At 41.2% G+C, this 71,548-nt stretch overlaps 3 protein-coding genes across 7 annotated transcripts; 2 read left to right on the top strand and 1 right to left on the bottom strand.

The window, feature by feature from the left end:
- Window positions 1-11,811: 11,811 nt before the first annotated feature.
- LZIC (leucine zipper and CTNNBIP1 domain containing) lies at window positions 11,812-25,635 on the bottom strand. Of its 2 annotated transcripts, none has more exons than XM_084651653.1 (7): window positions 25,494-25,635; window positions 23,839-23,967; window positions 20,985-21,120; window positions 18,996-19,094; window positions 18,149-18,244; window positions 13,312-13,393; window positions 11,812-12,218 (listed from the first exon to the last, which is right to left on the bottom strand). In XM_084651653.1, exons 2-7 carry the CDS (start codon window positions 23,937-23,939, stop codon window positions 12,160-12,162), a joined length of 573 nt encoding a protein of 190 aa, XP_084507779.1. In that variant the 5' UTR covers window positions 23,940-23,967; window positions 25,494-25,635; the 3' UTR covers window positions 11,812-12,159. The 2 variants fall into 2 exon arrangements, with proteins under 2 accessions (XP_084507779.1, XP_084507780.1); XM_084651654.1 differs by having other exon boundaries at window positions 25,531-25,634.
- A 39-nt stretch (window positions 25,636-25,674) lies between these two features.
- NMNAT1 (nicotinamide nucleotide adenylyltransferase 1) lies at window positions 25,675-52,201 on the top strand. Of its 4 annotated transcripts, XM_084651652.1 has the most exons (6): window positions 25,695-25,807; window positions 29,152-29,190; window positions 43,978-44,151; window positions 45,764-45,947; window positions 46,698-46,843; window positions 48,028-52,201. In XM_084651652.1, exons 3-6 carry the CDS (start codon window positions 44,034-44,036, stop codon window positions 48,438-48,440), a joined length of 861 nt encoding a protein of 286 aa, XP_084507778.1. In that variant the 5' UTR covers window positions 25,695-25,807; window positions 29,152-29,190; window positions 43,978-44,033; the 3' UTR covers window positions 48,441-52,201. The 4 variants fall into 4 exon arrangements, with proteins under 4 accessions (XP_084507776.1, XP_084507778.1, XP_084507775.1 ...); XM_084651650.1 differs by lacking the exon at window positions 29,152-29,190 and having other exon boundaries at window positions 25,675-25,807; XM_084651649.1 differs by lacking the exons at window positions 25,695-25,807; window positions 29,152-29,190 and adding an exon at window positions 26,027-26,305.
- A 5,666-nt stretch (window positions 52,202-57,867) lies between these two features.
- Window positions 57,868-67,010, top strand: RBP7 (retinol binding protein 7). The gene is made up of 4 exons (XM_084651989.1): window positions 57,868-57,976; window positions 62,056-62,234; window positions 62,553-62,654; window positions 66,884-67,010. Exons 1-4 carry the CDS (start codon window positions 57,904-57,906, stop codon window positions 66,932-66,934), a joined length of 405 nt encoding a protein of 134 aa, XP_084508115.1. The 5' UTR covers window positions 57,868-57,903; the 3' UTR covers window positions 66,935-67,010.
- Window positions 67,011-71,548: the final 4,538 nt, after the last annotated feature.

Genomic DNA, 71,548 nt, shown 5'->3' with positions numbered 1-71,548 from the left:
TTCTATTTTATATTTTATCTCAATTACATAAAAATAGTCAGAGCAATGAAATGAGTGGCCCATCCTTTGGTAGTTTATTTAATGACATCAAAGCCTAATGCTACTGAAATCTGTACCCCACTGCCAGTTAATGAAGGTCTTAACATGAAAGCTCTTCCAAAGAGCAAACCCAAGCTGCAGACAGGAACAGGAGTGGTGAAAACATGATGGGTTCTGAGATTATTACCAGCACATACACACTGCACAGCAGACAGTAATGATTATTAATTATTTAACAAAAGAACATGAGAGCACCAGCAAAAGCTGGAAAGAAAAATGCGGAAGCAGCGCTCTGGGATCCTCCAGTTAGAATAATGTTAATTAGCCCAATACATGAGTCTGAGGGAAAGATCCAAAAGTACTTTATAGTAGTGAGGAGTTGGAAGCTCCACAAGGAAACAATTTTCTCATTTGTAATAGGATGGATTTGCTTCTGAAGGCATTATGGGAAAAGTGTAATTTAAAAATAAAATACTGTACAGGCTCTAGCTCTCCTATCCTCTTTTGATTGCTTGGTTGTGTAACATATCCTATAGCAATTTTATATAGTATCATTGTAGCACACAGGTTGAAATGCATACCTCTAGAAAGCTTTTTAGTGAGGGATCTGTAGTATTTTGGGGATCTTTTGGGAATTCTCGAGGTCCTCTTCTTAAAATGAGGGGTTCAAAACAATTCAGTCCCTTCTCCCCTACTATCTCCCACAACAATTTTGAGTTTTGGGATCTCTTTGTTTTATAGGTTTTAATATCTTACAGACTTTTGCTACTAGGCAACTTGCCAATTTACCATCCTATTATTTGTAAAGCACAAGACAGACAATCAGGAGACCAGGTTTCTCTTGCCAGCTCTGCCACTCACTTTGGCAAGCCATTTAGGGCCTGATTTTCAGAAGTGCAAAGCACCTACAACTCCACCCAGACTATGGAAGATATGGATGCTCTGTGCCTCTGAAAACCAGTCTGAATGGTTGCCTTGGTTTCTCCATCCACAAAATGGGGATAATAAAGTTTATCAATATTGGAAGGATGTTGTGATGCTTAATTCTCTAAAGCAGCATTTCTCAAACTGGGGTCCACAGACCCCTGGGGGTCCCTGAGGGTATTCCAGGGGGTCCACACGCCAAGCTGATCAACTCCTCCCTGCCTCCCAGCGCCAAACAGGGAGATTTTAGGTGCTAAAAGTCTGATGCAGTGGGGCTAAGGCAGGCTTCCTACCTGCCCTATAGGTTTTGCACTGCTCCTTGAAGTGGCCTGCATGTCCCTGCGGCCCTTGTGGGGGGTTAGGGGAGTCTCTGTATGCTGACCCTGCAGCTCCCATTCGCTGTGAACTGCACCCAATGGGAGCTGTGGAGGCGGTGCCTGTGGGCAGGGGCAACGCATGGAGACCCCCTGTCCTCCCGCCAGATGGATGTGCTGGTCACTTTCAGGAGCTGCCCAAGGTAAGCACTGCCCAGCCAGACTCTCTCCCACAGACCACACTCAAACTCCCTCCCGGAGCCCACACCCCCACCTGCACCCTAGCCTCCTGCCCCAGCCTGGTGAAAGTGAGTGAGGGTGGAGGAGAGCAAGCGACGGAGGGAGGGGGGATGGAGTGAGCAGGGGGCGGGGTCTTAGATAAGGGGCACTCACTGAACTCGTTTTATGATGTCAACAGGAGAGCTCTCTCCCATCACCATAATACAGCTACGTTAGCGCTATTCCACCAGCACAACTGAATCGGTGCTACTGTAAGCGTGTAAGTGTAGATATGGCCTTAGTTGTTGTTATAGCATATCAAGCTGTAGATTATATGGATTTTTCAGAATACCTCCAAGTCTCTTCTCTTTACTGCTCAGCTTGACGATGATGGTTTCTGTTTAGACACAGCTGCTGTTGGGTTCGAGGGAGCTATGGCTTCTTCCGACAGTGTAGCCCCTCTGTCCCCCTGCCTGATATGGAACAAATAGTCTCTGCTTCAATCAGCTCTTTTCAGACTTCCAATTCTACCTTAATCTGCTTTAAAATTCATTTATGATTCCTTCATAGTCCAGCTGCCTCTACACTCCAGGCCCCTCTGTGTCTGTTGGCATTTCCCCTCATTATGAGCTCCTTCAGCGTCTGTACACAAATGAATCCTGCTTTCATTATCACCCTGACTAAGCAATGTATAACAATAATAGAAAACTAGGCTTCTTTCAAATATTCCTATGGTACCCTACTAGGAACCTATTTTAAATCTGAAACCTTTTACTTATGACCATTGCTTATGTTTGAGATTTAGTCTAACAATATTTCAGCTGTTTAATTTTAGCCTCTGATGTAAAACATAGTCCAGTGCTTCCTGAAAATCATGTAGTTAATTAATAAATTTTCATTTCCTTCTTTGGGGACATTATTGTAGCCAAGCTGGGATCAAGAGTGATCTCAGAATTTTTCATGACCAGTGGCTAGCAGAGTTCTGGCATTGCGTCTATACTATGTCAGAATAATGTTACAAATATCTGAAATTAAATAATTCAGCAGCCTTCGCTGAACTACTTAGTGCTTAGATTCCACTGTGATGGGTGCACTAGAAATTCCCAGAAAGATCAGATGGAGGTAGTTGGCAGCCGGTATCAAGTGGAGTACCCCAAGGGTCGGTCCTGGGGCCGGTTTTGTTCAATATCTTCATAAATGATCTGGAGGATGGTGTGGATTGCACTCTCAGCAAATTTGCGGATGATACTAAACTGGGAGGAGTGGTAGATACGCTGGAGGGGAGGGATAGGATACAGAAAGACCTAGACAAATTGGAGGATTGGGCCAAAAGAAATCTGATGAGGTTCAATAAGGATAAGTGCAGGGTCCTGCACTTAGGACGGAAGAACCCAATGCACAGCTACAGACTAGGGACCGAATGGCTAGGCAGCAGTTCTGCGGAAAAGGACCTAGGGGTGACAGTGGACGAGAAGCTGGATATGAGTCAGCAGTGTGCCCTTGTTGCCAAGAGGGCCAATGGCATTTTGGGATGTATAAGTAGGGGCATAGCGAGCAGATCGAGGGACGTGATCATTCCCCTCTATTCGACATTGGTGAGGCCTCATCTGGAGTACTGTGTCCAGTTTTGGGCCCCACACTTCAAGAAGGATGTGGATAAATTGGAGAGAGTCCAGCGAAGGGCAACAAAAATGATTAGGGGACTGGAACACATGAGTTATGAGGAGAGGCTGAGGGAGCTGGGATTGTTTAGCCTGCAGAAGAGAAGAATGAGGGGGGATTTGATAGCTGCTTTCAACTACCTGAAAGGGGGTTCCAAAGAGGATGGCTCTAGACTGTTCTCAATGGTAGCAGATGACAGAACGAGGAGTAATGGTCTCAAGTTGCAGTGGGGGAGGTTTAGATTGGATATTAGGAAAAACTTTTTCACTAAGAGGGTGGTGAAACACTGGAATGCGTTACCTAGGGAGGTGGTAGAATCTCCTTCCTGAGAGGTTTTTAAGGTCAGGCTTGACAAAGCCCTGGCTGGGATGATTTAACTGGGAATTGGTCCTGCTTTGAGCAGGGGGTTGGACTAGATGACCTTCTGGGGTCCCTTCCAACCCTGATATTCTATGATTCTATGATTCTATGAGGTGGGCAAAAAAAGACATGCACCACTAGCCATTTAGTACAAGGGTAGGGCTTAAAATCCCATTTTGTTATGAAATCTGTGCTTAAAGTTCAGAGGCTGGGCATCCTCTTTTCCCCTCAGTCTCATCTGTTAATTGTATTTGAAAATAAAATGTTGTTTCCAGATAAAATTTTGTATTTACAACCCTCCTGAATGTAGTCATTATCTTGCTTGATACTGACTTACCAACAGCACAGGGATTTAATATCAGGCACTGCAAATGGTCTCTATCTTGTTAGGATGCCAGTTTGACAATCAGAAGAAAAGCTTTATTACTTATATATTAAGGACTGTGTGCCAACAAAATTTGCAAGGAGAAAACCTCAGGCACAGCAAAGCACTTGCAATCATTACAGACCCATTTTTGGAAACTGGGTCTTGAATATTTTGTTTTATTAGTAAAGAGGTTAAACCAGTCTTCTGGCATGATGGAAAGAAATTTTCATGACTAGAACTCAAACTCTCAAAATCAAAACATTCTGAGCTGATTAAAACTCCATCCTTAATTTACCCCATGGTTCCAGCATAGCATAGGGAATTCAGCAAAGCACATGATATTGTATATCATGTATGTTACTATACCTATTAGCCTTAAAACTGCATTTCCAAACCTACTTATTTGTAGCTATATTTTCAAAAGTAGCATATTGTTTTGGATACTCACATTTTTGATAACCAACATTAGACACTTTGGGACTGATTTTCAGAGTTCCCATTGACTGCAGTTGGGATTTTAGATGCTTAGTGCTTCTGAAAATCAGGCCCAAAATGTCTCAAATTAGGAAGACAAAAACTCAGGCACCAAAAATTATGGGTCCCCTCTTGAAAAATGTGACCTTGTTTGTGTAAGGTTGTGTTTTACATTGAAGGAAATTTTCATGAAAGAGGAAAATATAATCACCTGTCAAGGGTTTTGTTTATACTAGGATTTAAAGGTATGTTAAAACATGTTAGCTTACTTATTCTAACTAACATGTTGTAAAAGTCTAGGGCAGACAAGGCAGAGTATATGGGCTAAGTTGGCTGAGCTAAAGCCTATGTGATTACAGCATTTGACTCAAGCTAAGCATTTTTGGTGGAACTGTGGTAAAGCCTTCCTCCTGCGGATGCCAGAAAGAACCTCTCATGAGGACTAAGAAGATTGCTACCGTCTTTGATGGTAAGGTCATTTATAACAGATGTCAAATGTTGCATTTATATAGGTAGTAAAATCTAGTGGTTAGAGCATGGAATCGAGTGTCTTGGGTTCTGTTCCCACGTATGTGAGTCACCACACAGTTATCGGCATGTCACTTTCATTCTCTGTTTCATTATCTTACCTACCTCACTTGTGCGGTTTAATTAAATGCTTACACTTTTAGATCCTTTCATGGAAGAAAGCATAGCTATGAAAAGTATTATAATACTTAGACATTCTCTTCCACAAGACAATAGCAGCTCTGGAAGTTTTTACTTGAGTTAATGAGACATAAGATACAGTTTACAGAGACACAGCTTTCTTACTGCTCCAGAGGTGAATCGACTGTCATTCTTTCCCTCTCTGCTTTGGCTGTTATTTGTTAATAACAAATTTGTTTCTCCTAGGGATGCTGTGATCCAGTCCAACATTTCCCTGGTTATCTCTTTAAAGTCTTAAATAATTATGGCATAAAGCTTCTTAAGAAAGAGAGATCTGAGGCAACATAGAGCCAGACAACTTTTCTGTGTATCAGGCTGTTAGTTTGGAAGAGGAGAAGGGGAGAAGGGAATTCTCAATTTACTTATGTTTGGGATTGATTTTGCTTCCTAACATATCAAGACTACTAGAGTTCCCTCTCCACTGAGAACAGGTCTTGTTTCTATCCCAAGGAGGCCTACTGCTATCTCACACAGGTCATGGAACTGGTAATATCTCAAGAAACAAAAAAGTCATCACAAAGAAATTACTTAGACAAGTTCATTGCTCCCTGTGACCTTTTACTATATCCATATTTATGGAAAGGGGCAGGGTCTGCCAGAGGAGAAACTGAGGGTGTGGAAGATGGGGGCTAGTTGGATTCACAAGAAGATATTCACTCCTCTAACCAAAAGGCCACAGCACTGCCCAGAACTTGCTATTATGATTAAACAGTTGCAGACCCCAGGCACGACTAGACCAACTGTGTGAAGAACTTCTAGGACAGAGGGAAGCTTGAGCAGCTTGTACCAAGACAAAAATGTCAGCTTCCTCCATGGATCCTACTAAAGAGCTCAGCATGGGAGCATTCCTGCTTATCTTAATAATTGGTGGCTAAGTAGACGTAAAACAGAAAGGGACATTTATTCCCTAATAAGCAGAGAGGTTTTCGCCAGGGCGATGAGATACAGAAGAGAGGGAAGGGCGAGAGATACAGAAGAGAGGGAAGGCAGGAAAGTAGGGAACAGCATCTAGATGACATTTACAGCCTTTTTAATTTTCAATAGGCAATTATTTTTCTCTGGACAGGATGGGGAGAAACATAAAATCAGTGTGGTAAAGGGTTTGCAGAAAAAGATAAAGGGATAAGCTTTAATTTGCCTACTATTTCTACCACTAGTGACATCCTACTAAGGCAGCAGCTAAATAGGCTGTAACACGAACACAAAATTCCCTACCCAATTGAACTAGATTTTCCTCAGCTGAGATAACATGATGGGCTCTTAAGAGATCACTCCGATGAATCTTATATTTTTCCTTTAATGGTAATACAAATGACAATTTGTTACTTCTCCATTCAAGATTACCCATGAATAAGAGGAAAACAACAGGGGGAGGAAGATGCACACAAAAGTATTCACAAAAGCAAATTTTCCCCTGTCCCTTTTTTTTCTGATCCTACAATCACCGCACTAGCCCTACAAAGAAAAAAAGATTCAAAAATGAAAAATTATATATGACCAAAATGAACTTTGGGCAGCTGCACTGCCAAGTTTACAGCTGTTTGCATTTTATAATTCTGGCTTTAGAAGTAAAATGATAAACAACATATATAATGCTTTTCATCTTCAAAGCACTTTACAAACAATGATTTAACCTCCACTCACACTATGAGGCATGTAAGTATTAAAATCCACATTTTACAGATGGTGAAAAATGAGACAGAGAATGAGTGATTTGCCTGGAGGTCACACATTGAGTCTACTGCAGAGCCAAGAATAGAACCCAGATTTCCTGAGTCCAAGGCCTGTGAATTATTAACTACAAGACCATCCTTTCCTCCAGAAGTTGTTTTTTTGCTAAAAGAGGATGATGTGAAGAGGAAAAACTTGCTAAAACGCAGGATTGAAGAAAAAATGTTTAGATGTTCAGTCTAATGCTTTCCTAGCTGAGCAAATTACCACCATAATAATAGAACATGGATGTTATGGGGAGTTCCAGGCACTTGCTGCTTCCTACTGGAGGCCCTTCTACCATGGCACGCCCCACCCAAAGTAGTAGTAATGCTGAAAAAGGAAAAGCAGTGAGTTCAGACCATCATCCAGCCCCCCAGATTGCCTAGAGAGGCCTCATACCATCAGCCACAGGAAAAACGAGTGAGACTTGGTCCTACTACACCTAGGAGGGCCAGGAACAGGCAGAGGCCAATCAGGGCCCAGCAGTTCAGATAAAAAGTTGGCTGATTCTACTAGGGGCCAGTTCTGGGTGAAACAAGGTTGTGTCTACCATAACCCAAGTAACCTGGCCTGGTCAAGGCCTACCCAGGGCAGTGTATGCGTTGTATCTCTGTGAAAGGACTACTGTTTATGTTGTGGACTTTAATGCCCAGCTAGCTAGTCTTAGTTCAATGTTAATTTGTATTCCATAAAACCTGAGATAAGCCTGGTCTATGGGGCACCTGGCTCTAGCGAACTCTTGACAAAGCGTTTATCTTTACCATCTACAGAAGCATCAGGGATAGGGTACTGGTGGAGTCATGATACCAAGATCACTACGGACAATAATGTTTAATATAGCACACTCCCAAGTAACAGGATTACTTTGTGATGTCTCTCCGATATTACTGTAGCCATTTAAAAACTGGTTATCTTAGAGAAATATTTTGTGAAGCCAACATGTAAGTAGCACATAATGTCATTGTCTCCCTTTGTAAATTACATCGATGGCTAAGGCATTCTGTGGGAAGTCCCCAACCCTAGGGTTAAGATACACATTTTTTACCCCACCCAAACTGTGACCAGGCACATCTGCTTAGCCCACAGTACTCTGCAACGATTTTGACAGTTAATCTTGGAGTCTCTTTTGGCATGCGTCCCATCTCACCTTTACCTTCCGAAATCGGGGAACTTCTGAGGGGGAAAAAAAACAAAAGGTAGGCCCATCTACCTCCTTCTCTACTTTCCATCACAGTAAATAATTCTGTTGCAGCAATTCACATTTGATTGTTTGTGGAGTGGGGAAAGTTTTTTTTTCCAAACAGAGAATTCAGAATGCTTTGAGACAAACACAAAGAGGAAGCTTCCACTCAACAAATTCAACGTTCATGTCCTTCCTAATCATGTTTCAAACATTTTATCACTAAATTCACTGGAATATCACTGACCTCTTCTGTAGGGAACCTCTCTTGTATTATAAAATAATCTATGACTAGTGTTTATTAAAAATCCACTCTTGCTCCCACAAACCTAACACACAAAAATACTGAGTAAGGGAGCCATTTTGATAGCAATCTTGCAACTTCCTATAGAATGGAGGCTTTAAAAAACCCACAAGTATTTGCAAAGCAATTAAAATATAAAATAGCATTTCTTTTAGCAGTTAACACCTCCTTTCTAGTACTGGAGAGAAGGGAAGCAATTTCCATGTCATCATACAGTAAGCTCACTGGGATCTGTGGGAACTCTGAAAGATTTCATTTACATATTAATGCTGCAAGAATTTCGGGAGGGGAAGCTGAGAGTTATTTAGCCCCAATAATGAGCAGAGTAAAATACAGAGGAGAGGAAGGTTAAAGTCCCCATGGACTGTTTTGTTTTCAATAATTTTAGACTGTCTATAATGCCCTTTAATAAGCTGCTTTCTCAGTTGTGAAGCTACAGCAGCCTTTGTGTGAGTGAAGATAATACTGTCCCAGATAGCGAAACAAAAAGCTGTGATATTATGGACTAAGGATCCCACCTAAAAGAGAGGATTGTTTTGCCTCTATTGATTTATGTGGGTTTTTTTCATAAAGTAGTGGCTTTTAGAAACATGTCTATCAAAATAAAATTATTTTCGAAATCCCTTCCTGGTTATTTATTGCAACCTTAGTTTACAACTAAAGGAATTAGACAAAGCCTCATTTACCTTTTCATCCTTCATGATGTTTGTTTAGGATTTATTTATTACACTTTCTACACTATTCAAACAAACTGGTCTGGTCCAGTTTTACTTACTATTTATAGTCAATGTCACTGTCTACTACCATTAGATAGCTCTACTGTATAGCATTTGGGTTTTCAACACTGTAGTGGATTATTTGTGTAAATTGAGTAAGAAAAACACACTTCATTAAATTGAAAAAAATATTGTTTGGTAGAAACCTACTAAAAAAATCATCCCCTTTTTTAAAAGTAAAACTCTAAAGTTCCACAGAGTGTATCAGAGAAGGATGTCCTGAAAACTGTGGATTCAATTTCAGTGCTGGTTAAACAGGCACAACTCTACTGATGTCAACAGAATTATACCTGCTTATACTTTAAGTTAATTTGTCCCAAAGTTTCATAATCACACTCTCTGGATTGAAAGCATCTGATACCCATGAACCATTATTATTTTAGAAACCATCCTAAATACTATCTTTTTTTCAGTATTTGCCTTCCTTAATTTTTATAATTAAGGGCATTTACATGAAAACAGGATCTATCTTTTTTAAAATTCTGTCTGATCTTTGCCCATCTTAAGTCACCATTCTTTCTTTGACAGCACAACTGCTTGCTATAGGAATCATATATTTCAGGTAAGGAGCAAGGAGATAAACAATGTTCAGGAAAACTTGCAAATTGTCAAGATTTCCCATGAGGCTGCAGTAACTAACCAAAATTAAAGACGTTAGGCTTTTAGAAAGTTGCTTTCACTCACACAGCAACAACTCTGAACACACAGAGGACACTGCATCTAGAGTAACAAACAGTTTGAAGAGTCACCAAAAAATGAAGTACCACCTCCTAGGAACATCAGAATATTATCTGGTGCTGAAAGCTCTTAGACACACACTCGCCTCCTTAACTATACAGTGGAAAATCTTTATTCCTTCTTACTTTATAATTTACCTACTACAATGCTAAATCTCTGCATTTAATCATTCCGTTCCACTCCATAGCTTTAATTTCAAAATGAATTCCCTCATTAAATATCTATCAAAAAAATAATTTCAGTATACATAGAATTTCTAAGAAATAAAGGGTGGATTTTGTCTCTTACCAGATTTCTGTCTCTATCAAAAGCTTGTTAGAATGGGGACTGACTGTGTCTGTGACTCATGAACACATCAGATTTCCACAGTCACGCTTTCTCTGTGGGGTGCTGTATAATAATAGTATGTCACTCTACTCTCAGCCAGCTGCTCCATTTGTCAATGATATTTCATACACTTCCTCCACATTTAAAGCTTTAAGAAAAAAAAGGAGGAAGGGACAGTTCGTATCTAAAACAGCTAGTCAAAAGGGAGAAAATATAACAATCTTCATCAAATGTCCGAATTTAAGTTGTGCAGGATTAAAGTGAAATTAATTCTCTGTATGAGCTAGAAGTAATAAAAGTGTGTCAGTGGAAACACAATCCCTCCAGATGTACTGTGATAAGGAACCTTAGGATTTCTGGCATCTAGGTGCAGGGCAGACTGAACCTGATAAGGAGTTGGACAAGCTTATTTTCTTCTGTAGAAAGGAAAAGAAATCCTAGCTGATACAGAGCTGTAAAATGTGCATCTGAGAAATGTTCTTATGGCTGGAGAAAAGGTTCAGACATAAGCGGTGCTAAAAGGAGAAGGAAGATTGCACGAAAGGCTGTTAGAGAAACATCTACAGCTCCTGGTATCATTAGGTCAACATCCAAATTTAAACTGAGAGGAAGACCTGGCACATATGCCTTCAATAAGTAGTCAAGCAAAACTCACCAGTGAAAAAAAGACTTCCTGCTCAAACTGGCATGAAGTATTTACAGATACCGAGCTAGAAAGTAATACTGCCAGTATTGTAACTATTTGAATGATCCCCACTATTGAATGTACAGAACCAGTGTGCACTGATATTTTACAGTTACAAGAACAATGAATGGAACACACATCTAAAGCGCCAAGTACAGTTCTTCCATTTGGACTGAGAAGCAACCACTACCCATCTACAAAAGCAAATGCTGTAAGCCCTATTTAGTACTATACCAACTGAGTCAGAGGCCTGATTGCCACACAGTAAAAAGCTGTAGTGCGCACAGGACCAAATTGTCTTCCAGAACCAGGCTAAGACCCTGGACAGTATGAGGTTTTAGCTCCACCTAAACTCTGAGTTTGTCCTGGATTTTAACCTAATTCTGGCCACACAGGCCCCATTTGCACTTCAGCTTTTAACCATGTGGTAAGCAGGTCACGAGACAACAGTGTTGCAACTGACACCTCTGATTCAGTTATAGCATAGACCAGGATTATGATTGGGGCTGTTTGTTTCTACTTACAACCTATTTCATGCTGCCCCAGAAATCTGGAGAAATAATGGTAGCTTGTAGCCGATACATCCTGGCCAACAGCAAGAGGTCACAGAGTGGGCCTCTCACTGCCATTTCCTAGTGCTTCCCTGTCTTTTCAATACACTAGGTTAAATTACTCCAGAAGACTCCCAACAGAGCTTCCATTGTCTGCCAATCAACACTCAGAGATACAATGGCATTCATTCATGTCCAGAGCAAACATGCAGGCAGCGAATGTTGGTATGTGTACTCTCATTTTGGATTTTTTGGGAACAGTTTGTCTGAAATCCTGTCTTTCTACAAACAGTCTTTTTAAAAAAAAAAAAAAAAAAAAAGTTACAATGTGGTTTTTATGCTTAAGCTAGTCAGTAGGGACTAACTCCAGACAAGATTGAATTTTACAGGCAACCTAAGGAATAGCCCTGAAAACTGACCCATTTGCTGGGACTCTGAATGTGTTTCTGAAAAGATCTACTCACTGCCCATCACACTGAAAAAGAGGATATTTTAATAGAGAAATACACATTCAGAAAAGTGGAAAATAGTTGATCCCTTTCAAAGAAGACAATCATAGCCAGTTTGATTTTGTGTTTTTGAAATACCACTTAGTGTTTAGCCTCAGAGCATACATTGCTATGGGGTACAGACACTGAGGTCCCAAAGTGCACTTTAAGACTGTTCACTTTACGTTGTCTTCTGACTAAGATTGAAGTCCTTCCTCCTTCCCCCACAACAGTTTACAAAAAAAATCAAATGAGCAAAAAACCCAGTTACAATATGATAGAAGTCCAATGTTGTTGACAACAGCAGAGACTCTAGTCCCATACACCTCTTCATTGCTTTGATTTTTCTACTTCAACACTGGCCAGAGCAAAGACTTTGTCTCCAGATCCTATGGAGGGAAAACAGAAATAAAAATTGTCTTTATCCCATCACCACCATCCCAGTTTAGAGAAACAGTAAGTTATTAGCAGGGACTGTGTTTTGGAGGGGTTCATTTTTGATACCTTAAATCAGACAAAACAACACAAGAGTACTTTTGGGGCAAGAAGTCAAACCTACATTTTGAAAACAAAAACATTTCAGGTATAACTTGTCAAAAAATGGGGCCATGTTCTGGCTTCAGCTATATTACATGCATGCCTGAAAAGCTGTGGCCAGGAAAGGAGCTGCAAGGCTGATGGCATCCACCCAATTCTAACCCCCTTACAAACCTAACGAGATCCAAGCTTCCCAGGACCTTTAAGCCATGAGACGATGCATTCCAGGGTAAGGCCTCAAGTTCAGCAAGTTCACACACTGACCTGGCCCTTCACATGCTATCCCACAACAATTACCCCTGCTTCACTGGAAGCATGCACGGGGCAACAAGGAGTAGACAGAATAGAAGCTCACAGTAAGCACTGCTATCTCCCCAGTTTGAGAAGCAATTGGACAGAAATCTGGCCCAGAAGAATCTAGATTTAATATTGGAACGTGTTGATATGTGAAATTAATTGCATACTGAATGCACGTTCAGTCTTGCCACTTTGGTAGGGGGTCTGGTTATGACAGTGGTGGGAGAAGATGCGTTTCACCCCTATACCGTTTGTTGCTGTGGCAAGAAACTGCAGAGCTCTCAGGGCCAAGAAGGGAAAAGGCTTTTTTTCAGGAGAGCTGGAAGAGGACAACAAATTTGAGCAGAAATCATGTTTAACCCTAAAAATGTTGTCCCTATTTACTAGGCATAACTCTCAAGGCCTCCCCATTACGTGGGACACTTAATGGTTTAGTCCACATTAGGTTTCTTCCACATAGTACTTATTTTTTCATAGAGCAGTGTATCCAAATTTTACCAGCATTATACTAGGACATATATTTTTAAGTGGCATGGATATTTTTGTTCAGATTTTTCCCTTTTAGATCACGAGTCATGCAGCCATTTCTTTCCACTAGTGCATTGGGATGCTGAGAAGCTTTGATATTAGGGGTATGAAGAAACTTACCAAGGTTACTAGAGACTCTCTCAAACTGGCTGAGGGCTGCACCTGCATTTGCTGACAGGAAAGTCTCATCATCTGGAGTCAGCTGAACCAAAAAAACCATATACGTATATATGAAATGAACACCTTAACTGCATAATTTTTTTCACTTTGTAAGGATATGTATCTGTGTATATATGAAATACTTCAGCCTATAGAACCTGTGAATCTGATATGCTTTTAAAGTGATGGCATTATCTGACTGGCGCAAATGCAAATTAAGCGCTGGTGAAAGGTGCCAGATAAAGAATTTTTGTCTCCAGGGCTGTCAATCAACAGAAAAGGAAGAGCAAAAGCACCATTGCTGCAAGCTTCAGCCAATTGTATCATTGAACCTCAATGCCAAACTGCAAAAGAGACTACTTTTAGGAGAGGAGGCCAGCCTTCATCTTTGTGCTGAGGCTGTCAACAAGGATGCGAGCCACAATGATGCTTTTGTAATCTGGACACTTAGCCATGAGGAAATGGATACCAGTCCAAAGTTATTTCACATAGGCCAACGAACAGTCTAACAGCTTTCAGCCACTACCCACCTTGGCCATATTAAAGCCAATGCCTTAGAGATGACAGTCCATTTCATTACAGTGCTGAACCATCTGGTCACGTGCACACGTATTTTGGTTTTTATCGTGTGAAACTCCAATGCTTTGTGACAAGTGACATTTATGTATATACAATAATGAATTAGTATCACAAAGTTGGAAAAGCCGGGAAATTCAGAGGTAAGATCAGCTTATTACTTAGAAACCCATCAAGACTGTATTCTGATTATTAAAGCAAGACAGAAATTGATGTGCCTGATACAAGCCTTCCAAAGTGTCGGTGTCGGTAATATGGCAAATTCCTGTGGGTAAAGCCTGCTGCATTCCTTTAGGAGCCCTGAGCCTCCTGCCTGTTTTGTCACCTCACACCCACCATCTTCAAGGACCCAATTCTCTTGGAAGAGAAGGACTGTACAGGATTCCTTTCCCAATCTTTGGGTGCCCTGTCTTTGAAGCACTCCCAGGTCCTGGCTACTCATGGAGTGCGAGTTTGCACCTGATAACTGCTATTCTGGAAATACCCTATTTAAAAAAAAAAAAAAAAAAACTTTCAAAAGATAAAACTAGCGTAGCTCTAACATACTGATAAGGCTAGTTTACTGCCCTGTACCAATGGCAAAAATTGAACACTTGTGAAATAATTATTTAGATGAAGGAAAGAACTGAATACATATCAGAATAATGGAGAGCATGAGTTCCCTTTAAACATTATAGACTCCTTTCCAGGCTTTAGTTCTTGAAAATATAAGATATACTATAGCCATCAGGTAAAGGAGGTCAACATTGTAAAGTAACTGGAAAACTGGAGAAAAATTATAAATAAATTACATAACTTAGCTCTGCTGCATAATTACTCATTTAGCAACCTGTTGCAATGCAAATGCTTTAGAGGACCTTTTCATTGGAACAGATCTTCATGCTCTTTAGCCCTTACATAGCATTTTATCACTTCAATGTGTTGTACAGATATCAAATTAACCTTCACAATTCTGTGAGGTAGGTTAATCTTAATTTTAAAAATAAGAAATACAGGTGAAGTATCATGCTCAAAATACAGAGTACCAGTTGGGATTAGAACCCAAGAGTTCCTGACTCTTATCTTCCTGTCCAATATACTATGCCACACAGCCTCTCATGGAAAGTGCTGTACACTTAGAGATGTACTGAAATGCATTTCAACACGACATCCTAAATTAACAACAGATTAGATGGAAACACTTAAATTACAAATAAATGCCTTTCAAACCAAAGTATTTGAAAATCATGTCCTCCTTCATCCTTCCTCAACCACCCAAATCCCAGTTCAAGTTTGTGTTGTTTCCTTTAAGACCTGATGAAATCAGAGGTCCTGTCTACACTGTAATTTAAATCAGTACTGTAACCAATTAGCCTCTTAGAGCCAACTCAGCATGGTTTGAGCCCACACAAAACATGGTAATATATGGCTAGCACTTTGAAAATCAGCCACATGTTCAGCACACTTTTAATTCTGGGGGCCTTCTGTGGCAAAAAAATTAAAAATTCTACACACAATATTTCAAAATTCTGCAAATTTTATTTGTCAAAATGGCACTACATAATCACGCCAGTTTCAATTATTTTGGTAATTTATTTCAAAATACCGGTCAGCAAGTATGTCTGTAACAATACAGACACACACAAAAATTCCTCCAGAAGTAGAGAGTTAAAGAAACCCCTATGACAACCCAGGTCCTGTTTCTCTGCCCCCTTCCCTCCCCAGAGCTAGACCGGAGGGCCAGACACCCACAACCCCTCTCTCCGAATCCAACTGCGGCGCCCCCCGAGCCAATACACCTAAACCCCTCCCCCCTCCAGAGCACAGCCACGAGGCCTCCCCTTGACCAGATACCTGCATCCCCTCCAACCCCGAGCCCAGACCCAGGGCCCCCCCTTGCCCAGATACCCACACTCCCTTCCCTCAGAACCCAGCTGCAGGCACCCCCCTTGCCCAGATACCCACAACCCCTCCCCACCCCCAAAGCTCAGACACCTGCCCCCTCTCCCCCCACCAGAGCCCAGCCGTGGTCCCCCCTCAGCCCAGACACCCGCCCTCTACCCCCACAGAACCCAGGGATCCAGAGGGAGAAACAGTCTGATACTCAGTCCCACGCTTGCACAGTTTCCTGCACTGCCCTCTCCTTCCCCCAGGGAGTGTGGGGAACTGCAGCTACCAGGAACCCTCTAGCTCCCTCTCCCTCCCCCTGGCAGCGTCTTCTATGTGAGAGCTGTGCTCTGCTGGGTCCAGTGGCGGCCAGCAGCACTGCAGTCCATGTCTGTGGAAGAAGGAAATTCTGCGCACATGTTAATTTCTTCAAAATTCTGCATTGCACAGTGGCGCAGAATTCCCCCAGGAGTAACACTTTCGCAATATACACAAAAAGAAAAGGAGTACTTGTGGCACCTTAGAGACTAACCAATTTATTTGAGCATGAGCTTTCGTGAGCTACAGCTAACTTCATCGGATGCATACCGTGGAAACTGCAGAAGACATTATATACACACAGAGACCATGAAACAATACCTCCTCCCACCCCACTGTCCTGCTGGTAATAGCTCATCTAAAGTGATCATCAAGTTGGGCCATCTCCAGCACAAATCCAGGTTTTCTCACCCTCCGCCCGCCTAATTACGTTCTCTTATAATCTATTCATATAAACACAGATAGGCAGTGTGGTAGATGTACACACAAAAAAGCTAACAAAGGACTGTGCAGCTTTTCTCACAACTTTGTGTACACAACTGCATTAATGGTTCAAATTCATGTGCTAGACTTGTATTTACAGTGTAGATGGGGCGCAATATCGAAAATATTGTAAAGAGTGCAGCTCCTTGCCTTGCTTTAGTAGTTAGTGATGTTATTAACTCTCACAAGAGAAACACTGATACTTGAACTCAGACTTTGGCAGCTTAAAAAAAGTCTTCTATTTAAACTACAATTAACTAAGTCTATCCAAGTAGTCTCTTAATGATTTAAGATCTTAAGTAACTTTTTGCAGTTATTTCTTCCAAGCCATTTTAAGCATCAGCATCTTTTGGGAAAGTCCAGGAATAAAAATCTTTTGGAAGAAGGTATTGATTAAAATTAATACCATAACTGGGACACAAGAGCATAAAATACAAGTCATGTCTTCCACACGAAATATCCAAACCCCAGGCACTATCAAAAGAAAACAACTAATGAAATATTATTCAAGTAACTCAGCAGCACCAAGACACTGGAAAGCTAATGTGAATCTGACATCACAAAATCAGGACCTTCCTCAATGGAAACTGTTTCCTTTTTAAAGCTAACACACATGGGGACCATTTCCTTCACAGACTGGCAATAGGAAAATATAACTGTTCCCCTCATCCCTCTAGTGGTTAGAGACAAGAATTAAGAGTCAGGATTCCTGGGTTCTATTCCCAGTAATTCCATACATGTAGCATGTCACTTAGGGTCCCTAATTCAGTTTATTCACCTGCATAGTGCGGATAATACCTACCTTTCAGGGGGGAAGTAAGACACTGTATTATTGTAAGCCTTTGATATTTTCTTTCCATGGCTGGGTGGTTCATTAGGCAACGAGTAGTAGTGCAGCTTGTTTTAAGCAGGTACAAATCGATGTGAGTTATATGTCATTCACTCAGATGACAATCAGTGAGTCCACTTTAAATTAAGGTTGTGATCAGCCATCCATGAAAGGGTTTATACAAATGCTCAGTATTGTTCTCTACTCTATCCATAGCATACTCTTCAGGGAGGCTGAGTGCCACCGAGATGTAGGTTATATCTAAACTATGAGTTAGGAGTCTGATTCCCCTGCTCTCACCAAGCTCGCGCAAGTATAAAGCGCAATATAGCCACAGTAGCATAGGCAATAGAGGCACAGCTGGGTCTCAGGAGGGTTTGCATTCGGCACAGCTCAACTATGCTTCCACTGCCACGGCAGCCACACAGCTATTTATGCTCTTGCTAGCTCAATGAGAGCTAGTGCAAATATGTGTGCACAAGCAGGGGACGGACATCCCCTAGCTTGTCGGGTAGATGTAGCCATAGGGATGCTTCTGCCATGAGGCTTGTTTTTGTATTACATAATATAACTGCATTCTCTCCACACATATTTAAATGCACACAAAAACAAAACAAGTGTTTAGCAAGAAAGAACTTCAATTCCTTTCTCATAGACTTTAAGGTCAGAAGAGACCATCATAATCATAGCTCAATGAATGACAGATATCAATGCTCAGATCGTTACCTTCTCTCCAAGCTTCCTGAGGGCAGTTAGGATTTCCCCCTTCTGCTGCGTGTATAGGTCCCGTCCCAGTTTCCCAACCATCAGATCTCGGTCCATCTGAACAAGAAAGAATATTTTTTTCAAATGTGAAAAATTTCACATGAAACTAGCAGAAAATTAACAACCTAACCACCCTTACAGCCTACATTTAGATTCCTTTTAAAATAATCCTGTGAATGAATATGACAATTGTGAAAGTGAGGGCCTAACAGAGGCACCCATGGTATGGTAAAGAGCTGTGAAACACCCACCCCGAGCTCTGCAAGTGCCTTTTAATCCTAACTTCAGCATGTTTGGCTATTTCAATCTTGGACCAGTTTTGAACAGAGGTTGCTATTTATGTCCAGTTGTGTGGTAATATTCTGAGGACCAACATCCACTAGGATAAGGCCACCACACTACATTTCACTTGTATCCTATCCAGAATTGGAATCCAAATCTCTGGAGATGAAAGGCTAGTGTGCCAGCCAGTCTCTCAACCTGAGTTCCAGGATCATGGCTCTTCTTCTGAATTTATATTTGTGATAATGGAAGTATTTCTGGTGCTCAGTTTACTATTGGTTACCAGATTTTTTGGTCTGTACTAGGAAACTGAGGGGGGAAGGAATGAACACAAGTAACATTTTCAGCTCCCATGCCCAACAGTGAGATAGCTATTTGAAGCTGACCAGATTCTGAAAGGCATAAGAAGATTCTCTGTCACCACAAAATTCACACTGACCCTTAATTTGTGGAGACTGGAAGGACAAAAATCAGGCCAGCTGAAATAAATCTATTAGAGTTAGATTCTGTCTACAGGAATCTTTACCTCTGCCAACCTTGTCCGTAACTGCCCTGGCTGTTTCTTTGCAAACATTCTAATGACTTCTGGAGTTTTAAAAGCCTGGCTGATGGCTGCTTGTATAGCCTGCAAGAAAAAGAACAAGCTAAAAGAATGAGTATACCCAATAGCAAACATCATGAAATACAACCACATTACACCAGATTCACAAATGCTGAACAGCACCCTCTGCCTCAGTTGGTAAGAGACACTCAAGGCCATGTCCACACTATCACTTATGTCGGCAAAACTTGTGTCACTCAGGGTATGTGTAAAAAACACATACCCAAGAGCAACATACGTTTTGCCGGCACAAGTGGTAGTGTGCACAGCGCTATGTCGGCAGGAGAGCTTCTCCCGCCGACATAGCTACCGATGCTCATTGCGGGTGGTTTAATTATGTTGACGGGCCAGGGCACCTATGCCTGGAGACAGGCAGGTGGGGGTGGCCAGGAATGGAGTGTGAGAGGAGCTGATGTGAGGCAAACCCAATGGGAGGCTGGGGGATAATGAAGGGAGCAGGGTCCAGGTCATAGGTGAGGAGGCTGGCAGAGCAGTGGTGTGGGCCAGGGCTATAGCGGCTGGAAGAGCTTAGGGAGCAGAGCATCATGTGCCGTTGGTGGGCAAAGTGGAACAGGAAGTGCAGCACAGGGTTGTGGCAGGACACACCAGGGAAGTGGGGCATGAACGAGAATGATGGCTCTGGGGGTAGTGGAGACAGGACTGCCATTCTGTTAAAGATTAGAAGGGTCCAGACTGCCAAGCTGGAGGTGGGCAAGCCCCTTCCCTCTGACTTGCATCCTAGCCGAATTTTCTTTAGGTGTGCCGAATTACCGCCGCTCGGGATACCCAAGGTATTTACACCTAGTACTGTATTAGGGACAGAAAGCAGGTCTCAGGCAAAAGAAACCAAGGGTGATGATACTCTTGACCAGAGGCTGTAACAATCGTGGGGGGAGCGAACATAAGAAAAATTTTCCATTTAAAAAACACCTTTTTCTTTTTCAGAATTGTTCTTCGTCTAGTTCAGATCCTTAAATTTCCAAACCATATACTGGGGATGGGAACAAACACTACCCTTTGTAAACATTCCTCCTTAACTTTTGGGCTTTTTTGCTTTATTACGTATTCTACTCCACTTATGGGATTAGGAGGCACAGTAAAAGTGTCTCTTCTGTTTCTGTAACACTTTGATCTTATTTGAATAACTAACTTAGCATTTCAGTTTGAAATTCTTTTCTCCCCCTCATCCTGAAACTCCATTTAAATCATTTAAAGCTAATAAGAAACTGAGACAGGAGGGCTGGATTGGCACTATGGTATAGCTAGACGGGAGGAGAAGAAAGGAGCTAGGGAACAGGGTTCTGTATTGGGACTGTGAGGGAGCCAGGCAGGAACTGCGGGGGTCTGGAGAGGAGCTAGGTGATGGGGGAGCTAGGTGATGGGGAGGGGCTCGACTACCGTTATGGGGGAGCTGGAGAAGGGCAGATTTTGGAATCAGAAAGGGGTCTCTAATCTATTCTTGCACCAGGATCCTCTGGAGCCTTGCTATGCCACCCAGCAGATGGGGTAGGAACGTCTCACAACATGTTGCCCTAAACCTAGTTGGTGGGGTCTCCCCCACCATCTTTCATATTAGACTCCACTTAGTAAGGTGTCCGCTATATTTAAGCCCTGCCCTGGAGATACACAACTCTATTTCTACATGTTTAATTACCCTGATTCTTAAATATAGCTTTACTTTAAAAGATTACAGATTAAATCAACATATACTCGATTAATGTGGAATATTCATATGTATGTGTGTGTGTGTGTAGAACAGACAAATACAAAGGTGTAAATCATGTACACACATACATACACACACACACACCCCAGTATGTATTTTCACCTTCTTTTTCACAAACTATAGGTATAACATATGCTATCTTTAGAAAGATACCACAGAGGAGACTTCCAAGTATGAATCGTCCTTACCAGCTGCATCCCACTGAGTTCATCTATCAAAGTCATATTTCCAGACATGATCTTCTTCAGTGAGTCATTGAACTCATTTAACTGTTCTAGAGTTTCTTTTTTCGTTTCTTCATATTCATCTGCATCCAGTTCCTCTCTAAAGGAAATTCAACAAGCCACATCAACTCACAGGATTAAACACAGAAACACATATTTTTTAACCTTAATATTGTGCTAGATGAGGTAATACAAGGTAAAATTAAAAATAAAAGTAAAGTAATACCTATGTGTGGAGTAAAGGTCCCCACGCCCATAGCTAGCCATGTTAAGGACGGAGCTGAGGCTTTGAACCTTGGTACGATGAGGGAACATTTGTGCAGTTCCAATGGGAACTACTTTTTTAAAACATACCTAAAGCTCAGTCATGAACATGAAATAGCTTCCTTAAAGAAGTAGCTTGTTAACAATCATACTTTCTTAATAATAATTGTTCCTTTCTCCCACCATTTGTCGATTTAGATTATAAGCTGTTTGGAGAAGCACATATACATAGTGAGTCCCAACGCCTAACGCAACAGGCCATAATCTTAGCTGAGGACTCCAGAGAATGATACTACTAATTATTTCCCTTTCCCAAAAGAGTTGTACTCCTGAACCCAAAGTTTGCCCCATTATCTATATTCTTACTTCCTCTTCTCATACTCTGTGTTACAGTAACCTTCTCTGTGGCTCAAGAGGGCTGAACACTTCCTCAAGGCCTATGGCCAGTCGGTATCATTTCTTGAGTTGCCCAAGGAGGCACTAGAGGAGCAACTTGAAACATACAGTAGAACCTCAGAATTAAGAACACCTCGGGATGGAGGTTGTCCATAACTCTGAAACGTCTGTAACTCTGAACTAGACGTTGTGGACCTCAGCCACTGGGGAGGGGCTGGAGCCGTGGAGGGTTGGGGGTGGGAAGTGCTGGGTCTCCAGGCTTCAGCCCCACAGCTCAGTTCCCGATTTCAGCCTGGGGGTGGGGGGCACTGGACCTCAGGGCTTTAGCTACACGGGGAGCGCTGAGGTTGAGACCAGTGCCCTGCACAGGGCTGAAGCTGGGAACAGAGCCACAGTGCTGAAGACCTGAGCACCGGTGCTCCTGAGAGTCAGAAGCCCTGACCCCCCTCACCCTGTAGCTGAAGCCCTACATCCCCCCACGGCCAGGCTGAAGCCCCAAAGGAGTAAAGTATTTGTGTGCGCGTGGCTCCGCTGCTACCTGATTACTTCAGGTTCCAGAGGGTGTCTGGTTGACTGGTAAGTCCATAACTCTGGTGTTCGTATCTTTGAGATTCTATTGTACTGCCTCAGGTGAAAAGTACATTGGCTTGGCAGGTTTCTATCTCCTGCCAAGCTGGAAATTCAGGACCAAGTTCTGACCTTAGATACCTATGTGGAAATGGCCTATAGATTACCAGAAGGCTTAGAATTTTGTGCAGCTTTGTTAAAAATACAGTAGTATGGAGCAGGGTAGTCCCACTCTATAGAATTCTGCAGAGACCACATCTAAAATACTCTGTGCATATAATGTCTTCTGCAGTTTCCACAGTATGCATCCGATGAAGTGAGCTGTAGCTCACAAAAGCTCATGCTCAAATAAATTGGTTAGTCTCTAAGGTGCCACAAGTACTCCTTTTCTTTTTTGCGAATACAGACTAACACGGCTGTTACTCTGAAATCTAAAATACTGCATGCAATTCTGGGTGCCTCATTACCACAAAGTCACTGACAAATTTGAGAAGAGGAACAAAAATGCGTCGGGGGTTGGGATAATTCACTGATGAGGAAAGAACAAATACTATGTGTAGGTTGACTAAGCAATAGTTAAGGGAGGGTAGACAAGCTAGCCATCTATAGCTATATAAAGGTTGTAAACGCAAAGGTGGGAGGCAACTGCTTAGGGTGATAGAATGGAATATTACATTAAGAGCAATGGGATGAAATGAAGAAAAGGAAAATTTTACCATAAGGAACCTTCTGACAGTGAACTCTATTACTTTGTTGAATGATTCCTGAAAGAAAGTGGTAAAGCCCTGTTGCGAGGAACATTTAAAACTAGATTGGACAAAGACATCAGAAAATTCACTGTAGAGAACATTTCTGCAGTGGCATGGAGGTGGGCTAAAAGTGTTTTCCATCTCTGTTTTTTATTAATCCCTTAAGAGTTAATATTCAAGGACATCACTGATCCATTTGATTGTTTTCAGAGTAACAGCCGTGTTAGTCTGTATTCGCAAAAAGAAAAGGAGTACTTGTGGCACCTTAGAGACTAACCAATTTATTTGAGCATGAGTTTTCGTGAGCTACAGCTCACTTTATCCGATGAAGTGAGCTGTAGCTCACGAAAGCTCATGCTCAAATAAATTGGTTAGTCTCTAAGGTGCCACAAGTACTCCTTTCCATTTGATTGTGTTTTCCAAGCTACATACAAAAACAAAGTAACTATAATGAAAAATAGGTACAAAATCAAGAATAGCTTTTTCTTTTTTTTTAAGATAGTGAAGAATGAATTTTGAATTCTGTGAACAGGTGATGATTCCATTGTTCACAAAAGTAGTACAGTGTCACACTCCACCTAAGAATTTCAAATCTCCAAGAAACCTGCAACAAGTTTTCCTGAACTCTGTTTTTTCCTGTAGGGGCCATTCTTAAACATGGAAAGAGTAGAAAAAGTTCATTGAATTTGTCCTGCACTGCTTAATCCAAGCATCCTTAGGCTGATTTAAAAACAAAGCCTCAAAGAACTGTGACAGGAATACTGAAAGGTGCAGCAATTTCTTCTGCCAGCTGTTGCCAGAAAAATATTTACATTTAAAAGGGAGACCCTGCCTTTCCATACCTGCACTCCTCCAGGTCTTGCAGCTGCTGCATTAACCTGTCCAATTGCTCTTCCAAGTTCTGTTTTAGTTTACTGGTCTCTATTGCTCCTCTTGAAGCCATTTTAAATCTTTATATGGAAAGTGCAGACCTATAAGACAGAACACATTTTACTGATATCCAGATATGTACCACCTGAATTTAAAAGGTGTCCTGGCAACCAAGGACTCTACACTACAATAAAGACCAACGTGCCCTAGAAATGTTTCTTAAGAGATGACCCATGAACTACCTGTAATCTGCAGTGTCTTGCCTGAGAATACCCAAATAAAAATATTTTGAGATCCTAACAGTAGCGGATTTGGTAGGCTGGGCAGGAACAGGTGGCTCTATGGGATAACTTTTCCCTTAAAGTTGTCAATAGAGTAAAGAAGTTGAACAGCCACAGCACATCAAAATGGAAACATGACTGAAACCAAGAAGCAATTACTAAAATCCTTAGTCCCTACATTATGAAATGGAATGCATTGTTTACATATTCTTTTGGAAATTAGATAAACTAGAGAAAGCCTAGGCTTGGATGCCTGAGGCTTCCACACAACATTATTACAACTATCAACCTTAAAAACTTGTGGTGTTCCAAATCAAACCTCCACTTCTTGTTAGAGAAGTGGAGATTATTTAGAGAAGTTATCTGGGTTATGAAAAAACACTTGCGTTCTTGGATAACTTGTTGATTGAAATATAGTTTAGGCCCAAAACCAGAGGTCAATTTTGAACTGAGGTCAATTGCCCTTTGTGATATACTTGACAAGAAACCGAAAAATATCCCAGGCACCAGCTAGAAAGTTATTAAACACTAAAAGTAATGGGGGGGGGGAGGAGAGTATTTTGGTTTTGGAGAGGGAGAAGGGGGCTTTAAATATTAGGGGGGGAAAGAAAACTGACCCCCTCCAAATGGGTGCGAGCATATACATTTTTATCTAGCTCCCACCCACCCCCTTTTCACTAACTGGTAAAGAAATAGCAAACACCACCAAATAACCACAACTATACTGAAAACAGTAAAAGCCAATACCACCACTGAAGTGAGCTATAGCTCTCGAAAGCTTATGCTCAAATAAATTGGTTAGTCTCTAATGTACCACAAGTACTCCTCTTCTTTTTGTGAATACCACCACTATGACTGTCCCTATTTTCCTACTTACTACCCTCCACAAACTTCACTCATACCACTCACCCTTAGTCCCCATGTACCTTTGGGCTGCCCTACCCCCCACACCTCCACAAGACCCACAAGTTTACCCTAGCCTTTTACTTGTAACCCTCCCACAGACACACCCCCTACCCCTAGCACTCAAGGCATAAGCACCAGCCCTTTACTCACACTTAAGTGACAAACCACATCTTGACTACTGTTTTGGAGTGACAAGTGATGACCACCACCCAGCTAACCCCATTCCCAGCTTCCTGTATTCCTCAGGGCCTCTGTGCATCCTGACCCCACAAACAGCCCTACTCACAAGCCTCAGCGCCTATGCACCCTGACTCCACAAACAGCCCCTGACTCACACCCCTCAGCTAACCCGCCCCCACAACGAAAGCGGCAGCCCCGCCCCTAACCCTTCCGAGCCCCTGGGCCAGCCTAACCCCACAAGCCCCCAGCCCCTTACTCACAAGCATCCCTTCCCCTGGAGGCTCGGACCGGCCTCACCTCAGGACGTGCGGAGCCGGCGGGGGTTCTCCCTCACTCCATACCCATCCCTCAGGCTCTAGGGTGGCAGGGAGATCCAACCCCACCCACTTCCGGAAAGGGGGACATCGCTAGGCAACGGACCCATGTCCACTTCCGTCGCCGAGTAGCCAATCGAAGCACTCCTGCTTGTGCGCTGTACCCGGCGGTCCCGTCGGCGCCTGGTACCCCGGGCCACAGTGGGTCCGCCCCACCCTGGGCCGTTCTCTGTGGAGCTGTGGCGCCGCCTGTCAGCCGGGTAAGCAGCTTGAGGGGTGCCTCTGTGGGGCGAGGCGCCCAGGGGCCGCGCCTGGGTTACCCTGCGTGGGGAAGGGAGCAGGGCGGCCCCATGGGGAGCTCTGGCTGCAGGCGGGGGGCCTTGTCGCTGGCCAGGGACTTGCCTCCCAGCGCGCAGCCAATTTTTCAGTCAGTTCCGCTTACCTCTGTATGACTGAAACGAAAACAAGCGCTGCCACAGGGTAGGGAAATGCAGCCTGTCTTGCCAAAGGCATTTAGAAATGATTATATGTTACTCCTGCAGTCCTTACGCACACAAGTAAATCCCATCAGTGGAACTTTGCTTGCATGAGCAAAGACTACATGCAGGAATAAGATTTTGTGGGACTGGGCCCTAAATTAGTCTGGCTGTTCTCCGTATCACTTCATCCCACGCTGAAGTACTCCACCTCTGGGATGGAAGGCGGTAGCTGTTTAACAATGCATAGCATCACTATACAACAGCCCTGGACTTTTACCAGTATGTGTTGCACTTATTGAAAATGTCACGTATATAGCATGTATGTTTGTACAGTATATTTTGTGTCAGTTTCACCAACTGAAACCAAATACAAAATCCTTGGTAAAAGAAAGTGGCAACGAAAACAAGTTCTTGTTGGTATTAACAAAACAAGGTGGTTTTTTAAATTAAAATTAGAATGTATTAATACTATATATAACTTTTTATTGCTTGCCCCAATGAATTTTTGAACATCTATCTTAACAATGTCAATTTACAAAAGAAAAGGAGTACTTGTGGCACCTTAGAGACTAACAAATTTATCTGAGCATAAGCTTTCGTGAGCTACAGCTCACTTCATCGGATGCATGCAGTGGAAAATGCAGTAGAGGGATTTTATATACACAGAGAACATGAAGCAATGGGTGTTACCATACACACTGTAAGGAGAGTGATCAGGTAAGGTGAGCTTACCAGCAGGAGAAAAAAACAACAACAAAAAACAGACAAACCTTTTGTAGTGTTAATCAAGGTGGGCCATTTCCAGCAGTTGACAAGAACCTGTGAGGAACAGTAGGGGCAGGGGGATATAGTTTTACTTTGTGTAATGATACATCCACTCCCAGTCTTTATTCAAGCCTAATTTAATGGTGTCCAGTTTGCAAATTAATTCCAATTCAGCAGTCTCTCGTTGGAGTCTTGTTTCTGAAGTTTTTTTATTGTAATATTGCCACTTGTAGGTCTGTAATCTAGTGACCAGAGAGATTGAAGTGTCCTCCAACTGGTTTATTAATGTTATAATTCTTGACATTTGATTTGTGTCCATTTATTCTTTTATGTAGAGACTGTCCGGCTTGCCCAATGTACATGGCAGAGGGGCATTTTTGGCACATGATGGCATATATCACATTGGTAGATGTGCAGGTGAACGAGCCTCTGATAGTGTGGCTGATGTGATTAGGCCCTATGATGGTGTCCCCTGGATAGATATGTGGACACAGTTGGCAACGGACTTTGTTGCAAGGATAGGTTCCTGGGTTAGTGTTTTTGTTGTGTGGTTGCTGGTGAGTATTTGCTTCAGGTTGGGGGGCTGTCTGTAACCAAGGACTGGCCTGTCTCCCAAGATCTGTGAGAGTGATGGGTCGTCCTTCAGGATAGGTTGTAGATGCCTGATGATGCGCTGGAGAGGTTTTGGTTGGGGCCTGAATGTGACGGCTAGTGGCGTTCTGTTATTTTCTTTGTTGGGCCTGTCCTGTTGTAGGTAACTTCTGGATACTCTTCTGGCTCTGTCAATCTGTTTCTTCACTTCAGCAGGTGGGTATTGTAGTTGTAAGAATGCTTGACAGAGATCTTGTAGGTGTTTGTCTCTGTCTGAGGGGTTGGAGCAAATGCGGTTGTATCGTAGAACTTGGCTGTAGACAATGGATCGTGTGGTGTGGTCTGGATGAAAGCTGGAGGCTAAGTAGGTAAGTATAGTGGTCAGCAGGTTTCCGGTATAGGGTGGTGTTTATGTGACCATTGCTTATTAGCACTGTAGTGTCCAGGAAGTGGATCTCTTATGTGGACTGGTCCAGGCTAAGGTTGATGGTGGGATGGAAATTGTTGAAATCATGGTGGAATTCCTCAAGGGCTTCTTTTCGATGGGTCCAGATGATGAAGATGTGATCAGTGTAGCACGAGTAGGGGCATTAGGGGACGAGAGCTGAGGAAGCGTTGTTCTAAGTAAGCCATAAAAATGTTGGCATACCTTGGGGCCATGCAGGTACCCATAGCAGTGCTGCTGATTTGTCCCCAAATGTGAAATAGTTATGGGTCAGGACAAAGTCACAAAGTTAAGCCACCAGGTTTGCCATGACATTATTGGGGATACTGTTCCTTACGGCTTGTAGTCCATCTTTGTGTGGATGTGTCATTACACAAAGTAAAACTATTTCCCCATGTTTATTTCCACCCCCCCCCCCCCACTGTTCCTCACACGTTCTTGTCAAACTGGTGGAAATGGCCCACTTTGATTATCTCTACAAAAGGTTTTTGTTTGTTTGTTTTTTTCTCTCCTGCTAGTAATAGCTCACCTTACCTGATCACTCTCCTTACAGTGTGTATGGTAACACCCATTGCTTCACGTTCTCTGTGTATATAAAATCCCCCTACTGTATTTTCCACTGCACGCATCCGATGAAGTGAGCTGTAGCTCACGAAAGCTTATGCTCAAATAAATTTGTTAGTCTCTAAGGTGCCACGAGTACTCCTTTTCTTTTTGTGGATACAGACTAAAACGGCTGCTACTCTGAAACCTGTCAATTTACAAAGAATGCCTATGGGAACTAATTTTATTTAAGTCATTTTGTTTACCCTTCTCAGAAATCCTTAGAGAGAGATTTTCAATGTCTTATTTAGTAGTGGGCATGAAAATAGTTGGATGTGGTATAACTCACCTCAGCTTTGTTAAACTAAGTACATAGAAATGCATGAGGAGCTTTTTCATCAGTACATACCAAGGATTTGGCGTTTGGAGACATGAATGAGAGAAAGTGGATAAAAAACAAAGAACTATTGTTTACTGGTATGAGTGTTTAAATATTGTTTGTGGTCACATTGGAATAATTTTGATAGTGTTAATTCAGTACCTACCAGTCCTAAATGATAATACATAATTTAACGAAACTTTTATTATGAGGAAAAAAATTACTTGAGTTGGTATAGTGATTTACCTTTCTAAGGACATTCAGAGCAGGAGGCTCTCTTGTTCTATAGAGGTTCTTGTAGCACTCTCATCACTGTAGCATCTGACTTCCAGTACTGCATTAAATTATGTGATTAACATCTGTCACGTATAGTTTATTTTTTCTCTTTCTTCTTCTTCCCAGGGAAGAAAATTGTGGGCACATTTACTCAGCAATTGGAAGGTGCGATTCCCAGCTTGGGTAGATGTACACATGTTAGTTATGTTCAAACTGGCACCTAAAAATAGCAATGTGGCAAGAGTAACAGCTTGGGCTAGCAGTCCATGTACCTACTGAGTGGGGGGTCAAGTAAGATTGTATTGGGGGAGGCTACCCTGACCTGCTGTCTGTGCCACCGTGACCACAGTGCTATTTTTTAGAACACTAGCTCAAGCAAAGCTAGTGCATGTATGTCTACCCATGTGAAGTTTCCTATAGTCCAAGAGCTTTATGCCCAGATATATTGTATTGCTGTAATCCTGCCAATGGGTAATAAAGGCATGCAGGTCATATCATCTGGTCTGGATGAAATGGAGTCTCATTAGCAACCAGAGTTGATAGAGAACATTGTTTATCATAGCACTGTGAGAGCTTACAAGTCAGAGAAGAATCCTAAACTACAGATCAAACTGACCAATTGTGAGTGCGTTCCTCCAACTAAAGGAGACTGCAGACTCCCATAGTGTTTTCCTCTGTTCCATTTTGCTCAGTTCCAGCTTTAAACAGCTGTTCTTCAACCCTGAGCCGATGTAATCCAAGCAGTGGGCCAGCTTGGTGGAGTGGAGGACCATTTGTCATTTTGGGGAAGACTCACACACTTTTTAGTGATGATTTCACTCTTTCACATAGACAAAAAAAACCAAAAACTGGAGAATTTATTGGAATTCTTGTTTATAGAGAAGAGACTAACTTTCTGGGCCAAAATGGGGGTCACTTACTATGAAATATAATGCTTTGAAGACCACCCCTATAGGAAATTCCCTGGCTTAAGAGGCTGCTATAAACTATCCCCAGGATAGCCAGTACCATTTCATTAGACTTTTAGACTTCATCTGCTGGGCAAGCCACTTCTCCTAGTTCATTAAAGAGATACTTCATATTATTTAAACTGACAGAAAAAAATGGGGTAAAAATGGCTGAGTGGAATTTATGTTATATGTTATCCAGACAGTCTGCAGCTACATCAGGTTACTGTATTTTCAGGGGTTCCAATCCCTTAAATTGCATTTAACGGAACAAATATTCAGTTTTGTGCTGCAGTGCAAACAAACTAAAATGAAGGGGGAAAGTGAAAACAATCAGGTCATATACCTGTCCTCTCATCCCTGAGTGCAAAATAGTTCAAGATAGTTTAAAAGGTAACTTTATTTGGAACTGCTCAGAGGTGGCACATACAGCCCTTGGAAGAGGAAAGCACGTTGTATCAGTCTGAATGATCCAGGAGTGGCTTTTCTAGGCTCCAAAGGTAGCAATGTACATATTTCATATCCAGGAAGACAGGGTGGACTTTGAAGAATGGGGACAGCAGCGTCTCTTCTCATCGCTCCCAAGAGAGAAAGAAGCTTAATATACTGTACAATATTTCACAGTGAATAATTAATAGTTATGTGCATCTATATTGTTATTCTTGGTGTCACTGGCCCGTCCTCAGAAAGCATTGTAAGCTTTCTACATGATACTACATTTCATTAAAAAGAAAAGGAGTACTTGTGGCACCTTAAAGACGAACACATTTATTTGAGCATAAGCTTTCGTGAGCTACAGCTTATGCTCAAATAAATTGGTTAGTCTCTAAGGTGCCACAAGTACTCCTTTTCTTTTTGCGGATACAGACTAACACGGCTGCTACTCTGAAACCCAAATTTCATTAAAAGAAAAGGAGTACTAGTGGCACCTTAGAGACTAACCAATTTATTTGAGCATAAGCTTTCGTGAGCTACAGCTCACTTCATCAGATGCATTGTAGCTGTAGCTCTCGAAAGCTTATGCTCAAATAAATTTGTTAATTTCTAAGGTGCCACAAGTCCTCCTTTTCTTTTTGCGAATACAGACTAACACGGCTGCTACTCTGAAACCTAAATTTCATAAGTTATCTTTAATCATTATAACAACTTCTTGCTTGAGAGGCAAGTTTCTTGAGTGTTACAAGGATTTACAAGAGGGGCACAATAGATCAGTGGATAAGTACAGGCCTGCTTTAGTCTCTTAAGGATACTTTGCACTGCTATAGTATCTTCCAGCTGTCCCTCACATGGTGCTAATGCACTAATGAAGCCTCACAACCCCTCTGAGTTCAGTAAGTATTGCTATCTCCTTTTGACAGAGGACTAAACTTGAGGTAAAGGAAGTTTAAGTGAGTTGTCCAAGGTCGTAAAGCAAGTAAGAACTGGCAGTAGCATCAAGGAGTCTTCATATCCAGTTGCCTGATCTAAGTGCCAGACACTGCTTCTTTACTATTTAGAAACAGTATAGAATACATTTTAAAAATCTCAGTGTCTTCCTTTAAGCATGAGCTGTAAGTTACTGAACAGGATTGGCCCACTTAATGTTGGAGTAAAAAAGATTAAATCAAAGTTATTTTAGAGAGAAATATTGAAGACGTTATTTCGCGTGTTCTGGGACAGAATCATACAATTAATTTTTTAAATTATCAACTGTTCCTAAAATCACAATATAGAGTTTTAGCCAAATTTTCTTAAGGCAGCCCTAGTAAGAAAACAGTTAAAGTAAACATCAGGAGAAATGGATTCATTATTTTTGTGCAACAGATTCAAAGGATTATTCTTACAATACTGTACATAAAACCAATATTCTACAGAAGTTATCTCCTCATCCAGCACAAGTTTTCTGGAGAGTTACAAAACAGTACACATTTGAGATTTACTTATGTAAACAAGATAGGTGTAGGTATTAGCTCACTTTCTTTAACAAGTCTTTAGGAAAAAATATTTCCAAGACAATAGACATATTGATCTCAAGTTACATTTTAAGTGTCACCCTGAATGCCTACTCAATCTAAATTAGGCAATAGCATTTCCACAGTTTTGTAGTAGAAATAAGGGGCTTTGAAATCTGCAACAGTAAAGGCTTCAAATAAGTCCTTTTGTAAAAGAACACTGAAATTAATTGAGTTGTTCCTGATTATTCCAGGGCAGTGAGCAGTTTTTCACAATTAGAGGAAAGACCTGTACAATTGTGATGAATGAGAGTAACTGTGAGGTACTCTAAAAGTTGTCTGAAATGAAATAATTTACTTTAGTTAGCACAGGAGTTTCTGAAATTTTTTAACTTCTCTTTATAAGAATGACTTTTTAATCTCAAAAGCCTTTGGGCCAAATTCAACCCTGAGGCCAATGGAGTTACTTCAGTGAATAACTTGTATCCATTTTGTTGATGTCTCTAAAAAGCTTAAGGAATAAGAAGTCCATAATTCAACAACACATTAATTTCTTAAATAGTTTCAACTTAGAGTGAAGAGTTGAATGTGACAGTCTGACAGTAGATGGGCTGTAAGCATTCCTGGAGTCCTACATTACTGTTCTCTGCTGGGAAAAGCTAATTAATTTCCCTTTGTACAAGGCACCACTTTTCAACGAAGTAGATCAGAATGTTGCCAGAGTATGAAGGTGAGGGTCACTCCATAGTCAGTGGACCCTGGTTCTGAAAGTGCCAATAGTTTTAAGAATTACACTATCAGAAAATGCATATTACACAATGGTATTAGATTTCAGCCCTTCTGGTCCCTGAGCCAGCACAACACATGTGTTTCCTGGAGAAATGTTGCTAAGCTGCAGATGTCAGCATGAATTAAGAAATTGAGAGTATGTGTGAATAATCAGATCTTGCCTATAAATACCTCAATTTGTAAAGAGACACGAGTTAGAAGGCAAGTTTATGATGCAGTTTAATAGCTGCCTGATTTTCTAGACTGTAAAATTAGCTGCCATGATGCAAAAGGACATTTGATCCCATTGCTGAAAAGGCACCATATATTTTCATCTTTAAATTTCCGATTATTTTCCCCTTTTTTTAGGAGCAGACCTATTCAGGTCTGCAGTCTGAGTCACTTTCTTCTTTGAAACTGGAGCTTTATGCATTACAAAGGCAAGTCCAGCTCCTTCCTTCTCCTGTTCCATAACTGTTTCCATAGCAACTCTTCCAGCTGATGCCAGTGCAAGGGCTGCACTCAAAGTGGCACCAAACCCTTCATGTCCTTGCCTGCTAACTGTTTTGTGCTAATAAGGAAGAGGATTTGAAAAATTCTGTGTAAAAACTCTTGAAAGCACTGAAAAGTACTGACACAGAGTGAACCTCATAAGAGTACCAAAGCACTGCCGTTTCCATTCAAGAGCCCCCTGATGTTTGTATATATTGATAGTTAAAGACTTTGCTGGGAATCTCTCTTGTTTTGAAATTCTCCTCACTGTGACTGTTACAAGGATCAGTATAAAGAACAGGAGGACTTGTGGCACCTTAGAGACTAACCAATTTATTTGAGCATAAGCTTTCGTGAGCTACAGCTCACTTCATCGGATGCATGCAGTGGAAAATACAGTGGGGAGATTTATATACACAGAGAACATGAAACAATGGGTGTTACCATACACACTGGAACCAGAGTGATCAGGTAAGGTAAGCTATTACCAGCAGGAGAGCGGGTGGTGGGGGAAAAAAAACCTTTTGTAGTGATAATCAAGGTGGGCCATTTCCAGCAGTTGAAAGAACGTGGGAGGAACAGTGGGGGGGGAGAATAGTTTTACTTTGTGTAATGACACATCCACTCCCAGTCTTTATTCAAGCCTAAGTTAATTGTATCCAGTTTGCCAATTAATTCCAATTCACCAGTCTCTCCTTGGAGTCTGTTTTTGAAGTTTTTTTGTTGAAGAATTGCCACTTTTAGGTCTGTAATCGAGTGACCAAAGAGATTGAAGTGTTCTTCGACTGGTTTTTGAATGTTATAATTCTAACACATTCCAGTTTTAGTCTGTTCAGAATCAGTCCAGGAGAAGCCATACTGGCAAGTCAGATTGCCATGAAGAATAACACTCAGACATATTTAGGGTAAGGGGAGGATAGGAAGAGAAGTGAAAAATTAAATTAGTAGAAAAAGGATTTACTCAACAGTTATGGTCATTCATAGTTTCTTTTAATTTCACCCACCCTATTAAGTACTTTGTCACAAAAGCCAGACTCCAAATGGAAGCAGTGCAAATACATGACATATTTCTGTCACTTATAAAAAGAAAATTATTTACTTGTTTTACCCACCACACCTTAGATTAAAACTGAACATTTAAGAAATCTAAATCACTCTTAATCAGGGCTACTGATTTATTATTTTCACTTCATTCAGCTTCCACAACAAAAATAGATTGGTCAATTTTACTTGTAATTATAATCAGCTTTTCTTCTTACATGCTAACACCATGCTGCCCTGTTTCGGTTTCCAGGACTTCTGCAGAATATTTAAATAAACAAGGGAAGGGATAGCTCAGTGGTTTGAGCATTGGCCTGCTAAACCCAGGGTTGTGAGTTCAATCCTTGTGGGGGCCATTTAGGGAGCTGGGGCAAAAATTGGGGATTGGTCCTGCTTTGAGCAGGGAGTTGGACTAGATGACCTCCTGAGGTCCTGTCCAATCTTGATATTCTATGATTTCACTTACATTTTAAAGGAATATAATAGAACATATTCTTTTTAGGTTTCACTTAAACAAAATCTAAATGTTGGGTCTAACTGCTTGACAGTGCCCTTTAATTAATTTAGATACCCATATCTTTAAATTGTCAGGTAGATCAGTATTTCAGGGAAATGTGTAAAGCTAATTCTGTGAAGGAGAAAAGGTTTAATTTCTCATTTAAATAAACTTTAAAAGTACCTGCTGAAGTCACAGTGCTCACTGACAGCATCACAGACAGATCATAAAGTTTGGGCTAGTTTTGGCCTGTGTAAGAAAGCAACTGTGAGAGAGACTTCTTGTTATCATTGTAGCAATGTTTGTCAGTGTTTAAAATTGATAAATGAAAGGAGTAGCAATACTTCTTTTTGACATTATGACTAGAAGTAGTCTGAAGGTGCAGAAAACATGATTCTACCTTTTTAATCCAGCTCACTAATTTCAAAATTAGGCTAATATTTTCCTAGTTTTTGATTATTCTGTTCCATTTTATATGCCCAGCAATCCATCCTCTAACTGAAAAATGCAGAGAGCCTGCAATTAATTATAAAAGATAACAGTGAAACAAAATTATTCAACTAAGTATACCAGTTGTAACTAACTTTATTATGGCACTGCTGAGACAATGAGTTTGTTAAAATACTCAGATCCCTTCATTTAAGAGCTGTTAGAAACCAAAGGGTCCCATTAAAATGAAGTGAAAACTAGCTTTGCTTTAGAAAACATAAAATCAGAAGTGGAATGTAGCCTTGAATGCAAACATACATACTGTGTAGCCACGGCAGTTAATACAACAGTGCAGACTCCTTCAGTTAAACATCCTATACTCCTGAATACACAGAAGATCACCTTGAGCTCCTAGGAACTGGCTCCACAAGAATAAGCACCAAAGCCCGCCCTGGAAAGAGAGGAGAGTGATCAAGATAACACTTCATTAAAGTCCTTCCCAATGAGAGACTTCAAGAAGATAAAAAGAAAAGGAGTACTTGTGGCACCTTAGAGACTAACAAATTTATCTGAGCATAAGCTTTCGTGAGCTACAGCTCACTTCATCGGATGCATCCAATTAAGTAAGCTGTAGCTTACAAAAGCTTATGGTCAAATAAATTGTTAGTCTCTAAGGTGCCACAAGTACTCCTTTTCTTTTTGTGAATACAGACTAACACGGCTGCTACTCTGAAACCTTTCAAGAAGATAAGCTTCCCCCTTTTGAAAAATCATTATCTTGTCTATTGTGTTGCAGAATCAGTCTATATGACCTTTGCCTTCTAAAAAGCATAGCTAGAGGCAAATTATTTTGTCACTATTCTTGACACACAGAACTAACTACATAAAATATGTTGAAAAGTTAAAAAGCCACTAAGTTCATCAGCCACATATTGTTCACCCTCATTTTCTCTTCCTACGCTATCTTCATAACACCAGTGCATCTCTCCCAGATAATCGATGTGTTCCTGCTGGGTCCAAAACAGCCAGATATCTGATGTAATCCAAGTATGTGTGAATGATCGAAGGACAGAAGTGGTAATAAACATAGCAGTTGTATCACAGATAAGTCAGATACATTAATTCTTTTTGACACCTTAGAGACAAACCAAATTTATTTGAACATAAGCTTTCGAGAGCTACAGCTCACTTCATCGGATGCATTCAGTGGATGAAGTGAGCTGTAGCTTACGAAAGCTTACGCTCAAATAAATTGCAAAAAGAAAAGGAGTACTTGTGGCACCTTAGAGACTAACCAATTTATTTGAGCATGAGCTTTCGTGAGCTACAGCTCACGAAAGCTCATGCTCAAATAAATTGGTTAGTCTCTAAGGTGCCACAAGTACTCCTTTTCTTTTTGCGAATACAGACTAACACGGCTGTTACTCTGAAACCTGTCAAATAAATTGGTTAGTCTCTAAGGTGCCACAAGTACTCCTATTCTTTATGTGAACACAGACTAACACGCTGCTACTCTGAAACCTGTCTTTTTGACAATGGGTGTAGATTTTTCTCAGCCTGCTTCTCAGTCCTAGCATCTCAGTGCTGTTTCATGACACCTGAATTACATATTTGAGTATACTGCCTGTGAGAGAATCAGGGGAGTATCACAGGCCTGATTCTCCCCTCAAATTTCTTTACACTGATATCTCCACTGACTTCAGTGCAGGGCATGCACAATGTGGGGGCAAGTAGGGGCACCCCCAATAATCAGCGAGGGACACAGTACTCTCCCTGCCCCGGGGCTGCAGCGGGGAGAGAGCCACAGCCCCAGAGCTAGGGGAGTCCTCTCTCCCCAGGGGCCAGGTGGGGAGGGGGGAGAGTGAGCTTCTGTGCCTCCCCCCACTCCCTCTAAAGGGGTCAAATTTAAATTCCTCTGCATGCTCCTGCTTCAGTGGCATCACTCTTGGTTTACACCAATGTTACAGGAGAATCAAGCCCTGTTTCTTTGCTGTCCCACATATCTCTCTGTAAAACCCAGATGCCTGCAGAACTCCAATGGTGAAGAAAGTAAAGATACTACCATCAACTTGTTCAAAAGTGACTGGCTGCAGTACTGGGACAAGCTCGGACTGAAAAGCAACCCCAAGAAATCAGTTAAACATTCACTGAATTAATATCCTTTTTTAATTTTTATTTTTACTAGACAAAGCTAATATTGGGTTTCCAAATGTCTGTGTTTGCACATTTCAGATGTATACATTAGTCTCTTGTTGGATAACATTATTCTAAAATAGCATTAAGGTTTTGATACAAACCAAAGAATGGGAGGAATTTTAGGTTTAAGCCTGCGAAATATTAGAGCAGCAACTCCAGGCTCAACCTGGAATGGTATTATTCCCAGCAACCTTTAAATATACAATGAAAGCTACATCAGGTAGCCACCCAATGGACTAGTAAAATCAATTGTCAGTAGAGGTTTTTTTAACTGCAAGTTGAACAAAACCGTATTGAAAACCTCGGGAATAATTGAATGGCTTAATACAAGGAGTTATCTATTGGGCAGGAGGACCTTAGTAGAAATTTCACTGTACCAAATTATATCCATCATCTCATCCTCCTATATTTATTCAATAGAAAGATCTCTGTCACACCAACTAACACAGAAAAACTTCAGTAAAGGTTTCTTAACAGAAGATGTGCTTGAAAGAAATAGCAGGATGTTCTTCCTCCTGTTACATGTATCATTTATACCATTTTACCATATGTGTCAGCAATGGTCCTCTGCCATGTACATTGGCCAAACTGGACAATCTCTACGCAAAAGAATAAATGGACACAAATCTGACATCAGGAATCATAACATTCAAAAACCGGTAGGAGAATACTTCAACCTGTCTGGCCACTCAGTAAAAGATTTAAGGGTGGCAATTTTGCAACAGAAAAGCTTCAAAAACAGACTCCAACGAGAAACTGCTGAGCTTGAATTAATATGCAAACTAGATACCATTAATTTGGGTTTGAATAGAGACTGGGAGTGGCTGGGTCATTGCACATATTGAACCTATTTCCCTAAGTTAAGTATCCTCACACCTTCTTGTCAACTGTCTAAATGGGCCATCTTGATTATCACTACACAAGTTTTTTTTCCCCTGCCAATAATAGCTCATCTTAATTAATTAGTCTTTTACAGTTTGTATGGCAACTTCCACCTTCTCTGTATGTGTGTGTGTGTATATATATATATATATATATTCTTACTATATGTTTCATTTTATGCAGCCAATGAAGTGGGCTGTAGCCCACAAAAGTTTATGCTCCAATAAATTTGTTAGTCTCTAAGGTGCCACAAGTACTCCTTTTCTTTTTGCATTTATAGCCTGACTTATCTCAGTTGTCACCCTGCCACCATAGAGATATTTATCAGGCACTTTTGGTGACACTGGACTGCTGCTGATTTCCGAAATACAGGCTGCAGGACCACCCTGCCATCACGACTTTACTTTAAATGAGCAGACTGCTGATACAGAAACAGGAATTGAAAATGGTACCACCTAGTTAAAACGTCAGCAGGCCTTTTCTGCCAGGTCCTTTATTGGAGTTTTCAGTCCTTCAGGTTTGTGCTGTCAGATCTTCAGGGGAGTGAAAACAGCTGCCAGTCTCCTTGTCTAAAGGGAACAGAAACTATGGGACAGGCTATGATTTCGCTCTTCTCAAGAACATCTCAGAATACTCAAATCAGCACTTTAGGTAAGACACCTGCTTCATTTCTCCCTCTGTAATCTCAGAATTCATCATGCATGCATTAAATTAACCTCTACAAGTTTTACTAATTAAACCTCTTTGTACCTCTGTAGGATGTAGAGCTGAAGGATCAGAATAATGATTCCAAAAACAAACACTATAACTTACTGAGAAGAAAATGACATGAGACATATTATTATTCATTACTTACTACACAGTAAAATATTCCACCAATACACAACTCTGTTACGTAGTTACTTGAGGCATTCAACTCTTGATCCCATATTTAAAGCTGGCAAAGGACTTGTAGACACATTTCAAAGGTACTGAGCACCCAACAATTCCCAATCAGTTTGGGAATAACTTAGAAAGTCCAAAATTCAAAGATTTGAGGGGACCATGCTCATAGGAAGGGACATGGTACTATTAGATGATGCCTCTAGATTAACTGAATTTGTATTTTACATGATGTTGCAGCAGCAAACCTTAATATGGAGACAAAGGCCTTAACTGCACTGCGAATTTTAAGGAGTTCTCCCATTGCCGTGTAGCACCAACACAGCTCCGCTTTTGCAAGCAATGGTACAAGCAGAAGGGCATATTGCTGCATGAATTTTTACCACTGTATCATCCAGATCTTCTCAATGTAGACAAAGCCTTTGTCTCCTGACAATGTGCTGTTATAATAGCAAATTTAATTCCATCATCTGTTTGCCTAAGCATGGACTAACCCTACCAGGTACTCTCCTATGAGCATTCAAAGCTTTTTAGTATTTTAGTCCCAACCTGATTTGGACCATTTTTATATTTTGCAGCCCTCTCTTCAGAAGCTTCTATTCCTTTCCCACTCGAAAGTCAATCTCTATTGATGTGTATGCTAAATTTGCTACTGTATCTGGAAACAGGTATTTTATATTATATATGTAGAGAGCACCATTCTACCCTGTGATATGTGGTATGCACTACTGTATATCTTGTAGATATCAATGTTTGCCCTTAAATATTAGTAGCTCTTTTCAGTTGCAATGGAGGCTAAGCGTTTCAGTGAATTAAACATTGAAGTTTCACCTCTGGAGAACTGGATTAGAATCTTAATTTGGCTCATAAGTAGAAGTAGTTTAATGGTCTCATCCTAGTCTTTAGAAATATTAACAAAAGTACCACATTGTTATAAATCTCAGCTCAGAAGACAAGGATGTTGTGAGTCGGGATTGCGGAGCATTGTGTGGCTATAGTCAGTGCTATTAGTTTTATTAGTTCAAAAGCACTAAATTCACCTTTCAGAAATAATAATTAAAAGCTAATAAACAATATCTCAACTTACATTAACTCTACCCTGTACACAACTATCTACCCTTTTGATAAAGGATTCGAGCTTTAATTATTTTTGCTGCTTTACTGGATTTAAGAGATTCTAAACTCTTTCCCTGGTTTCTGCCATGGATACACACACCCCTATTAAATAGCCCTAAAACAAAACTGTGTTTACAATCCGAATTAATGGTGTTTGGGCACTCATCAGCTCAGGTGGTAGGCCATGTGAGTCAGGCAGGAATGAATCATAGCTGGTCTGATCGGATGCTCAAGAATCTGGGAGAAGTGCCATTTAAGAGAGGTTTTTATTCCAGTAATACATGGCTGGTATGAGTGACAAAATTCTGTTATGCCCTGTAATTCTTTTCTGCTATCAATTGCCGTTGGATTTCAAAAGCTCAGCATTCCCCTGAAAGGAGCTTACTTCCCTGAGGTCACCATAAGCACAAAGTCCCTTTATCGTAATGAGAATTGGCAGGATTAGTGCAGAATAGCTAATTTGTAATGGGCTTGGGGGTAATATAATGCCCCAGTCTCCCCACCCCTTAATATTTTAGTAAAGGTTTTAAAAAAACTTTAAAAAGCCCATCTCAAAAGAACACAATAAAAATCTTAACTTGTACTGACATGCTAACCATGATCAGTACAGATAGATAGATCAGTCTGAACGGAACAGTAGCAAAGAGAACAAGTAAACTGGTGATAACTTCACCTTCAGAGCTAAGAGGTTTCAGAGTAGCTCTTCTGCTTCCTGTGGTCAAATCGCAAAGCTGCCAGCTGAGGAATGTTGTCTGCTCTCAGTCTTGGTAGGAAGAGCTGATAAAGGTGACTTGAAAAGATTCTGTTCCTCATGATACAATTAATAGACATCATTGTCACTAGGTTCAGGTAAATTGGATCGTTCACTAGATGCTATATTTGTCTGTCCAAATGTAGTAATGTTTGAGCTGCCTTCTGTATTAAACAAGTGGTGATTCGGTATTTTTATACTTACATGGGCCTCCATTATTGTAGTATCTGAATGCCTCCCAAATATTTCAAAATAACAATATCTCTCTCTTCCTTCACAGTGTGTAATAGAATAATAGCTTATAGTTTGCCTGTTTGTATGTGTGCTGTGTTGTGTATCTTTCTGTGTGAATAACTTTTTGGAGAAAAGCTAACCTAAAGAAATGAATTTTGCATTTAGGTCTGGATGTGTTTGTTCTCATCTCTTGCAGAAGGATTCATAGTCGAGGTCCAATTCCTACAAAAGTTCTCAGAGTAGCAGCCGTGTTAGTCTGTATCCACAAAAAGAAAAGGAGGACTTGTGGCACCTTAGAGACTAACAAAGCTTATGCTCAAATAAATTTGTTAGTCTCTAAGGTGCCACAAGTACTCCTTTTCTTTTTACCAAAGTTCTGTTTCCCACACTCATGAACCTCTTCCTGTTGATCAATAGTTTAATTGTTTCACCTGAATATAGCTGTCATAGGAATTCACAGTCTCAGTCACAGAGAGAGAAGTGATCTCTCAATACCTAAACCAGTCCTATGGAGGATTTTGAAAATCAGGACACAATCTGAAGCAGTTTCTGTATTCATTGGGAAGACTGGAAAAGTGAATGCTGGAGTGATGCATTCATGGCAGCTTGCGCAGCTAAGCAGGCATTTTATACCAGTAAGAGCTTTTTTCAGGATGTGTGGTTCCACTCCTAACTATGAGTTGCAATAATCTAGTTCATAGATCATTAATGAATGGATCACCCTGGCCAGATCTATGATTGATAGGTGTAAAATCAGAATAATGGAGTGAAGAATCTGTACCTAAGTTTCTTGAGAGTACTAATTTAGAGTAGTAGTTTTTGATAGAAAAGAATTACAGCCTAAAATACTATATACTGGTAATTGTGGACTGAAGCCAATATTTAATGAATGTGTTTAAAACACCCAGTGCTTGTGTTTTTTCTTGATTAGACTAATATTTACTAGCAATTCTGCCAAAAAATAAACACTGGGACCTTTAAACCTTAATTATACCATACATCACTGTTTTTTGAACCTTGGCCACCCACAGAACGTATTATCTTCACAGTGATTATGATAGGTTTCTGAGTAACAGCCATGTTAGTCTGTATCCACAAAAAGAAAAGGAGGACTTGTGGCACCTTAGAGACTAACAAAGCTTATGCTCAAATAAATTTGTTAGTCTCTAAGGTGCCACAAGTACTCCTTTTCTTTTTACCAAAGTTCTGTTTCCCACACTCATGAACCTCTTCCTGTTGATCAATAGTTTAATTGTTTCACCTGAATATAGCTGTCATAGGAATTCACAGTCTCAGTCACAGAGAGAGAAGTGATCTCTCAATACCTAAACCAGTCCTATGGAGGATTTTGAAAATCAGGACACAATCTGAAGCAGTTTCTGTATTCACTGGGAAGACTGGAAAAGTGAATGCTGGAGTGATGCATTCATGGCAGCTTGCGCAGCTAAGCAGGCATTTTATACCAGTAAGAGCTTTTTTCAGGATGTGTGGTTCCACTCCTAACTATGAATTGCAATAATCTAGTTCATAGATCATTAATGAATGGATCACCCTGGCCAGATCTATGATTGATAGGTGTAAAATCAGAATAATGGAGTGAAGAATCTGTACCTAAGTTTCTTGAGAGTACTAATTTAGAGTAGTAGTTTTTGATAGAAAAGAATTACAGCCTAAAATACTATATACTGGTAATTGTGGACTGAAGCCAATATTTAATGAATGTGTTTAAAACACCCAGTGCTTGTGTTTTTTCTTGATTAGACTAATATTTACTAGCAATTCTGCCAAAAAATAAACACTGGGACCTTTAAACCTTAATTATACCATACATCACTGTTTTTTGAACCTTGGCCACCCACAGAACGTATTATCTTCACAGTGATTATGATAGGTTTCTGAGTAACAGCCGTGTTAGTCTATATTTGCAAAAAGAAAAGGAGTACTTGTGGCACCTTAGAGACTAACCAATTTATTTGAGCATAAGCTTTCGTGAGCTACAGCTTACTTCATCTGATGAAGTGAGCTGTAGCTCACGAAAGCTTATGCTCAAATAAATTGGTTAGTCTCTAAGGTGCCACAAGTACTCCTTTTCTTTTAGTGATTATGATGCAAGCTAATGCTGAGAGGAAAATGAGGAAGTTAGTGGGTCTCCCTCTGTCATTATAAAGTATGTTTTCTAGCCCTTCGGGTTATGGAGAAAAGTGTATTGAAAACATTAATTGACTGCACCCTAATGGCTCAGAAAGCCAAATGCAAATAAAAGGACCAACATTGCAAAAGAATAAATCTCATCATTTTTGAGGGGCCTGATCTATGATTTTTGAATGCTGGGATGGCAGTGCTGCTATTATTCACCATATACACTGTACTCTTTACTAAAGCTCCCTTAGTACTGTCACATTGCTATCTATTACACACAAATCTCATGCTGCCTTCCCCCACTCTCTTCGTTCTACATCCTTTGAAGCCCTGAGTATTCTCAACTGTATGTTTCCCATACTTAAGGCCCACACAAGAGTCCTCATCATCCTTCTTGTGGCATATAGCCACCTTTGCCCCATCCAATCTCTCTGGTTGCACCTTCTCTGTTACACCTTCTGGAGGTAGCAGAATTGCATCTGGTATTAACCTCCTAATATCAAAAATGGAGCATCATGTAAGAGATTGTAGAGCAAATATTGATGTTAGCATGACGGGTTGTTCATTTCTAATCAAACCATCTTCTGCTTTATTTGGTAACTCTAAAGGAGCAGAAAACAACTTTTTTGTCCTCTCCCCTTACTGTAGTTTTTGGCTGTGACTCTGAAGTTCTCCATTTGGACCTGTGGCTTCAGGGAAATCATATGGAGAATCCAGATAACAAGAGAGAGGTTGTTCTGCTGGCCTGTGGTTCTTTCAATCCAATCACCAACATGCATCTGAGGCTGTTTGAGCTGGCTAAAGACTACTTGCATGAAACAGGTGGGAGTAATAGCTTAGCTAATGCAAAATGTAGAGCTCTGAGATGTGTGTGGTTGTGTGTTTAGGTGAGTGCATTTGTGTGAGTATCTGCGATTGTTTTGCTATGACAGTGTCTATATTCGGATTCCGATTCACAAGATGTAGAGATGGGTATGAGTGTATGCATGATAATAAGTAACCTAAGACATAGAAGAATGTCCAGAGTTGCCGGGAATATAGCACAGTAATCGGTCATATCTGTGGCAGTGGCCTCTGTATCCCTGTCCCCTCTTGTGGACCAGTCTGTTGTAAGCAACCCAACTCCTACGTCAATGTGTTTCTAAGCCTCCCTGGGTCTGGATAGTCACTGGTCATTGTTCCTACTTCTGGGTATTTCACACAAGCTCCCAGAGATAGACTCTGGGTCTGACTCCCTATTCGGTCAGTAGGATCCCACATTCTGGAACCAATGCCTCAACCTTCCTGAGCCCTCAGTTGCTAGGATATATTCCCCCAGAGTCCACCTGGTTGTTGTAGCCCAGTTTCTAATTAAAACCTTCAGGGTCAGTGTGGCAGGAGGTAGTCAAGGAACACAGACTTATCAGAGAAACATCGTAATCACAGACACTTAACTCTCTAGCCTTTTCAAGAGTAACAGATCTTTGAAAAACAACAACATCCTGAATGCACACCCCCTTCCGCCGCCCTAAATCTAATCTCATCCCTCCTGTGAGTCCTGGGTTTGGTCAGCATCCTTAAACTATGCATCTTTTGCTGCCTTCTTTTGGCTGGTCATTTTGCATGTGCCAAAGGTTTCAGAGTAACAGCCATGTTCGTCTGTATTCGCAAAAAGAAAAGGAGTACTTGTGGCACCTTAGCTCACAAAAGCTTATGCTCAAATAAATTTGTTAGTGTCTAAGGTGCCACAAGTACTCCTTTCCTCTTTTAAAACAATCTCTGTCTCCATGTTGTCTATGTGCTTCAGCTGGGTAAGTTTGGGACAGACTAACACGGCTGTTACTCTGAAGCTTCTCCCTTGTCATTCAGAGTCAATTACCCTAACAATAGAAAAAAAACATTATTGTACTAGGGAAGAGTCATTCAATGTTGATAACCCTTGATTGCTCTGTCATTGCTTCTCAGACATAGTTGTTCCACTAGGTGTCAAGCCCCTGCTACAAAATGGATGCTCCAATCCACAAAGACTGCAATACAACATGAAGGTCACACTTCAGAATAAAGATTACAATACAAAAGAGAGACCCAGAAACAAAATGGGGTCCACAAAACAAAAAGGAGTTCACAGTTTGACTCAGACATATTGTTAATCTGTCACAGCCTCCTCTCCCCAAATCCTGGGACTATCACACCAGCTTTTTGTAGTCTGTGTCACCTACCCTTGGCAGCATGATTCAAATTCTCTTTCACAGCTGTGCTCCATACATCAGTCACAGGGCACAACACTTTTCCGGTTCCAGGGGATTGGCTAACAGGGCTCTGTGGGGAAATGGCATCTATTTTCTTTTAAAGACCATAATGACCATGCATATGAAGTACTTTATGTACAATACAGTGAAGTTGACATCTGCTCAGTCACTCCTTATGTTTTTGTGTGGGTGTGCTTGTCATGCAGGAAAATACAAAGTAATCAAAGGAATCATTTCCCCAGTGGGTGATGCATATAAGAAGAAAAGTTTGATCAGTGCCAATCACCGAGTAACCATGGCACAGCTTGCTACAGAAAGCTCAGACTGGGTGGAAGTTGATGACTGGGAAAGCAGCCAGAATGAGTGGCTGGAGACACTCAAAGTTCTAAGGTATTGCGTAGCCATACACTGAAAAGACACGTATTCCTATAGTAGGATCAGGACAGGAATGGTTTAAATGGCTAAGGGTCAATTCTGCAACTCTTAATCACATGAATAGTCCCATGGAAGTCAAAGGGACTATTCATATGAGCAAGAGTTTTTCACATAAATAAGGGTTGTGGGATTAGCCCTCCCCCCCCCTCCATGCCTATACGCTGAGACTCTGAACAGTTTAAAATTTCTAAGGGCATATCACTTACATCCTTATTTTTTATGCCTTTTTAACACTGAAGAAAGTGAGGGATTCATAACGGTGACTAGAGCTGAGAGTAGAGTGGGCCCATGCTGCCCAAGCTTCCCTCACTGAGTTCTGCTGATGTACAATGCTGCTCTTCCGTACTTTTAAAAGTAATGTGAGAACCTTAAAGGAATGCCTATTTTTCAATCTTCCTTCACCCCCATAATGCTTCTGTGTTTGCCCTTCTTCTCCATATGGTTTGTGTATTACTCTAACTCCGTCCAATTTCTTCCTTTGAAAAAATAAACTTACTTAATTGCTGATGCTTCTAGCTCCAGCACAGTGGCAGTCATAGGACTCTGATCTCACAGCCCATGGTTGGGGCAGTTCTCAAGAGACCTCTGTGAAAAACTCAGGGTACTGCTGCAGGAGAAAGTGATGAAATATGATTCAGTAGGTGGTTCTCTTCCCTATGTTATCACACAACTCTAATACTCTTTCAAAAATTATTTATTTTGTAGATACCATCATCAGAAACTTGCATCTTCTAATCCTGATAACAGTCTCCAGAGTGCTGTACCTCTAATAAAGCCAGGTCGAAAGAGAAAACAGGAAGCAAATAGATACATTCCTGTTAAAAAGAATCAACTGAGTCCAGAAACAAAAGGTTGAGTATGTTTGCGAAATAAATCCCCATAGCAACCCACACTTATTTCCAGGCCATGGTGATCTGCCATTGAGAAGCATTTTTCTGATATTCAATCTCAGTTCTGACCTCCCTACTGAACAATGTAAAGAAAATAAAGCACCTAGATTTTATGGCGTGAATCAGTAGTCTCCTTCATAATAGTAGACTATCAGGGTGAAGTAATCAGGTCTTAGACTAATCCTTAAGATAACAGAAATATGAACTGGAAAAAAAACATTTAGTTTACTGAGATTTGTCACACTACAGCTGAAGTTAAGAAATTGTGGATCATAGGCTCTTTTTATTCAATGAGGGAAGGAAGAACAATAAGTCAGAAGTCCCTTGTGTATCCAGAAATGGAGGAAGGGGTTGTAATTTAAAACCCCATGAAAGTGGAGTAGCATGATTTAGAAATTCCAGCTAACGTCCAGATTGATTATTACTTCTTACAAAGATGTAATTTTATTATTCATCTCTATTTAACCTGAGCACCTGCATGAACTAAGACCTAACAAGCTTGCCAGTTTCTTAGTACCTTGGGCCCACCCACACCTTTTGGTTTCAGCCAATAAGCCCCTTCCAACTTTCCACGATGGATTTTTTTTCCCCCAGTGTGTTTTTTTGATCCCTTAAAAATAATTTGATATCTTAGTCTTTCCTGGCCAGAGTTTACTAACACCATCCACCCAGGAAGGGCAGACACCTATCAAGCCAAACAAACTTCTGTTGGTGAAAGAGATAAGCTTTTGAGGTCCACAGAGGCGCTGGGGGGGAGGGGGGGTAGGGATCTGATAGGGGGGCTGCCAGCTGTGGACAAAACAGGCGGCCAAATGATGTTGTAGGGGAGCATTGCACAACTTTAAACAAGCATGTTCTGTAATGGAGCAGGGACGTAACATCGAAACAACATTAAGCAAGAGGATGTTAAGTGGGGAGTTACTATATTTTCTAGTACTTTTTGCTCCCTTTGGAGACTCCTGTGGATAGCCTAATAAATCTTATTATCAGGATGTTTTTTCTAATACACTGCCTGAATGTTCCTTTTCATGTTAATTTCATCCCATTACCTCAGTATACCCAGGATATGGAGAGGTAGCGTATCATTGCTAAGTCAGCAAATACCAGCAGCTAAAACTCAATCTTCGTCCATTCCCTTTTTTTAGGTGTCCCACAGCTGAAGTTGCTCTGCGGAGCTGACATCTTGGAGTCCTTTGGAATCCCCAACTTGTGGAAGCTGGAAGACATCACTGAAATTGTGGCAAACCATGGCCTTGTCTGCATAACCAGAGCTGGAAACAATGCACAGAAATTTATCTATGAATCTGACACGCTATGGCAACACAAGAATAACATTCACCTGGTAGAAGAGTGGATCACCAATGACATCTCTTCCACCAAGATCCGAAGAGCACTGAGGAGAGGCCAGAGCGTCCGTTACCTGGTCCCTGATGCAGTCCGGGCTTACATTGAAAAACACAACCTGTATAGTCCAGAAAGTGAAGATAGGAATGCTGGAGTTATTCTGGCCCCTTTACAGAAATATGCTAGGGGATGTAAGCAGGAACAGACACTGTAATCTAGCCTGTTGTTATGCTGTAAAAACCCTATGTTTTAATGTGGAAAGATGTTTAATCTGTTCCAGTAAATCAGGTCTGATTCTGTAGCCCTTGTATGTAAGTAAGTACCATTGAATTCAATGGGAGTTTTGCGCGTATGGAGATTGAGCTTTTACCGCACAAGCCTTGTCTTTTAAAAAAAGGAAGTATTTTTTACCTCAGGTTAACTAACATGTGTGAGCTATCCTGAGGTAAAGGCACAGTGAGGACAAGGCACTTAGTTTTACCATAAGATAAACTAGGAAAGGTCAGCTCTGTTGACCTTACTAAGGGTATGTCTACACTGCCCACGTTACAGCGCGGCTGCAGCAGCACTGTGATGTGGCCAGTGTAGTCATGCTTTATCGCTGGGGGAGAGCTCTCCTGGTGATTAAAAAAAACAAACAAACAACCCACCCCAAACGAGGTGGTAGCTTTATCGCCCAGAGTGTGGCTCCTGGCGATAAAGTGCTGTCTATACTGGTACTTTTCAGCGCCAAAACTTTTGTCACTCAGGAGTTTTTTTTTTCACACCCATGAACAACTAAAGTTTTAGCTCTGAAAGGGGCAATGCAGACACAGCCCTAGTCTATCTCACAGTAAAACTAAGGGTATGTCTACACAGCCGACATTAAAGCGCTGCCGCAGAAGTGCTTTAAAGTGGTCTGTAGTCAAGGCTCCAGCACTGGGAGAGAGCTCTTCCAGCGCTGTAATAAAACCACCTCTGTGAGGGGAATAGCTCCCCGCTCCCAGCGCTGTAGCACTTTCTACGCTGCCACTTTACAGTGCTGAAACTTGCATCGCTCAGGGGTGTGTTTTTTCACCCCCCTGAGCGAAGAAAGTTTCAGCGCTATAAGTGGCAGTGGAGACAAGGCCTAAAGTAACTTTTTTTACGTAAAGGATAGCTGAAACTCATTTGTTATCCTGAAGTTTAAGAATACACCTTTTTTAGCAGTGAAGACAAGGCCTTAGGAGCTTGATTCCTCCACTGTCCTTTACCTTGTCATTTACAACTGTGCAAACTGAGAGTAAAGTGGGTGCAAAGTGCTGCCAATCAGCCATGCTGCTGTTTTACACTCACTTTGCATATGAACAGCAACAAAAGATGCTAGGCAGTGGAGAAGCAAGCCATACAATTATGCATTTTAAAGGGAAACCATCAAGTACTACAGTTTCATATCCAAAACTGAGCATAATGAAATGAAACAAAAATGGGTTTTACAAACTCTGATGTTACAGATATCCTTGACTTTAAAAAAAAAATCAAAAGTTTTTGTTTTGAACATGTCCCTACATTGGTGTGAACCCAAATACAACAAGAAAAGGAGTACTTGTGGCACCTTAGAGACTAACCAATTTATAATTCATCACATCTGATGAAGTGAGCTGTAGCTCACGAAAGCTTATGCTCTAATAAATTGGTTAGTCTCAAAGGTGCCACAAGTACTCCTTTTCTTTTTGCGAATACAGACTAACACGGCTGTTACTCTGAAACCTCCAAATACAACAGTAGGGCTCTGGCTACACTAGAGAACTTAAAGCAGCAATCTAGCTGTGCTCCTGTAAGCTCTCTAGTGTAGCTGCTCTTAGCCGACGGGAGAGAGCTCTTCCATTGGGATAATTACTCCAGCCCCCACGAACAGCAGTAGCTATGTCAGTGGGAGAAGCTTTCCCATCGACATAGCACTGTCCACACTGGCGCTTAAGTTGGCATAAGTTGTGTCACTCGAGGAGTAGCTAATTCAGACCCCTGAATGACCCAATTTATGTCAATTTAAGATTTAGTGTACCTATAGGCCAGGAACTAGTGCATTAGAACCAGAAAGTGAAATTGACTAGAAACAGAAAGCAAAATTGACCTATTTAGTTTTGCTGTTCAAACTGAATGACCTGTAAAGTGATAAACAACACAAATGTTTTGAACACTTCATTGTGTTATAACAAAAGACAAGGTCATTTCAAGGCAAAGTTACACTTTCTTCCACTGTTGTGTTTTAACCGAAAGCTTGGGAATGTCTGCTCATGAAAATGAAAAAAAAATTGTTACAGTTCTTCTATCACTGATACATAGTAACTAGCGTACTCCAAAATTTGGAGTATATAATAGTCTGATTCATTTTAAATACTATATTGTTCCTGCTGTAACTACAGCATAAAGCAAAGAACAGTAAGAAAGATGCAAATCACATGCTAGAATAATTTTACATTTTAGCACCAGCAGCATAGTCACAGCTGAGTCGTTTAAATGAGGAGCAGGACGAGGCTGGGTTGGGTTTATATATAAATGCAGTGAATAACTTTATTTCTGTTTCCCTGCTAGGGGTCTTGGGCTTTGAAAAATACTTGATGTTAATCAGGAGCAGGAAATGATATAATAATTGCCTTACTCTAAGGTCAACATTATTCTTCATGAAAGGACAGATCAGCTTCAGAAACTGGGCCCAGCCACTGGTTTAATGGCTAAAGGTTAAGAACAGTGTCATTGTGATTCTTATTCAACTGGGCCCTTTCTTCGGAATGAGGAATAAGATTTGTGAGACATTTGATTTCTGAGACAGAATTTCTGTGACTGGAGGGGAGAAGGGGTAAGGAGAGACTAGGGTTCCAATGTAGTCTAGATATGTCATTTTTCTTTCTTAGAAGTCTGGTTCTGAAGTGAGCACAGCAAATTGGGTGTGTAAGTTAGAACAACACTATAAATGTCATGCTGGTGAATTCTACACTCCTCTCTCTTCATTTTGTGTGTGAATTAAGTGCCTTATCAAAAGTTCCAGGGCTCGAAGAGCTATTATTCAGATAGTATGAGAAAACTGTTGAACTGCATCCTCCACACAGTGGTCTGTCATACTGACCAGATCAGATATGCTATCAGAACATGAGATTCTCAGTGCTCTGGACAAGGTGAGCAATGCATGGCATCTCCACATGTGCACAAAAATGCTGGAATTAATGTATGCTTTAGAGCCTCTGTGTGTTGCTAGTACCAGTTTGCAACCATTGGTTTCTTCAGAGCATCTGTATTTAAAAAAAATCTTTGTTATAAGGTGAGGCCATTACCTTAAAGTACACTTCTGGCTCTGAAAAGTGACTGAAATTGGCACTAAGATGTTCCATGTTTATTTCTTCTCAGTGATTTCCAGATCAAATGTAATCTGTTTGTAATTAAAAATGTTTTTTCTCACTGGCAGCTTGGACTCACCTTGGATTTTGACAGTCAAGCTAGGTTCTTTCTAGCTCACACATCATCATTGGTAATAAAGATACTGTAGGCCAAATCAGTGACATCTGGGCAGTCCCACTGCCTTAAATGGGCTAACAGATTGGAACTTTAGTAAACAATTCTACTGATAATGCCCAGGAAAGAACAGAATTCATCTCTCTCTCTCTCTCTCTCTCAGCTATGTTGGTTCTACAGGGCTGGCAGGAGTAAAAAGCAATAAAGATTTACTTTAGTAATTAAAGTTATCTGATGTGACCCTGAATACACTAGCAGAACAGATCTTTTCTGTGAGAGAGTGCTGTTTATATAGTTACTTTTCAGAGTAGAATTGCACTTTATTAAGTCTGAGATTTACTTTGTGAATCATGATGCTGGTGTGTTTTGTTATACTTCATTTGTATAATTCAAGAGAAGGATTGTGCACTAACCAGGATTTTCTGTAGTGGCCTACACATGTTATATTTTGCTGGTCTTTAGTGCAGTTATGTGTAATAGGCGTTTCAATAAAAATTTTGGTGATAAGCAAGTCTGTTAATTTGTTTAGCATTGATAAAATTAATCAAAGTTTGATAGCCTAAATCTTAGAAGCTTTTCTCAGGGACAATCCTTAACCCAGCACAGAGTATCACCTAAAGCAATGGGATTCTGCATGGGTGAAACAGTCTGCGTATGCAGAGCACCTTGTTGGACTGGAGTCATAGTTCTATTGTGAATATTGATCATTCCTTTCTATTGTACCACTAGGACCCACAAACCAACACAGCATCAATTTCTACTTTTGCTTAACCAGTCTTGGTCCCAATAAAATCAATGGCAAAACTCCTGTTGACTTCAATGAGACTAGGATGCAGCATTTTTATAATTAATTTCCTAGCCATGAGGGTGTTTTGGAATAGCTACCTTCCCCACAATAACAGCTATGTAGCTAAAAAGAAAAGGAGGACTTGTGGCACCTTAGAGACTAACCAATTTATTTGAGCATAAGCTTTCGTGAGCTACAGCTCACTTCATAGCTAGTGGGTATGGGTCAGTGGGTTGCATTCTTGCCTCCGGGCAAAATGACCCCACGTTAAAACATGATTTCAGACCAAATGTGACACTGTTGTGTTGAACTATTAAAGATGTCATCTATCAGAGGAGTTGCCAAATTGAGAGCTGTTTTGCTAGAAAACACTTTATAGCAGTAAAGCTATTCCTGTACAGGCAGGGCAATAACTACTCCACCAGTAAAAGTCACTTCTATACATGACTCTGTGTCCACATGGAGTTATACAAGTATATAACAATTTAAATAAAAACATCGCTCCCCAACCTAAAAAGTTATATCAGTAAAATTTTCAAATGCTGACCAGCCCAAAAAGACCCCCAAAATACTGAAAATCTAGTATTCACGCAAATAATCCAGTTCACTGAATAAATTCAAATAACAAATACATTTACAGGAATTCTAATCTGCTCACAGATGTGCTGCAAGTGGGATAAAAAGACTAAATTTGTCAGATTAATTATTCATTGCGCTCAGCTATACTGTATTATGAGAATATTATATTTATACTACACATTACATCCATCCAGAAGAAGCTTAAAGTAGTTTACAAACAATATATCTGCTTAATTCCTTTTTGGTTATTCTTTGTAAGTGTTATGCAAATAAAATTCTTTTCTGCTTCAAAAAAAAATCACTTTATCTAATACTGAAATGCTACCATCTCCGCGGTGGAATGAAACAGCAACAGTACAGAACTTTGAAACTACAGGGAAATTTAGGGTGCAGAATGAAATTACCCGTATTGAAATTTGGCCAGCACTCTGGGTTATACTTACAAAAAGTTCCATGGGATCCTTAATGAGCACAACTGTAAAGGATACTTTTTATGTCTCATCTTAAAGCTGGCAATTCAAGCAGTATAGCCTCTGTACCTAGGCTAAAAGAAAAGGAGTACTTGTGGCACCTTGGAGGCTAACCAATTTATTTGAGCATGAGCTTTCGTGAGCTCCAGCTCACTTCATCGGATGCATACCGTGGAAACTGCAGCAGACATTATATACGTACAGAGATCATGAAACAATACCTCCTCCCACCCCACTGTCCTGCTGGTAATAGCTTATCTAAAGTGATCATCAAGTTGGGCCATTTCCAGCACAAATCCAGGTTTTCTCACCCCCCACCCCCCCCACACACAAACTCACTCTCCTGCTGGTAATAGCCCATCCAAAGTGACAACTCTCTTCACAATGTGCATGATAATCAAGGTGGGCCATTTCCTGCACAAATCCAGGTTCTCTCACCCCCTCACCCCCCTCCAAAAACCACACACACAAACTCACTATTCTGTTGGTAATAGCTCATCCAAAGTGACCACTCTCCCTACAATGTGCATGGTAATCAAGGTGGGCCATGTCCAGCACAAATCCAGGCTTTCTCACCCCCCTCTTTTCTTTTTTTTTTCCCGGGGACACACACACAAACTCACTCTCCTGCTGGCAATAGCTCATCCAAACTGACCACTTTCCAAGTTTAAATCCAAGTTTAACCAGAATGTCGGGGGGGGGGGGGGAGGAAAAAACAAGGAGAAATAGGCTACCTAGGCTGATAGTTTGGTACTGATTTAAAGGGAAGAGCTCCACCTACTGAACTATTAGCATAACTTTCTGTCTATGTTCTTATGCAGCACCCATCACCATATCATTTTAGGCCCAGATCCTTTAAGGTATTTAGGCTCCTAACTTCCATGGAAATCAATGGAAGTTAGGAGCCTAAATACCAGTGAGGATCTGGGCCTTATGCCCTTCCAATCCAATAGTGTGTAGTATAGATGGCTGGGTAGTTCACCAATATCTTTATAATTTCCATTCTGTTATGTAAAATGAACACATTCTTCCTCTCAGTATGTGAATCCAGCCTTTTGTATGACTTCTATGCAATCCTCCTTACTGTGGGAGAGATGCCTGGAAGGATTATGCCAAAATAACCCTTCCATCTATGCAACATTTATTTTTCTAAGAAGCAAGAACAGAGCCCTTTTTGGTTCCTACGTTGACCACTTAATAAATTATATGTAGAATTTAACTCTTTGACTGGCGGGAAATGCTATTTTATAAACTACAAATTGTTTGTCTGTGTCATTCCCAGTTACACTATAAGCTAGAGAACATGAAGCATGACTTGGCATCCCAGTATTCTATTTCCATGGTCACATGGGTCAAGTAGGCACAACTGTTAGGTCCAGAAATGTGGTCAGAGTGTGGAAACCAGGTCTGTGAAATCCTGGCTCTTAATTCAGCCTGACCTGAACTCATTGATTCAGCAGCAGCTAAATAAATATAGTAGTTGAGACTGTTTCCTCATTCAAGATTCTGATTAATATAAATGTCAATTTCACCATTATTTTTTGCTACAACAGCAGCATAGTCTGGGTTAAAGTTTAAAAGCCACATCATTTTTCTTCTTTCAGATATTTATACGTTCCTCCGTGGCGCTCATCACTGTAGCATCTGAATACCTCACACCCATGACTAAAATTATCCTCAGAACACATCTCTGGGATAGGGAAAATATTGTTATCCCCATTTTACAGATGAGGAAACTGAGGCAGAACAGTTAAAATGATCTGACTTTCCCATACACACATCTTTGGCGAACTCTGGGGCTCCTAGCCTCATACTTAATCCACTAGTGATTATTAGACTAGAGTTTCTCAACCAATAGGCTGCGACCCTCAGGGGGAAGTAGGAGAGTTGCAAGATGTAATAAAAATTTCAATCTAAAATAAAGAAAATCTTGCTCCCCATACAGCCCTATTCTGCAAGGTCAAGCAGTCTCAAAACATGCACAAATAGTACAGGTTTATTATTATCATTCATATGTTTTATACCTATAGTAAATATAAGGTGGTCATGAACATTTTGTTTTGAGTAAGAAGTTGATAGCTTGAAAAGAAACACTGTGCTAGACCATACTGCCTCCTGGCTTTTATTTATATACACAGTGGAGAAAGGTCACTTCACAATAGAAAAATAAAGGAATTAAAATATTTGAAGGGCTTCCAGCATTGTCATTCTCCCAAGGTCAGTCAATTACTACAGGCCTGGACTCACATTTCCCTTTCCATGCAGAAAGACTTGCTTCACAGAATACTGATTATTTTAGCTACTGAAAAAGGTACAGTCCCACTACATAAGGAGAAAGGATTCCTTGCACTCTACCCCTCTTCCTCCAACTGAAGAGAGGAAATTCTCCACTGAAATCACCCTCTGCTCTGATCTTATGTTCTGTACCTCCATACGTGGCATTTGATGTAGGATCACAAGAATGAATTGTTCAACATATCTATGTTACCCTGTGCATTTCCTTTACTTGATCAAGCTTTGTATGTATAAAAGAACTAGCAGGTCATGTCTTCTATCTATATACAAGACAGCACTTTGTACTTTTATTATTAATTATTGTTATTATTTCTGAGAGTTTTAAAGTGATTTTCAGATATGGACATTACTATCCACATTTCACATATGGAGAAACTGAGGCACGGTCACAAAGAAATTCAGTGACAGAGTTGTGAATTAAATCTAGGTCTCTTGCTCTGACTAGTAGACATACTACTCATCTGACAATGTTCCCAGACTGAGGACAGGGAAAGGATCTGAGCAAGAAAAGTAGTGATCAAAGCTACTGCAATCACTGTGCACACTGGCAACACACCTGGATTCCAAGTTGTCTTGGACATAATTCACAGCATAAAAAAGACCTCAGAACACAGAAGAGGAAAGTGAGAAACACAGAGGTTACGTGATCAAGGTCATTCACTGTAGAGCAAGGAACCAGAATCAGAAGTTCTGTCTTCCAGTGTTTTGCTCTAACCACTAGAAAAAGTGGGAAAGGACCTGAGGAAAAGGACCTAGGGGTGACAGTGGACAAGAAGCTGGATATGAGCCAGCAGTGTGCCCTTGTTGCCAAGAAGGCCAATGGCATTTTGGGATGTATAACTAGGGGCATAGCGAGCAGATCGAGGGACGTGATCGTCCCCCTCTATTCGACATTGGTGAGGCCTCATCTGGAGTACTGTGTCCAGTTTTGGGCCCCACACTACAAGAAGGATGTGGATAAATTGGAAAGAGTCCAGCGAAGGGCAACAAAAATGATTAGGGGTCTGGAACACATGAGTTATGAGGAGAGGCTGAGGGAACTGGGATTGTTTAGTCTGCAGAAGAGAAGAATGAGGGGGGATTTGATAGCTGCTTTCAACTACCTGAGAGGTAGTTCCAGAGAGGATGGTTCTAGACTATTCTCAGTGGTGGAAGAGGACAGGACAAGGAGTAATGGTCTCAAGATGCAGTGGGGGAGGTTCAGGTTGGATATTAGGAAAAACTTTTTCACTAGGAGGGTGGTGAAACACTGGAATGCGTTGCCTAGGGAGGTGGTGGAATCTCCTTCCTTAGAAGTTTTTAAGGTCAGGCTTGACAAAGCCCTGGCTGGGATGATTTAATTGGGTATGGGTCCTGCTTTTGAGCAGGGGGTTGGACTAGATGACCTCCTGAGGTCCCTTCCAACCCTGATATTCTATGATTCTATGACTACACTATACTGCCTTCTATTCCCATCCAGACATCCACGAAAGACGTTAATATAATTCTTTTGTCATGATTCAGAAATAAGAGGAATGTGCACTGTAGTTTCTAATACTGTGGCATGGAGGTCACCTTCCTCCCCCTGATATAAGGTAATGCATAGCATAAGGATCAGTCCTTTGCACCTCTGTTAGCATATGTCATATTTGTAATAAGGAGATTAACTTTCCCCAGACTCATGTAAGTTTCCAATCCAAGAACCTGGATCTGATGCACCTGTACTGGCCCTCACTTACTAACTATGAAATCTGTCCCTGATTCCCCTCTTAAACTGATGGAAACAGGGAGTGACCATGAAGAGGTTAAACTATTCACTCTTTCCCCAATGTGACTCATGGGCCAGTAACATTTGCTCCACACAAAGATTTCAGATAACATGAACGTTCCCCTCCAATTCCAGCTGAAGCTAATTGTACTTCCACCCCCTCTCCCACCGCTTGGTTGGCCAGTGGCACATCCCCACTTGCAAGGCTGCCAGCTGTAACCTCTCCTACAATTCCCCTCATATAGGGGCCTAGCTGATAGGTACAGTCTCAGTCCTTTCTCTCTGGTCAGTGCTCATTTCCCTTTGGGGTTCTTGCTCTAATACCCTGGTCATGCCTGTGGATTTTAGTGGTACCTGGAACCTTGTGTGCAGTGACAACTTTGAAGGTTACATGCTGGCTTTGGGTAGGTGAAAATTATAGAAATCTATGCCCAGGGGTTTGAACTGTGCTAAAATCTAGAGGTGGTTGAAGTTTTCCTTCTTGGGGGGAGCAATTATCCTCTCCTTTAGAGGAGGACCTGATTTCCACCCCCCCCCCATCAAGAAAGGGACTAACCCTCATTTGCTTGCCTGATCAGTTTATGGGGGGGGGGGGGGATACAATGTAACTAATAGCTAGTATGCTGTTACTTTCAGGTGTCCTTGCTCCCTGTAGTGAAGTTTGATATCTGTCCTTAGCTGGTGCCTTTCTCATCGGGAATTAACAGTGCTGCTGTATTTGTGTATGGGCCCTTGCTAGTGTGAGGGAGGGATTTTTTTCAGCTGTGTCTACTCACTCTTTTTAGTATACACTTAAGTTTAATATCCTTACTAGGGCCACAAGGAAGCTATGAGGTAATCTCTCTCTGTCAGTGACAATGTCCTTGACCTTCCCTGTTGCTAAACATCTGACTGTTTAAATGCCAGTCCTCTAATATGGCAAAAGCCCTGTCTAGCAGACCACTGCTGCAAAATCACTTTCAGGGTGGTGACCCTGAATAGGATGATGAGCATACCCTCTTCAGTGGTTCTTTCCTCTGGAATGATCTAGGTCAGTGATTCTCAACTGGGGGGCTGTGAGCAGGTTTTAGGGAGGCCTCCAAGCAGGGCCAGCATTCAACTCACTGGGGTTCAGGGTAGAAAGCTGCAGCCCCACTGCATGGGGCTGAAGTCCTGAGCCCCGCTACCCAGGGCTGAAGCCTGAGCAATGTAGCTTTTTAGGGGCCCCTGTGGCATGGGGCCCCAGGCAATTGCCCAGCTTGCTACCCCCTTATGGTAGCCTGAGCTTTTATATGCAGAAAACCAGCTGTTGTGGCACAGGTGGGCCATGGAGGTTTTCATAGCATGTTGGGGGAGGGCCTCAGAAAGAACCTAGAGCAGAGGTTTTCAACCTTTTTAACTTCTGAAACTAGCATCTGAACTGCTGATAGGAATGGGGACAGACCAATTATATGCAATAACGAGGAGTATGTGGGAGAGGAACTAGAAAGGGCCTCAGTGCTGTAATACTTTCGTAATGTAACAGCCAGTGGAGGCTGTCCCTTTGGAACCTGTAACAAAACTAAGCAACTTGGTTTTTTGTAAGCTCCTAAGGCGTCAGAAGTGTAGGGAATAGCCCTGACTCTTGCCAACAGTTACGCACCCAAATATATTGCTTGGTGTTGGTCAACAGTTGGTTGACTGTTTTGGATGTTTAGTGTTGTAAATGGCTTTAAACGTTTTTATCCAATATTGGTAATATATTGAAAGATCCCCTTCTAGCTGTAGTAGTACCACATCCTGGGTCTGAGGCTAATGTTCTTGAATCCCCTCTGAGGATTAATAGACTCGGACTTGTCTTCATTAAATGGTCCTTCTCTCCAAGTCTTAATCATTCCACATGCAAATCCATATGCTGCAGGTAACAAGATAAACTATGCTGAGACTTTTCAGCCTCTACAGCATAAAAAACTACACCAGAGTCAATTAGCTCAAAAATATGACCATAGGAAGACTGAGAAGTGTCTTTTATTGCTTGCTTCTCCACATGGCTGGGAGTCTAATCAATTTTAAAATATCCTTTTTTAGATAAAGCTTGATGGACACAAATTATGCAATGAGAAGGTTTATCTTCTATCTTACCTCGATCTCTCTCTAGCACAAAGAAGACTGTATTGAAGTTCAGTAGCTCAGAGTGGGAATACCATGTTGCCTATTAAATATTATTATTGACATGTTTCCTATCCTACAGGGAAACTTCCAATAAATGCTCACCTGCCTAAATAGGGGTGTAGAAACTTGCATGAATCCCTCTTGATGAATGGGAGTTTGTCCTCTCTCTCTGAAGAGAGAATATTGAGGAGCAGCTGACTTAAATATCATGGCTGCTCCCAAAAAACTTATTAAAACCAAGTTGTGCTGAAGTGAGTTTGTGGTTTTCGCACTCTGTTGAAATCACCCTTGCAATAAATGGCTCCAGAAAGTTGTTGCAGCATAGTAATCTTATCAGGATTCTCTGCCTTTATTGCAAACAGATGTTTCCTTCACTTTTTTTACTGTAGTTTGCTCTTTCTAGTGGTTGAGTAGTATGGGTTACAAGGAGAGGGGAAGAAAACAAGGTCAACTGTGATTTCTGGGGGGATGACCCTGGAAAAAATTAAGTGACAAAATTAGAAACAGCAAGTTTACCAGAGCATAGCACGAGGACTAGGGTGGATGATGAGACATCCCTTCACAAAAATAATTTGAATGACATTGCTGAGGAAAGCCTGGATACTAGCACACTAGTTCAACTTTAACCATGAAATAGCTAAAGGTAAACTGCAATTTTTCTTTCCTTCTCAACAAAATTGCTTCTAATATCTAAGGTTACATGACCAAATGCAGCAGCATAGTGATCAGCAATATATGCTGCTAGTACAGAGTTAACCCTTCTTGCTACTTAGGGACAACTATGCTGTCAAGTGGTGGTGTGTATAAACATAACTGTCTAATGGACTTACTGGGTTTGTGTGTGTTTTTTTTGTTTATCATCTCAGATGTGGTGATGGACCATGTCTTTAGCCTGTGATGGGTGAATATAACCAAAGCAGTGGGTCAGATACGTGAAGCTATCTGAGCTTCATGTGACCCATGCCAATTGCACTATTCCTAGGCAGCAGAGATCCACCACTTAGGGTGGAAATGGAAGCCTTATTGTGGCTCTCCCCTTAAGTTTGTATTCTGAGCATGAAATTGGGAGGCTGTGTCTTGACTCCCAGACCATATGTCATGTGTAGAAACATTTGTCTAACTTCAAAATCATGTGAAGAAACTTTCTCTGGGGTGTTGCCTTGAGCTGAATGTCTCCGTTGCCAGTGCACTTAAACACTAATGTGTGTAGTGTCCTGAACTAACAGCTCAGGGATACAGGGCCTTGCCCGTGACAATTGCCACTGAGTAGTTGTCGCATGCTCCTTATGAGATGAGTTAGATCTTGCAGACTCGCTACTTAGCAGCAGCTGTTGCACGACAATTGGCAGTCCCTGGAAATTGTTTAAACTCAAACCATCACCCTGCTGATGATCCTGGCATGTGAACAGTTAAAACTACTTAGGGAAAGAAACATAAGGCTTCATGTGCAGCCATAGTGCCCTCTCTGCTTAGGGGGCAAGGACAGACAGAGTTTACCTTAAAAATGCAAGGTTATTCTTTGAACTACTCAACCAAATGGTTAAGTGGCTTGGCTGTCAAAACCATAAGTGTCTGTTTTGACAGCCCCATGCCCTCTAATGACTGATTATAAATACTCCATGCATGGAGAAAACATCATCATGCTGGTAATCATCCAAAAGATGAACAGGTCCTTAATGGAGCAAATAACACTACATAATAGGTGTCTAAGCAACAGTGGGTCCATGTTGCATACTCTGTTGGACAGGGAGACATGAAGTTGCTTGTAACAAAAGAAAAACCAATAACAGAGAGCTCTGTACCCCAGTTAGGAAGCTCTATAGGACCAAATTCTGACTTTGATTACACATGCAGATATCATCTGATGTCCGTTTCAGCTGGGTCAGCACAACTAAGTACAGGCCAAACTTTACCTTAGCTTCCACCATAGCAGTAGCATCCATCAGGTTGTACTAATACAGCCAAAGTCAATATAATAAACAACCCGTGCCAGCAGTGGCACACTGACTTGCCAGTAGTGTAAGGTGACCCACTAGTTGAGAAACTCTCCTGTACCAGTCTAATCAAATACCAGCGACCTAGCTTGGGAGTTGCGCTACACTATGCAGTCCCATGCTTGTGAAAGAGTAAAATACTAGGTAGAAACACAGTTTCCTTCAACTGTCCGGGGAGGGGGGGGGAGAGCTTTCCTGTACCTCTGACCTAGAGCCATATGAGCAGCACCCAAACCTGGACTGGCTCTGGGAAGCACTCTTGTGGGCACCATTATTAAGAGGGTAGCCTGGGTCTTGTAGGTTGGCAGGTACCCAAAAAAAAAAAAAAAATCCATGATGTTAAATCTCTCTCTCCTAAGGTATTGACTTTGCAACTCGCAAGATAGCAAAAAGGCTGAAGCCACAGAAGGTGATTGAACAGGAAGGCGATTCATTCTCCATCCAAACCACCAGCGCTTTCAGAAGTTACTTTGTCCAGTTCAAAATTGGAGAGGAGTTTGAGGAAGACAATAAAGGCCTAGATCATAGAAAATGCAAGGTTAAAAAAAAAAAGGGACGGGGGGGCTGTACCTGCTCAAATCACAAGGCAATCCACCAAACTGCTTCAACTGATCAATGCTAGTGTGGGGACCTAAATTTTGTCCTCAAACTGTCCTCAAGTTTCTTGGGAGGTTGGGGTAGGGACTGCTTGTTCTCTCCATGGTATACATGTGAGATTTAAGGTAACTCACTTTCTACAGAGCATGATGTAGAAGCACTAACTCAGGGAAGCAGCTTACCCTAGAAAGGGAGAGGGGCTACAAGAATGTGGTGTATGACTAAAATTAAGACTTGTCTGTCTGTCTCTCAAATGCAGACTGTGGTTACCTGGGACAATGACAAGCTTGTTTGTGTCCAGACTGGAGACAAGAAGAACAGGGGCTGGACTCATTGGATTGAAGGAGATCAGCTATATCTGGTATTCAGCTAGATTCTGATTTTGAATTAACTGCATGGCTCTGCATGAGGGCTACTGGGATCTACACTGCTGCTGTGGTTTGGGTTACTGGTATGTTCCCATGCAATTCTCTGTGCAGTGGATTCTAGGGCTACTAACATCAACATGTCCAGAAAATGGAGAATCTACATACATGTGTTTGGTACAGAGGGCAAGGACTCTAATATCTTTGGGAGAAGATACTTCTCTTCAGTAGATTGCTGAAGTGACTTGGAAGCATTTCAGTATCAAGATATCTGACTTTCTGTCTCAATCTTGTACCTTGGCTTGGCATTCCTGAACTTTCTCTTCTAGAGTTAGTACTTTTGTCTATCAACCCTATTGTTAGGGTGTCTATCTCTGGGTATTGCAACAGGGACAAAAGACTACTTAGAACATAACACTAAATATTAAAGCAGGGAGTTTAGTTGCTCTTAAACATTGCAAAAAGGATTACATGAGTCTTGGAAGAAAGATGTATATCAACTTGACCCTCTTCACTTGCTCCATTAGTTCTCAGGGTAGCTTCCCCCCTGCCCCGCCTTGGTCCTCAAAAGACCAAGTGACCTCTGCAACATGAGAATTGTCTGGCATGGGGTGGCCAGCCTGAGAAGGAGCCAGAATTTACCAAAGTACATTGCCAAAAGAGACACAGTAATACATCAGTAGTACCCTCCGAATCGGCTTTGCCCCTGCTCCTAGAGCCTCCCACCCACCAGCAGCCCTGCCAATCAGCACCTTCCCCTCCCTCCCCATACCTCCTGATCAGCTGGCTTGTGGTGTGCAGGAGGTGGGGAGGGAGGGAGGGCACAGCAGGCTCAGGAAGGGAGTGGGAAGGGGTAGAGTGGGGGCAGGCTCTGTGGCAGAGCCAGAGGTTGAACAGTGAGCACCCCCTGGCACATTGGAAAGTTGGTGCCTGCAGCTCCAGTCTTGGATCGGTGCCTATACAAGGAGATGCATATTAACTTCTGAAGAGCCACAGGTTGGCCACCCCTGCGTTAAATGACCGTGTAAAACAGGAATCCCTCTGCAGGGGGTGGGCAGGCATTGAAAAGAATGCAGGGGATTCAGAAGAAATAGAGCCAAGCCCTCTGAGCCAAGTTCCCATTCAGAGAAGGGCAGGGGAGGAGTAGGTGAAGAGTGGACCAAAACCCAGGGAAGGGATAGCAGTGATATAGAGAAATTCTCACTCTACTAGTGGTACTTAGATGGTCCCATCACCATGGTATTGGAGTGCCTCACATCAGGTAGAGCAGTGCTGTTATGCCCATTGTATAGATGGGGCATTGAGGGCACACTAGTGTGACCAGATGCCCCAATTTTTATAGGGACCATCCCAATATTTTGGGCTTTGTCTTGTATAGGCGCCTATTAACTTAATGTCTGGTCTCTCTTCTCCATTTTCTCCTCCCCCCCACCCCCAGATACACACAGGGCCAGATTTTCAAAGGCACTGGTGGGGGTGGAGACGTTGTTGTCCCTGAGCCAGTGCATGTATGATGTGTAACTCTGGATAAGATGGCTCAGATATCGAAGTACAAAGTGGATAGTTGTTGACATCCCCTGTTCACTGTGGTATTGATATCTGAGTGGAGGCACCCATGGCAATACTCTTATTTGATGTCTAGAAGATTTGACCCTCCAACTTCCTTTCAAGAGGAAGGGCTGCCCAGAGCTCCTGTACTGTTTTGTAGCCCTGAGATACCTCAGTCTCAATCCCACCCCCCCTCAAATTTAAAATGTGGAATGTTCTTGGTGTTCAGTTTTACACATTGTCCTGTAGAAAAAACACTACAGTACTGGAGTTGCTGTTAAGACCCTTCTGGGAAGTAACTAGCCTCTAAACAGAAGGCAGTGTTGCCAACTCATGATTTTTGTCATGTCTCATGATCATTGTTCTCCTTAAAGCTCCAGCTCCTGGGGTCAAGTGGATAAGTGATCTTTTTTTTTTTTTTTTTCTTAAAGAGAAATGAAGTTTCTAGCCCTTATGGGTGTGCGAGAGCTTCAAAATATGACCCTAGTGCACTCTAAAGGCTCAAAGCAGAATATAAATTAAAAACACCAAATCTATTTCATGTAATTTTTTTAAAGCCAATCATGATTTTTGGTGAGGCTGATTAATAGTATTGCCAACCCCAAGCATTTAAAAACAAACATGAAAGCGACTAGACAGTGTCAGTTTCACTCCTGTTTAAAGTCAGTTTCTGGTTCTCTTTGTAGTGGGTAACACAACCCTAGAGCTTCAAGCAGCTGCAGCATAAACTCATGGGCCCTTGCCCTACTACAGGGGTGGGGAAACTACTGCCCATGGGCGGTAATCTGGCCCTCAAGCTCCTGCTGGGGAGCAGCGTCTAGGGCTTGTCCTGTTCCAGCAAGGGAACAGGGTCAGGGGCTGCTCCACATGGCTCCTGGAAGCAGCAGCAGGGCCCCTCTCCAGTTCCTACACAAAGGGGCAGCAAGAGGACTCCACTCTGCATGCTGCCCCTGCCCCAAGTGCCACCCCCTCAGCTCCCATTGGCTGGGAACCGTGGCCAGTAGGAGCTGAGGGAGTGGTGGTGCCTGTGGACAGGGCAGTGCACAGAGCTGCCTGGCTGTGCCTCCACGTAGGAGCCAGAAGGGGGCCATGCTGTTGATTTCCAGGAGCCACTTGAGGTAAAGGCTAACCAGAGCCTGCACCCCGGAGCCTCCCCCTGTGCCCCAGCCTCAATCTTCCCTCCCCCTGCCCTCCAAGCCCTTAGATCCCAGCCCGGAGCACCCTCCTGCACTCAAAACCCATTATTTCCCCACCCCAGAGCCTGCGTGTCCCAGCCCCACTCTAGAGCCCCCACCCCTAACCAGAGCTTGCACCCCAACCCAAATTTTGCGAGCATTCATGGCCCACCATACAACTTATATTCCTGAATGTGGCCCTTGGGCCACAAAGTTTGCCCATCCCTGCCCTAGTGGGATGTTTCCAAAAGTTAAATTATTTATTCCAAACTTGATGAACTACAAAAAAAAAGCTATAAAATTATCTAGATTTTTCTACAATCGTTTCAGTTCTATTCAAGATTTAGTAACTAAGTAAGAACACACATTAAAACTTTAAACCTAACCAGTCTTCCTTAAGAGAATTGACACAAGATGTCAGAACATGTTAGTATTAGTTGAGTGAGTCTCTAATTTTTTACTTTATTTCTTTACATAGGAATTAGGAATTATCTGACAGAAGCACTGTATCTAAGTTATCTGGGGGAAAAACTTTTTTTTTCTCCAAGGTGCTCAAGTAGCATCTGGAATAATTGTTACAGTTGTCCCCCTCCCCTCAATCTGAAATGGTGCCCCTGGAGGAGACTTTAATGTAGTTGAACAAATTGCTGTAACTGAGAAATGGAAAGAACAAGCTTCAGAGGGGAACGTACTTAATATCTGTAGCACTAAAACCATTCTTTGGTGAACTTCAGGACATGTCCCTCCAAAAAGGAGTTCTGCTGATTCTCTAAATTCACATCAGGGAACTAAGTGTGGCTAATGCACCTACACCATCACTCAGAATTTTGGTGAAAGCTAATCTGTATGAATTTAGGGAGCAGGCTAGGCATTCTTATTGGATTTTCTATTGCAACTATACAGGAATAAATGGTATAAAATATTAGCATGAGATCTAACCAAGCACAGAGACCCCCCCACTCCTTAGGGGGCAAAACACCTGTTGGATAGCCCTGACTAGTAAAGCTGGGTAGAAAGGAGATCAGGGCTGGCAACAGCCAGAACTGGCTTGTTCATGCCAGCATTGACCTTGTTCAGTGGCCTGGACTGCATGGGTGAGATAAAGACTTGTAAGATAAGTCAGAACAGAATATTCATACCACATCTGCATGACTTTGTTCATGCTCTTCAATGTCATTAATGCTTCATGGTGCAGGATGAAGTGGGCATGATAGCAATGAGCATGAATAGCTGCACGTGGGGCATCTTGCACTTACACTGCAATTCAAAAGTAGCTGGCATGCTCTTGTTCTGGAATCCAGCCTGCCACAACTTGCTGCCAAGCACAGGGTAAGGTATAACTTGTGTGGGTACTAGTTGCAGACTGGCAGCAAAGGCAAAAGCTCTCCAAGATGCTCACTGTTGTAAATGACTTGCTGTAAACCAATTCAACTTCACAAGTACCTAACTGTCAGGTTGACTGTTACACAAGTTAAATAACATTTGTTCTCCCTTCTTGTTAGGAGCTGTGCTGTGAGGAACAAGTATGCACACAGATTTACAAGAGAGCTTGACTTAATCCAGTCTTGACTGACCCTTGAAAAGCATACCTGTACAGAGCAGACCTCCTGAAACTTATTTCTTTATGTACATGGGTTTCTACATGATCTCTAGGTTAACACTAAGCATTTCTTGATCAGGCATGTCTGGTTTTTGTTGTACTTCTGATCAGGAGAAGATGTAACTGTTTGAACTAGTGTTGCAGTTCTGCTCTTGTTAATAAACACTTGAAAACAATCCTGTCTGACTTGCACTGCTGTTATTTGGGGCTGTAAGAAAGGGGAGACTGTTAGGTAACTCAGCCCCATCTAACCATCAGAACTAGGCCAGCATCCCCACAGCCATCTAGAAGAGTCTGCTATGGATTCAAAGGGTCAATATAATATCAAATCACCAGTTATGATACTGGGAAGGCCTAATTTCCATGGCCTTATACCACCTGTAGCAGTGCAGAGGGTCCAAAAAACCACTTAAATGGCTGCCTCAACTACATGAACTAAGTACTTCAACCACCTTTCTGAGGAGCATAATGATTACCTGAAAGGAATAAAAGTACTTAGTAGTATGCATTAGTGGTAAACTAAAGTAATCATCTTCTTGGCTCATCAAACAATATTTGGAATAGAATCTTAGTGTCTTGATAGAAAACTACTGACATGGAGGGAAGGGGACTAGGTTCCACTTTTACTTACTAACTGTCCTCACACTGATGCAGAGCCATGTCTGGATTAGCATACCTTCATACAAGTAACACAGGCTCTCATTCTCTAAGGTTTTGACTCAATAATAGCCTATTCATTGAGGCTCTTATTTGCATCCTTCCAGGTGAGACAATGAGGAACAGAATCCAAATGAACAAACTACTACTTTTGACTTGCTATGTTGGCCCCAGGATATCAGAATCTCTTAAGTAATAGAAGTTCATCCACCTTCTCATTAAAAGCAGCACAGACTCTTTATTTTAGTAAAAAAAACCTCAGCACATGAGGATTCCCCCCATTCCCAGGGGCAGGACAAACCTCCCCTTTGACTTGCTCAACAAAAATAAGTGAGCTTGTCATTTGGCAGTGACAGCAGGTAGTTTCTTTCTGGTGGTATTAGACACTAATATAGTTTCAAATATTATATAGAAACCAACAGCTTAAACTCCAAGCTATATCTTACTACAACTTGCACTCTCTTCAGGAACATTATGGACCTCCTACAACATTGATGCTATAATACTTAAACTCCCCTTACTCTATTGGCAGTCTTGCCTATTATTAAAAATAGGCTTAAGAACAAACTCTTTCCTCATCTGACACACTCTTAACAATTGTGATGTCATGAAATAACTTTCTGCTAATAAATCTATGGCAGGAGGAAATGTCGTTATCACTTGTTGCAGGTAGTGTTAACAGCTATTCAGGACTCTGAAATCTCATTTGAATAATGGAAACAAAAATAGCTGTGGTAAAGGTTAACTAAAGCTTTGATCTTTAAGGACTGCAGGGTTTCTCCAGCATCCTTCAATGCAAATTTTTAAAAGGAAGATCCCAACACTTTCATGTTCCAATCAATGCAATCAGTACAGTAAATTAATATCAGATTGCAGGAGTAAAATTACTACTGTATATTGAATTAATTATACTGAAAACACCATTGCATTGTAAATATTTTTTTTTTCTGTCAACAATGGAAAGCTGCAGGTTTTGGCAATTAGGAAGAGGGTTGAGGGTGTGTGCCACCTGGGGAGACATGAGTGGTAGATTGAGGAAGAAAATACAGCAAAGTTTAGTCAGTTCTTGAAGGGTTGCCCTTACGACCACTACAGTTAGACATAAATTTCAAGAGCATAAATTCTGCTGCCCAGTGATGGGATGGATTTTGTAGCCACAGACTACATGGAGACTTAATTAGGAATAGGTATTTTAAGAGTATTAGTTCTAGTTGACTAATGTGGAAGATCTAAGATTAAAGTAAATATTTGGGCTGTCAATCTTTTTAAGTTAAATGCATGAGTTAACTGCAATTAATCAGTTTTAATCACACTGTTAAACAGAATACCAACTGACGTATTAAAATTTTGGTTGTTTTCTACATTTTCATATAGTATTGTGTTATAATTGAAATCAAAGTGTATATTTTGAATTATAAATAATGCACTGTAACAATGATAAAAGAAATAGCATTTTTCAATTCACCCCACAGGTACTGTACTGCAATCTCTTTGGTGTGAAAGTGCAACTTACAAATGTAGATTTTTCGTTTGTTACATAACTGTTCTCAAAAACAAAACAATGTAAAACTTCAGAGCCTACAAATCCACCCACTCCTACTTTTTCAGCCAATCACTAAGAGAAACAAGTTTGTTTACATTTACAGGAGATAATGTTGTTCTCTTCTTATTTACAATGTCACAGAACAGTGAGAACAGGCATTGCAAGATATTTGTGTCAGATATACTAAACATTTGTATGCCCCTTCATGCTTCAGCCACCATTTCAGGGGACATGCTTCCATGCTGATGACGCTTGTTAAAAAAATGTGATGCAATTCTCCCACAAGGAGCTCAATATCCCTTGCTTTGTTTTCCCCAGATTCTTCCATATATTTCATGTTATAGTAGTCTTGGATGATGACCTAGCACATGTTGCTCATTTTCAGAACACGTTCGCTGCAGATTTGACAAAATGCAAAGAAGATACCAATGTAAGATTTCTAGAGATAGTTACAGCACTTGACCCAAGGTTTAAGAATCTGAAGTGCCTTCAAAAATCTGACAGGGACAAAGTGTGGAGCATGCTTTCAGAAGTCTTAAAAGAGCAACACTCCAATGTGGAAACTACAGAACCCAAACCACCAAAAAAAGATCAACCTCCTGCTGGTGGCAGCTGACTCAGATAATGAAAATGAACATGCGTCAGTCCGCACTGCTTTGATTGTTGTTGAGCAGAACCCATCATCAGCATGGACGCATGTCCCCTAGAAGGGTGGCTGAAGCACAAAGGGACATGTGAATCTTGAGCACATCTGGCACGTAAATGTCTTGCAACGCCAGCTACAACAGTGCCATGAGAATGCCTGTTCTCACTTTCAGGTGACATTTTAAACAAGAAGCAGGCAGCATTATCTCCTGCAAATGTAAACAAACTTTTGTCTGAGGGATTGGCTGAACAAGAAGTAGGACTGAGTGGACTTCCAGGCTATAAAATTCTACATTGTTCTATTTTTGAATGCAGTATTTTTTTGTACATAATTCTACATTTGTAAGTTCAACTTTCATGATAAAGAGATTGCACTACAGTACTTATATTAGGTGAATTGAAAAATACTATTTCTTTTTTTACAGTGCAAATACTTGTAATAAAAAATAAATATAAAGTGAGCATTGTACACTTTGTATTCTGTTATAATTGAAATCAATATTTGAAAATGTAGAAAACATCCAAAATATTTATTTAAATAGTATTCCATTGTTTAATTGCATGATTAATCAGGATTTATTGTTTTAATCACTTGACAGCCCTCGTAAATATTTATAACTAGCTAATGGTGGGTGTACATAATTACAAGTGATAAAGCAACAGCATATATTGCATGGGATTTCTGCTCATATTACTTTTTGACTCAAATAGTTAAGACATTCTGTCTGAATCCAGACCTATCCAAAGATCCCAATCTTTCTACAAAGGAGCTGATTATTTGATCAACATGACTAAGAACTCTGAAGAAGGAGCTTTAGACTAAACCAACCAACGGTCCAGGGAGTTAAATTCTATATTTGCAATGCAGTTTCTCCATTCTCCAAATAGTGGAACTGGAAAGGGTATTTTACAACAGGTGAACTACTCTGATTGTTACTATGAAGATGGGTCTAATGAACAACTGAACTGTGTTCAGCTTACAAAGTAATTGAAAGTGATAGTTTTCAGGCGAGAACTACACTTGACATTTTCTGATTCAACAGATCTGCTCCTGATGTGTTTTCAGAGTTGTCTTAGCTCACTCTACTAACAAAAGACTATTTCTTTTAGGAGCACAGAGACAAAACAGCTACTGCAGAGTAAGCTTGATTCTGTTCTGGCTCATGCACCAACAGAATTGTTAACTAAATCAGAAGTGGAGGGCTAACTTGTTCCCTAGGTTACAGATGGAGCAGGAAAAATGGGTTGCAGAGGCATCACTTATGACATAATTTAGTTTGTAGAGTTCTTATTCCTTGTGCTGCCACAGGAGCAGAAAGGAACTACCACTCTAGGCTGAGTAGAGTAGATAGAAAAAAATTGTTTACATGTAAAATCAGCAAATTTAGGATCTGGCATCCTTGAGCGAGAACATACATAGTAGAAAACCATTTTCTTGGTCACCTTTTCAAACATCTACACTTTGCGCGCGCTAAAGCATGATGGGCAAAACTGTTCTTGAAGACCTTGAGATTTTCCTTTTTACAATGACAGACATAAAAGTTTGTTACAGTGTGTATGATGTAGTTTGAAACAGACACAATTACATGGAATTGTTTCCTGTTGAGGATGGTCCTTTTAAACTGGCACTCAAAACAAGGAAAAGACAGCAAAATTACTCAACTGATGCAGCACAGAGTAGGAGGAAGTCTGAGATTTTATTGATAGTGTTGGATACACAAG

The sequence above is a fragment of the Lepidochelys olivacea genome (assembly GCF_965140295.1).
Source record: "Lepidochelys olivacea isolate rLepOli2 genome assembly, chromosome: 18".
NCBI lineage: Eukaryota > Metazoa > Chordata > Testudines > Cheloniidae > Lepidochelys > Lepidochelys olivacea.
Note: the sequence above shows the minus strand (reverse complement) of the source record. Positions and strands in the feature narration are given on the sequence as shown.

Bases quoted from the DNA above. Each gene is read 5' to 3' on its own strand.
- NMNAT1 (XM_084651649.1), top strand. From the start codon at position 26,242: ATGGAAGGCGGTAGCTGTTTAACAATGCATAGCATCACTATACAACAG. The intron at 26,306-43,977 runs GTATGTGTTGCA...CCCTTACTGTAG, and splicing joins ACAGCCCTGGACTTTTACCA to TTTTTGGCTGTGACTCTGAA. The intron at 44,152-45,763 runs GTGGGAGTAATA...CTTGTCATGCAG, and splicing joins AGACTACTTGCATGAAACAG to GAAAATACAAAGTAATCAAA.
- LZIC (XM_084651653.1), bottom strand. From the start codon at position 23,939: ATGGCTTCAAGAGGAGCAATAGAGACCAGTAAACTAAAACAGAACTTG. The intron at 18,245-18,995 runs GTAAAGATTCCT...TTTCTTGTTCAG, and splicing joins TACGGACAAGGTTGGCAGAG to ATGGACCGAGATCTGATGGT. The intron at 12,219-13,311 runs GTAAGTTTCTTC...TTCCCTCCATAG, and splicing joins GAGAGTCTCTAGTAACCTTG to GATCTGGAGACAAAGTCTTT.
- RBP7 (XM_084651989.1), top strand. From the start codon at position 57,904: ATGCCTGTGGATTTTAGTGGTACCTGGAACCTTGTGTGCAGTGACAAC. The intron at 57,977-62,055 runs GTAGGTGAAAAT...CTCTCTCCTAAG, and splicing joins AGGTTACATGCTGGCTTTGG to GTATTGACTTTGCAACTCGC. The intron at 62,235-62,552 runs GTTAAAAAAAAA...TCTCAAATGCAG, and splicing joins TAGATCATAGAAAATGCAAG to ACTGTGGTTACCTGGGACAA.